Source organism: Stomoxys calcitrans, chromosome 1 (genome assembly GCF_963082655.1).
Source record: "Stomoxys calcitrans chromosome 1, idStoCalc2.1, whole genome shotgun sequence".
Taxonomy (NCBI): Eukaryota; Metazoa; Arthropoda; class Insecta; order Diptera; family Muscidae; genus Stomoxys; species Stomoxys calcitrans.
The window spans coordinates 105662634-105734722 of record NC_081552.1 but is presented as its reverse complement, the minus strand read 5'-3'; the positions used below and the strand labels follow the sequence as shown (position 1 = coordinate 105734722).

The 72089-nt window shown below is 36.2% G+C and overlaps 1 protein-coding gene across 4 annotated transcripts; it reads right to left on the bottom strand.

The window, feature by feature from the left end:
- Positions 1-23067: 23067 nt before the first annotated feature.
- On the bottom strand, positions 23068-56282 carry LOC106086885 (MOB kinase activator-like 2). Of its 4 annotated transcripts, none has more exons than XM_013251709.2 (2): positions 55716-56281; positions 23068-23609 (listed from the first exon to the last, which is right to left on the bottom strand). In XM_013251709.2, the coding sequence occupies exons 1-2, from the start codon at positions 56051-56053 to the stop codon at positions 23606-23608; spliced, it is 342 nt and encodes a 113-aa protein (XP_013107163.2). In that variant the 5' UTR covers positions 56054-56281; the 3' UTR covers positions 23068-23605. The 4 variants fall into 4 exon arrangements, with proteins under 4 accessions (XP_013107163.2, XP_013107162.2, XP_013107161.2 ...); XM_013251708.2 differs by having other exon boundaries at positions 55720-56281; XM_013251707.2 differs by lacking the exon at positions 23068-23609 and adding an exon at positions 55352-55646 and having other exon boundaries at positions 55716-56282.
- Between the last annotated feature and the right edge of the window lie 15807 nt (positions 56283-72089).

Here is a 72089-nt window from a genome sequence, read left to right as displayed (position 1 = left end):
AATTTAACCTTTTCTGCTGCAATGGGAAAGTTTTGGTCAGAGCTGGCGGTGGTGGTATCATGTTCTGGGGGTGCATGGCCGCGTCTGGATTGGTCGCCTAGTTTTTGAGTGATGGCATTATGGATCACCAATATAACATTGACCTTCTGAAGAAAAATCTAGGACCCAGTGATGAAATGTTGATACTGTATGATTTAAAATATACGTCTGCGAATACGAAGCTTTGGCTTCTATATAACTGCCGCAATCGCCAGGTCTAAACCTTATTGAACATCTCTGAGGTCATCTCGAGAAAAATATTCAAACACGTGTGTTTTTAAACAAAACCCAAATGAAGCAAATCCTGCAGAAGGAGTGGACCAAAATTGATCTTGAATACAGAAACAATTTGCTCAAATCTATGCCAGATCATTTGAAGGAGGTCATAATACAAAAGTGGAAACTAACACGTTTCTAAAATAATAACAAGAAATACATATATCGAGAATCTAATCGATGTCTGTTGACTGTTATTATTTTTTGTTTCATTAGTTGGACAGAAAAAATTAAAAACTATGTTCAATTAAGAAATTTGTACATTCAATTACAAAATTTGCTGAAATCGGATCTCAAAAAGTATAATGTCGGGAGCTATATCGTAATGATTATGAACCGATTCGGAGAATATTTGACACGCATATTTGACACGATCATAGAATTTCTGCTTATAGCGTCTCATGAAGTAATGAAAGTAAACCGATCTCCCAGATCGGTTTATATGGGAGACACATCTGATTATAATCAGATTCAGACCATATTTAGAACATACGTTTAAGGTCATAGGAGAAGTAGTTGTAGAAAATTTCAGCCAAATCGAATCAGAATTGCGCCCTCTAGAGGCTCAAGATCCAAGATCGATTTATATGGTAGCTATATCATGTTATGAACCGAGCCAAATCGGATAATAATAGGGGCCTCTAGAGGCCCAAGAATCCAAGATTCAAGAACGTTTTATATGGCAGCAATATCAAAACATGGACCGATATGGCCCATTTAAAAGTCCAAACCATTTATACTGATAGGAAGCATTTGTACAATATTTGCGCTTAGATTTACTCCTTCGAAAGTAAGCGTGCTTTCCACAGAAATACGGTTAGATGGACAGGTGGACGAACATGGCTAGATTGACCTTAAACGTCATGGCTATCGAGAATATATATACTTTATGTGGTCTTAGACAAATATTTCGATGTGTTACAAACGGAATGGCGAAGTTGGTATAGTCCCATTCTATGGTGGAGGGTATAAAAACACCGAGTGCAAAATCTCTGCCTAATCGAGTAATATAATATGAATAAAGTTTCCCACAAACATTTCTTGAAGGAAAAAGGGGTAAAAAAAAATTCAATAACTTAAATGCCCTATACCACAGTAGTTTGTGCAGGGCAAAAAAGGGAAAACATTGATATTGATCATGATTTTTATACCCAGCACCATAGAATGGGGGTAAATTAATCCAGTCATTCTCTAAATATTGATCTGCGCCCCATAAAGTATATATATTCTGGATCATCTCCACATTGTGAGTAGATCTAGCCATGTACGTCTATCTGTCGAAATCACTATAGCGGTCGAACGCATAAAGCTAGCCACTTGAAATTTTGCACTGATACTTCTAATTGATGTAGGTTGTTGAGATTGCAAATGGGCCCTATCGGTTCAGATGTGGATAAGCCGCCATATAAACCGATGACGCAATTTGACCCTTTGAGCCCTTAGAAGCGTCAATTTCCATCCGATTTGGATAAAATTTGGAACAAGAATTTGTGCTATGACTTCCAACATCTAAGTATGAACTGAATCGGTCTATAAACAGATATAGCGCACATATAAACGGATCCCCGGATTTGATTTCTTAAGCCCCTAAAAGCCCCAATTTGCATCCGATTTGGCTGAAAGTATCTTAAAGAATACATTCAGTGTAGAACTGGCAAACTATCGATAATTGTAACATTCGATATTAATTAGTTAATTTCTCATCACCTATATTCCAAACGAAAATGAGAAGTAAAAATCAGGAGATCGATTTATATAGAAGCAATGTCACTGCACAGACCAAATTAAACCAAGATCAGTTGGAGGTCATGAGAGAAATCATTGTTCAAAATGTAAGTCTAATCGGATAAAAATTGCGCCCTCTATAGGCGCAGTGTAACTTAAAGGATACATTCAGTGTCGGATTGCTTGTTCTTGTTTAGTTTCGCAAAAAATTTAACTTTTGCGGTAGTATCCATCGGAAAAATATCAATAAATATTTAGAAAAAAATTAAAGTATCGATAATGCCATCGATATTTTAACAGCTCTTTAACAAATGCGATCTTCACCTTAGTCACAAGAAAACGACAGACGGACTATCAGCACAGAAAGGAAATGAGGACAGGCGTACATTACTAAGCCGAATTAGCAGGAATTTCTGAGCCGAACTACACATTTTATCACAGTCACAGTAGTGGAAAATAGTATAGTTTGTGGCTTTGTAATAAACTCCATACAAATGCAAACTTATTTTACCAATTTTGGATTTATGATAAGCTCAAAAATTCACTTAAAGTGGTTATTAACTCAATAAACCATTCATTTGAAATTTGTCATTTCTTTTAAATAACATTTTAAAAACAAATAATTGTTGTGTTTTGCGCATAATTAAAAAACTTTTTATTGCATTGGATTAAACTGCGAATACAACATGAATTATACTGGTTAAAAATATTTATATTTTTTTATGGTCCTAGGGCTCAAAAAAAAGAAAAATCTTCGAGCCTCTCTTCGTTGTCGTCGACACCGTCTGTAAAGAGTGTTATAAACAATATAATTTATATACATACATATTTAAAATAAGTAAGTAATAAATACCAATCTTAGCATTTTGCATGCAATGCCATTAAGTCTAGATCAACATTTGTTATCTTCCATCCTCAGCGCCCAAATCAATATAATCCATATATGGATAGTAAAATATAAAAATAAGATAATATTAATAATTTGTACTTATAAATAACAATTTGTTTGGAATTAATCCTTTCTATTTGTGAAGATGCGACATTTTTCCGCATTATACTTTTCAACGCAACATTTTTTTTAATTTGTGTAATAAATTTGTTTTACTTTAAAATTATAATAAAAAAAATTACATTTTATGTAGAGATTAAAACCACGCTTCTAATTTTCTTAATATTTTTTTTTGTCTAGCCACGCCACTTTGTGTTTGTATGTGATAGAAGCTAGGCATATATTTGACTCATTCACATTTCTTTTCGCGTTGCATATGTGTGAAAGGGAACACAGTATAATATTGGTTACCATTAAATAACAATTTAATTCGTACAATTAAAAATATGTTCAGCGTATACCGTCTTTACCAATCACTTGGCGTGATACAAAAAATATCGAATTTCTATGTCAAAAATAATTAAAGCAATTAACACCTTTGCTGAAAAGATTCTTATAAGTCAATACCATGTTTAATCGGTCAAATTGTGGTCTATGTTTTTTCTGTGTGCTGCACAAAAAGACTTAAATCTTATAAATTATAGTACACGATTAGGTATACCAAAAATCATATCCAAAGTAAAGTATAGAGTATATAATATAAAAATTTAACAAAAAATATTAGAGAAACAAATTTTGAGTTTTCCAACATTATAATGAACTAAAAATGTAAAAAGTTTTAAAACGTTTAAAATAAATTTAAAAAGGTTTCAATTAATGGAGAAAAATGTTTGTAGCCAGTTTTTAAAAGTCAAGGCGTTGCTGGTGTTTTGTAAATCATAAGGAAGAGTATTTCACAGACGTAAAGTCTCTATGGAAAATGCCATTCAGATACGTTTTTTTTTCTCTATAAGATCCGCATCTTCGTGCCAAGAATCAAAAACCTTGCCTCATATCTCTGATTAACTTTCATTTGCTTTTGGAATGCAATGCCGCATTGAATCGATGGGAGAATTATTGAGTCTTTGCCTATGAATAGAGGTATTAACTCTTCTTCGCGCTGAAGCAAATTCTAGGTATAGTTTTGGTCTTCTATAACGTTTCCACTTCGTATTACCTCTATCCCTGTCCTCGATATTTGATTTGATTGCAGAATTAAACCATAGCTTCGCATGGGAAATGATTCGCCTTCTTTTAATCGGTACCGTTGCGTCATACAAGAAAATAATTCGAGCTTTCTGGTAAAAGTCCTTTTGAAACCCCATTCTCATTGATTACTATTGCAAGTTATTCTTTGATTGATTATACGTTATGTTATTTTTTCGCAATGTGTAAGTCACCTTTTTTTCAATTAATAATAAAAAGTTTAGGTCACACATGTCAAATAGTTTTTTTGACCACTGCAAAAACTAAAATTTTCAAAACAGCATTTTTTTAATATTTAAATTGAAGTTGCTTTAGAAAACTTTAGAGAGAAAAAATCACAAATATTTATAAAATTTGGCAACCCTGATTATTAGCAAACGGCTGCTCATATTTACAAAATTTAAACAACTGGTAGGGTATTTGAATTTCATAAACTTTTTTATATGGGTTCTAATGGAAGAGGTGAGTACTTTAACAAGTAAAAGCGTGCTAAGTTCGGCCGGGCCGAATCTTATATACCCTCCACCATGGATCGCATTTGTCGAGTTCTTTTCCCGGCATCTCTTCTTAGGCAAAACAAGGATATAAGAAAAGATTTGCTCTGCTATTAGAGCGATATCAAGATATGGTCCGGTTTAGAAAACAATTAAATTATACGTTGCAGACCTGTGTAAAATGTCGGCCAACTCGAATAAGAATTGCGCCCTTTGGGGGCTCAAGAAGTAAAAAAGAGAGATCGATTTATATGGGAGCTGTATCGGGCTATAGACCGATTTAGACCATAATAAACACGTGTGTTGATGGTCATGAGAGGATCCATAGTACAAAATTTCAGGCAAATCTTGATAATAATTGCGACCTCTAGAGGCTCAAGAAGTCAAGATCGCAGATCGGTTTATATGGCAGCTACATCGGGTTATGAACCAATTTGAACCTCATTTGACTCAGTTGTTGAAAGTAAGAATAAAATACGTCATGCAAAATTTCAGCCAAATCAGATAGGAATTGCGCCCTCCAGAAGCTCAAGAAGTCAAGTCCCCCGATCTGTTTGTATGACAGCTATATCAGGTTATGAACCGATTTGAACCATACTTGGCACAGTTGTTGGATATCATAACAAAATACTTCGTGCAAAAATTCATTCAAATCGGATAAGAATTGTGCCCTCTAGAGGCTCAATAAGTCAAGACCCAAGATCGGTTTATATGACAGCTATATCAGGTTATGGACCGATTTGAACCATACTTGGTCTACGTTGTTGGACATCAGAACAAAACACGTCGTGCAAAATTTCGTTCCAATCGAATGAGAATTGCGCACGCTAGAGGCTCAAGAAGTCAACACCCAAGATCGGTTTATATGACAGCTATATCAGGTTATGGACCGATTTGAACCACACTACGCACAGTTGTTGGATATCATAACAAAACACGTCGTGCAAAATTTCATTCCAATCGGATAAGAATTGTGCACTCTAGAGGCTCAAGGAGTCCAGACCCAAGATCGGTTTATATGACAGCTATATCAGGTTATGGACCGATTTGAACCATACTTGGCACAGTTGTTGGATATCATAACAAAACACCTCGTGCAAAATTTCATTCCATTCCAGTAGTTACAAACAGAATGTCGAGGGTATAAAAATGTGGTAAATATTTTTAATATGTTTCTGATTTAATAGTCGTGTTTGGGGTTTAAACAGTGATGTTTATTTGTGAAAATTACAACACTTTTCCCATTTTATTTTTGATACGAGGGTTGCCTTTTATATTTCGGGATTAGAGAACAATTATCATCGAATCGCTTTATTGTTTTTCAAAATATTCCCCATTAAGATCTATACTCTTTTGCATGCGTTTGAACCAATTGTCGAAACACTTTTGTCACTCTGATTGAGGTATCTCCAAAACATGCATTCTGAACGTATCAACCGCTTCTTCAGGTGTCGAAAAACGTTGACTTCTCATTTTATGTTTTATGTGCGGGAATAAAAAGAAGTCATTCGGTGCCAAATCATAATTATACGGCAACTCATCAAATCGACGTTTTGAGTGCTCAAAACTGCAGTTGTTTCGTATTTTTGGAGCATTTCTTTCGACCTATCGACACGAGCCTTTTTTAATGATTAACATTTGTGTAGGATCCAAAGCGAAAAAGTTTTTTTAACTGTCAAAAGTTCATGCAATGTTGAATGTATGCAGGTTGTTTCAATCTCACGATAGGACACATGACGATCTTGCAATATCAGTTGGAGCACAGCATCAATGGCTTTTTGAACAACAACTGATTTTGGTCGACCTTCACGAAATTCGTCTTGGAGTGAACTACGACCTCGGTTGAACTCACCATAGCATCGATAAACACTGGTCCTTGATGGAGCTCCATCGCCAAAAATTTAATTAAGTTCATCGATGCACTGTCGTCGAAAGTTGTAAAAAATAATCGCACGAAAATGTTCACGATTTAACTCAATTTTTTGGCCGTGATATTCATCTCGGCCTTTTAAGTTACTGTAAACAACACAAATAGCGCTCGTATGTCAAAACGTTATGAGTACGTATAACATCAAAAATGTCAAGCTTTACGATAGATCTGTCAGTTAGCAGATTGCAACATAAACATTGTCCAATCCCGAAATATAAAAGGGAACCCTCGTAATTTTTACTGTTTTTTGTTCGTGTTAGTGTCTAGTTATACGTGGTGTAAAATTTGCCTGCATATACCTACATATTTTAAAATTACTACTTTTTATATCCACTACTTCTGTAATAATCGGATCAAAATTTAGTCTACTGCAACTAAAAAAACCCATACTGATCCGATTTGGAAGAATACATATTGCGTGGCTAATACAGCCTTATAGTACATACCGGATAAAAGATATACTATATGGAGCTATATCTAAATCTGAACCAATTTTCCCAAAATTATTTGTAATATTTTGTTTTTTTTTATAAGAAATACCAACTAACAAAGTTGGTTTGGTTGTAAACAATTTTTGCCGCGAATTTTCAGTTTCCGTTTCCGTCTAGTCGTTTACTTCTATGAACGATGCTTAAAACTTCTTTTCGACGAAAATAAACATAATACGCTAGTTTTACAAAAATTTTACTTCACTAAATCCGAGTTCATCCATCCAAATGGTAGATATTATTTTAGTCTCAACAAAAATATTTTCCATCCTATATGGTTAATATACTATGTACGGCTGTGATTTTGTTCCTATTCTTTTTATTGTATGTACTCGTATGTATAATTTGCTGAAGAAATTTTGCATACCAATAATTCAATAATAAATCTAAACTCTTCATCTAAGTTTGTCTAGGAACTTATGCTTTTAGCAACCCACACTACTTCATTATCTAAATACACTCTATCAAGATGAAAAATCTATAAATATAATGTTTGCTGGAAATATTGTACGAATGCAAACATTTTAGATTGGAGATCTTACAAAGATAGACGTTTTACAATTTATAATATTCGATTATCAGATTTTAAAGTGTTTTTGTAGTCCACGGAAAAACAAACGACATTGCATACATTTGTACTTTCAAAATCAAAAGCTAACTTAGCATTTAATTAAAATCACAACGCAGACAACAACAAAAACCGCACATACAATGTGGTCAAACTAAATTGATTGATTTTTGTTCGTCCCTTTGCACAAATACAAGCAAGTCTAGAAGACAAATGTTATTAAAACATGAAATGTCATCTCAGTTTTGTTAGAGCAATCAATAACTTGACAACACACACGCACAAGTGTGGCATAGCCGTACAATCTCTCTCACTTTTTAAGTTCTCCTTCTCTCTTCCATTCACTTACTTTTCCTCTCTGTTTGAATAAAAGCAAAACTCTCCAAAAAAATAACAACAGATGTTTATCAATACCACAAATCAAGCAAAAATCAGCTGTTTTATAACAAACAACAAAACGTAGCAGTTCCAACTGAAAAAAACGTTGGCATAGTCGCCACAGCGCTGCCATCGGAGACAGCACAGTAACTGAACAGCTAACTGATTGCTGCTAGATGAAGAAGAGAATCAGAAAATGAAGCAAATCAAGAGAGCATTTTTATAAGGTTGACGCATGGAGAGAAAACCAAATGAGAGATGGTTATTGATGTCGGAAAACTAACACATAACAACAGTAATGCTGAGAGGAGGCAAATGGTTGGGTAAGAAAAGAAAAACCTGAAATTAACAGCTGGTACATTGTTTACATTTACAAAGTCTAACACACACCCAAACACCTCATTAAATATACCCATCACTGTTGGCGTGGAATGAAAGAGATTTTATAGTTTTTAGTATTGGCCAAGAATAACACAAACCTTGTGGTTTAAAACCGAAGAGTGATTAGGAACGTCTGTAGTTGAGTTATTGGAGAACAGAAAATTATAATTAAATTGCAAAACTTTTGGCATGAAAGTACAATGTTCTATGTTAGATTTTTAATAATCAAAATAATAAATAACAAAAAGCAATCAACTGACTTGCAACTATTTTCATTTTGTGCCTTTATCCTTCTACATTTTGCCATCCTAGCTGCCAAATCAATGATTTACCCTAGTTTTCATGATTTATATAAAGAACAAAAGCTACTGAAATTATCCGCCTGAACAAATAATACAAGGTGCTTGTCACGAAGTGTTACCAAGTTCACACTATATCTGTCAAACTAGAAAAAACACATATGTGATGTTTGATTTATTGACAACTCTATATTGTTTACAAGCAACCAACAGTATTTGCTTCTGACTTTATTTAAGCGAAAGTTATTTGTGCTGGAGTTGAAGCGTGATAACTGATTGAGTTATATAAGGCTGGAAAATCATTACAGGCTGTTGTTGGCGAACTCAAGCACCTCAAAGTGGACAAAATTTTTGTGTATCCCACCATAGATCGTTATACTGATACCGGTAGCTACGCCAAATAAATAAATCCATGGCAAATAAATGGCTTAAGATCTGAAAATATCCCGTGAAAGGATGCAATATAGCTCAAGGTAAAGCCTTACATGTTTTAAAAGGCACACGACCCTAAACAAAAAAAGTTAAACTCGAAAGAGCAAAGGAGTTGCTGCGCTTGCACAAACGCGGCGAATTTTAGAACGTCGTGCTCTTTGGCAAGAAAATTCTCCCGTCGAACATTTCGTAAACTCCCAAAATGATCGAGTTTAGTGAACCAAGCGCAAGTAATGAGCCTACGAACGGCCATCCACCTGTGACCGCTGATGGCCGCTCTCCAATCGTTTTCATCGAGCCAGGCGTCAAAGCTTATACGATTTATTTTCGGGAAAACAATTTGGAGGTTGCTTTTGAGCCGTGGGTACGCAAAAATTTTCGTCTTAGACCATGAACCGTCACCTAAAGCACGTGTAAATTAGGAATGGCTAGGAAATTTTGTTCAGCACTTCATGCCAGATACCAATAAGGTAAACTTTACTATTTGGGCCATTTTAAAGAGCAAAATAAGAACAAAGAAAGCTATTAAACGGGAAAGACCAAAATACCGGCAGATTGTATTCGTGCAGCCTGTAACTTGTTTTTGACCGACTCCGAGCAATTTTCAAGACAAAAGAAATCACCATCTCCAAAATTTCGGCTAAATCGAGTAATAATTGTGACCTCCAGAGACTTAAAATGTCTAATTCGGAGATCGGCTTATATGGATAATAAATGCGCCCCCCAGTGGCTACAGAAGTAAAGATCCGAGATAGATATATATGACAGCTATATCAGGTTATGAACCAATTTAAACTCCTCCTTTGAAAGGAGGAAACTGAAAGTTAGAGTGCTTTCGACAGACAGACGGACGGACATGGCTAAATCGAATGTCAAGACGCTCAAGAATGTATAAACTTTGTTGGGTCTCCGATCAATACTTCGATGTGTTACAAACGGACCGACGAAATTCGTATACCCCCATCCTATGGTGGAAGGTATAATAAGTTAATAAATTATGAATAAATATTTTCACACAAAAAACTGTGATCATTTGAATTGGTAACAGCATGTGTCAGCTATATAATAACATAGTGAATTTGTTTGCGTGATGATTTCTTCCACAGCTACCACTAAACCCACAAAATTTGTTGCGGAGTCATGTGCAGTTTCCATTTATGTCTACGTGTCGTTGATATTGGGGAAATCTCATAATTTTTTGTCCAATGGTTTCTTCTATGACAATTACAATAAATATTAAATTTGGTCAAAATCGGTCCGGTAAAAATCTCTTTAGATTCAACCCATTATTTTATAGTCAACTGAATTGTGTTAACTATTTTGGACTTACATTCACCGTTGTGTAGAGTATTAAAAGGTCAGATTTGGCTAATTTAGACCGTCCTTGCTAGTCGTTCTTGTCTCTGGGAAAAACTATTGGACGATAGAGAGTTTTGATTGCGGCAACTCTGACGACTGCTGTGGTGCTGCACATTCCTACTGAGAAGTTAAATTGATTTGCTTACACTCGCAAACTTTGTCTTGAATGGGGTATGTGTTCATGAAATTTATGCTGCTGGGGGGTTTGTTGTTGTTTTTTCTAGCTACATGGTCGGTAGACCAGTGATGATGTTTACATCGCTTGTTTGTAGGCTTTGCCACTAGTGTTGGTTGCCTCTTCAAGGACTTTGTGTAAATGCCCACATGTACTTTTTCTTCTTCGATGCTTTTTTATTTGTATGATTCTGTTAAACTATCTCAGCATGTTCCAATGCAATTTAGCTTCGATTCTTTCAGTTCAATTCACTTTAATTCCTAGAAGCCATAAGCATGAACGTAATACTGGCAGGTAAAGGAAAAACATCATCCCAGCAGCAGCATCACAAAAAGGGAAATTTGCACGCAACCAACGTCTCCTCTATTTAAGCAGGCCACAAAGGACTTTGACCAAAGGCCCAAGAAAGGCAACATTTTGACAGGCAATATTTTCACCGTCTCGTTGCCTCTTCTTCCAAAAACATAAGGGTGCACCCCAGACTTTACTTTAATCCTCCCAAAAGGATTTCTATCCCTTAGCTACTGACGGTTTGCAAATGATGGCTTTCATAGCTTTCAAACACACTTGAAATGTTATTGGACTTCATGCTTCACTAGCTTGAAGGCGAGAGAAGATATTCCAATGAAGCATCGCATGGGTTGATCACTTTTATAGTGTTTCCGGAAAAATAAAGTACTGACATAGTACATCCATTGGTATTTCTACAACAACTACTACTACGATACTACAAAAAATGTATAATGTGAAGCCTGAGGCAAATGTCAGTAGACTTGCTGCAAAATCCATGAGGGAAAATATTTAATATACAACGAGAGTCATAATGCCATTAGTCAAATAATAGAAATTCGTACATATGTTTGTAAACATCCAAATAATGTGTCTGCATTAAACCAAAAAAAAAAAAATGCTGAACTTCCAAGCAACAATTGAGGCATTTCTTAAATATTAATAAAAAAATTTCTCAATTTTAGGCGTTTTAGTAGTTATTTTGTCTGCTGTTACTTAAATTCGTTCAAATATAAGGAAATTGTAGATAGCTTAATAAAATTGAAAGTTAAATGCATGTAAAGTTGAAAGATAAGATGGAATATACAATATTTTTGAAATACTTTTGACATATTTGAGCTTCTTTTAACTTTTTACCATTTGAAAACAGCAGAAAATGTTTGCTATTTTAACTTACACATTTCTTTGAGTGTAAGTATGTGAAAACAAAAATGTAATTTTACCATTCCCTAATCATTTTCAAGAACTTGGATGAACATTGCTCCACATGTTCCTTAGCATATGGTTTATCCAGCCTCTAAGGACATAATCCACCCGGTGCTGCTCTAAGGATTGGATCAGTGTGTCGGTCCACACATTGTTACAAGCCCCCTCAATGTTAATGCATGCCGCCAATGTGTACGTCTTAGCATCGAAGGATTCTTCTATTTTATGCACAACCTCGTGCAGGGCAATCTCCACCGACCATCCCTTGACATAGGCATGCTGTTTGAATTTGAGCAGTTCGCTGGATGTCCTACTCTTTATCATGGTGTCCACACAATACGTTCCATAGTTTTGAGTAGAAAGGTCGTAAGGTTTATAGGTCTGTAAGCCTTTGGTGTCACATAACTTGCCTTGCCGGGCTTGGGTATGAATAGCACCCTTGCCTCCTGCCAGACTTTCGGAGTATATGCCAGTATTAGGTGTTTTTTGTTTTTCTCCTTCTGTAGTAACGCCGGAAATATTCCATCAGGTCCGGGTGACTTAAATGGTTTGAATCTGCTCAATGCTACCTTTACCATAAATTCTGCAATTCGATTAATGTCATTATTACAAGATTTAGGTGTCTTCGTGAGTCCCGTCGTATCATGTGGAAAATTCGTTTTTTTTTTTCAAAAGCCTCAAAATGTCCTCCGTTTTCTCTGCTCTTACTCCCATGTCGTCTACTAACGTTTCATGGGTTTTTGAGAGAAACTATTTCATCTTGGCGGCATCATTAGCGCTATCGACCTGTAACAAATCTTCCAGGAGGTACGTTTTGCCGCCCTGATAGTCTTATTATATTCCTTGAGCCGTGTGTAATTACACATCCCAATAAACTTACGCTTAGGACAAAGATAATACAAAGCTACAGTATTCCGTTGCAATAGTTTAGAGGGTAAACATAGTTCTGTGATATTGGTTTTTAATTTTTCGCTACAATGTTTTACATTTTATATATGGAAATTTGAACATATGTAAGTAAAAACTATAAACATGACAAACTGAACAAAATATTTTAAATTACTCTCTTGTTCAAATATTGCACTAAATAAACTCTGGAAAAAGTCGGAAAAAAGGCGACGAAGCATCGAGAAAAGGATGAAATAAACTTGTTTTATTTGCATTCTAAAACATATTGGCCCTAACAACCCCCAAGAATCATGTAAGAGATTATAATTTGTTTTTTTTGACCTTCCAAATAGGTTAGTTTCTCTGGCGCACCCTCCCAGTGGTGGAATCTCGAACCGCTCCTAACATACATGCATATAAGTATACCTCTTTAGGAGCCACTTCACCGTCCGTCTCCACTTCTCAAATATGCATGCTTAATTTACTTTAATTGGCCATTACAGAAAATTTATTCCTCTAGTCGAACGTAGAGTCGATGTCGAGACGCTTTGATCTTCTGTGCTTTTCTCCAACCTTTGACGACTAATTTCAAGATGTCGATCTCCACTCCATGGGAGTTTTTAGTCTTCCTCTTTTTGCAAATACCCATGCTTCTGAGCCATACAACAGCACGGGCAGTATCAGTGTCTTCTATGGCCTTATTTTCGTCTGTCGAGAGATGACTTGATCCCCATCTTGTTTGTTAATCCATATTAGCATCTGTTAGCCAATATTATCCTTCGCTTTATTTCAAAACTAGCGTCGTATGTTTCGGTTACGGTGGTGTCGAAGTAGATAATGTTGCGGACTATCTCAAAGTTGTAGTTCCCAACATTCTCCATTTTCTTTTTCCGTTTTACAGGACTTTGTGGGAGTTGATATCATCCACTATGTCTTATCTCCATTTACTACCAAACCCACTTTTCTTGATTCTCTTTCGATACTTTTAAAGGCTGCAATTGTTACTTCTCATAATCTCGACTCATAATATCGATGTCGTCAGCATAGGCGAGTAGAAAATGTTCTTTTGTGAGTAGGGTACCATGCCAATTCACACCTGCATCTCGTATATTCTCCTCCAGCAGGATATTAAATAGGTATTATGATAGGCTGTATCCCTCTCTGAAACTTTGTTTGAAGAGGTTTATTCCTATTTCCTATTGCATCAGCAATCGTCATCACGCAAACTCGTATCGGTTTTGCAGGATTACCAAGTCAGACATGGCTTGAAATAACTTTGAACGTATAGGGCTCTCGAAGGCGGTTTTGAGGTCAATATGGCAGGTGCTGATTAATCTTTTTCAGGTCTTTTTAAGGATATAGCAAAGTATGTGGTCTATGGTAGATTTACATGTCAGCGAAGATAAATTTAAATATAACTTAGCCAAGTCACGAACCTGGCATTTTAACACAGCTATGTTACTTGATTGACAGAACTATTTAATTGATTACAGAATTAATAAAAAATACATTTTAAACAATTTCTTGCATTCAAAATTCTAAAACTGCTTTACAAGAATGTATCTGTCATTATAAAATGCTAAATAATACCCAAACCCTCACACCTCAAAGGGAAATAAATACTTTGACCATCTTTGCAACCCATTTCTTAAAACCGATTGCTGTGGACTGGTCATAGATGGGTGAACTAAACTTATACCGGAATAAGATTCTGTAAAGGCCTTTCAGAATTAGTCACCACCATATTCAAATTACATTTCAGATAGGAGAAATTTGGCGCTTAAATTTATTAGGAAATTTAACATAAATGCTCACTGTGCTGTACTGTTCATAGATGGGTGAACCACACTTATACCAGAATTAGCTCCTTTCAAGGTCTTTGAGAATAAGTCACCACCATACTCAAATTCCGTTTCAGATAGGAGAAATTTGGCCCTTAAAGTTATCACGGAATTTAACATAAGTATCCACTGTGCTGGGGGAGGGCACCGCAGCACAGAGGTTAGCATGTTCGCCTATGACGCTGAACGCCTGGGTTCGAATCCTGGCGAGACCATCAGAAAAAATTTTCAGCGGTGGTTTTCCCGCCCTAATGCTGGCAACATTTGTGAGGTACTATGCCATGTAAAACTTCTCTCCAAAGAGGTGTCGCACTGTGGCACGCCGTTCGGACTGGGCTATAAAAAGGAGGCCCCTTATCATTGAGCTTAAACTTGAATCGGACTGCACCCATTGATATGTGAGAAGTTTGCCCCTGTTTCTTATTGGAATGTTCATGGGCAAAATTTGCATTTGCGTCCACTGTGCTGGACTGGTCATAGACGGGTGAACCAAACTTAAACCAGAATTAACTCCTGTAAAGGCCTTTCAGAATCAGTCACCACCATATCCAAACTAGTCGTTGAAGTCATAGTGCTATGTTGTTCAGTTACAGTTTGTCACAATCCGTTGAATATTGGATAACTTATGCACCCAAATTCGGCACGGACATCGAGTGTTCTAATAAATATAAGTCACTGTTGAATTTTGTATTTCAAATTTCAACAAAATCTGGTAATAAATAAAGCTTTTATGAGCTTCAAACCCTTAACCCGCATATCGGTCTATATGAATGCTATATATAAATACAGACCGATTTTTACTATATTTTGGTCGGATGGCGGGTGGCCTTAAACTATTCCCTGATTTAAATTTCAGCGAAATCGGGTAATAAATAAAGCTTTTATGGGCTTCAGACCCTTTATCGTCGGATCGGTCTATATGACAGCTATATCTAAATATAGTCTGATCTAAACCATATTTGGGTCAGATATCGGAAAGCCTAAAATTACTAACTGTTTCAAATTTCAGCGAAATCGGGTAATAAATAAAGCTTTTATGGGCTTCAGACCCCTTATCGTCAGATCGGTCTATATGACAGCTATATCTAAATACAGACCGATCTAAATCATTATTGGGTCCTATATTGGGAGGCCTAAAAAAAACACTGTTTTAAATTTCAGCGAAATCGTGTAATAAATCGAGCTTTTATCAGCTTCAGACCCTTTATCGGCAGATCAGTCTATATGGCAGCTTTTTCAAAATATAGTCCGATCTGTACCATATTTAGGTCAGATGTCGGGAGGCTTAAAATAACCCACTGTTTTGAGTTTCAGCGAAATTGGGTAATAAATAAAACTTTTATGGGCTTCACACCCATTTATCGGAATATCGGTCTATATGGCAGCAATATCTAAATATAGTCCGATCTGAACCATATTTGGGGTAGATGTCGGGAGACCTAAAGCTACTCACTGTTTAAAATTTCAGCAAAATCGGATGAAACATAAAGTATTTATGGGCATGAGACTCTTTATCGAAATATCGGTCTATATAGCAGCTTTATCCAAATATGGTCCGATTTGGCCCGTTGAAGAACGTAACCAGCGTGCATCAAAAAGACGTATCTGTGCCAAATTTCAGCTAAAATCTCAATTTTTGAAGGCTGTAGGGTGATTACAACGGACGGACGGACAGACATACGGACATCGTTAAATCGTTTTTGAATTTTACGACGATCCGAAATATATATACTTTGTAGGGTCGGAAATTGATATTTCGATGTACTGCAAACGGAATGACTAAATGAATATACCCCCTATCCTACAGTGGTGGGTATACAAATAACAATTGATCTTTAAGCAAAATGTATGTGAGAGTGGGTGTGTGTTTGGTTTTGAGATAGTGTAGAGCATAAAAATGAATGAATTATGATATATTGGGTTGCCCAAAAAGTAATTGCGGATTTTTCATATAGTCGGCGTTGACAAATTTTTTCACAGCTTGTGACTCTGTAATTGTATCTTTCTTCTGTCAGTTATCAGCTGTTACTTTTAGCTTGCTTTAGAAAAAAAGTGAAAAAAAGTATACTAGATTAAAGTTAATTCTAAGTTTTATTAAAAATGCATTTACTTTCTTTTAAAAAATCCGCAATTACTTTTTGGGCAACCCAATATTACCGCGTATTGTTGTTGTCCTTATGAAGAGTGAAATTAAAATGAATAAAAATTTCATATATCACACAACAAACAAAAAATAAATAAAATAAAATAAAATAAAATAACAAAATATAAAATGAAATTAAATAAATTTAAATTAAAAAAGTAAAAAAAAAATAAAATAAAATAAAATAAATCGTGTGGTCAAAAACCATTTATCACACCTTTGATCAACGATCGTTTGGTTCGAAAATCTAAAGAGAGACCTTTTGTGCCTGTAAATGAACCAAGAAAAATAGAACCAAAAAAGAAAATATAGCAGACAGTATGAAAATTATGGGCCGTTTACTCCGGGGCAACCATTCGGATACGTGTAGTTGCCTCCTCTTTCTATCAAACACATAGCTAGATGATTAACTTTTGCTTAAAATCATGTAAAGTGGCTCCATGAAAAATCGCGGAACGTTATTTGCACATATGAGTTAAAATTTGTGTCATTTGGTGAAAACAGTGCGTGATGCTTGTTGAGAAGACCTCCTAAATAGAAATTAATCCGCATTTCATAAAAACCCCCGAAAAATATGGGGGTTTCAGTACAATGGTACGCGGATGCTTTTCGCACCAAGGTGTTGGTCCCATATATTGGATCAGAAATATTATGAATGCATGTCGACATTCTGGAAAAAACAGTGCTACCATGTGTTTTCTGTACAATGATTCTGGTTTAGGGTTTTCAATAGCACTACGATCCCAAAAAAAAACAATAGCAAAAAAGTAAAATGTGGTTTGCGGAAAATTCAAAAAGGTTTAAACTCGATTGAATTTTGTGGACAAAAATTAAGGAAGGGGTGTATTCGACAAGAAATAAAAGCTTTTGAAATTTAATACAGCTATCCTGTAGCCCTATTTCCCAAGAAAGATGCCAAAATCTTGTTAATTCGATTGAAAGACGTTGCTTCACTGTCATTACCCACAAGTAGCACTTAGCCTAATATCAAAAAAGGTTTAGTGTTGCAAGCTCTTATTACAACTCTCCAATTGGTTACTGTTTCTTTTCTACCAATTTGTTGTATGTTGTATTATTTGTTTGACTGCTTGTTTTTTGAGTTTTTGCCAAAAAGCTAAAAAATTGTTTTAGTTGTAAGCCCTCATTAAATTCCATTGATTTGCAAGCCCTTAACTCCGTCCGTTTTACAGAAATCTTCTATATGAAATTCAATTTGTGTTAGTTTGTTCTGCATAGACTCAAAAATGGCTGAACCGATTACTTTGAAATTTTCACAGATTGTGCAGGTTGGTCTGGAAGAAAACATGGGCTTTATAATTTTTTGATATCGGGAGGCGGCAGACCCTTCTCCTAACCCCAAAAATATTACACAAAAATAAAAGTGGACCGATTGGGACAATATGGGCTTCAAATGAAAGGTAGTCAAGAGTAGAGTAAGAATTTCATAATAAAAGTTGGCTCCATGTACCTGGGGGCCGCCCCAAAACTCCAAAAACCTCCAAAACCCCTTAAAAAAGGTTTATTTGACGATCATGACAATATGGAACTCATATGAAATGTATTCGGGAGTAGATTAAGAATATGGTCAAGAAGTAGGCTTTATTTATTGATAACGGAAGGGGGCGGGCCCTCCACCGTTACCCCAAAAACACCACCCAAAACCAAAAGTCGACCGATAAGGACAATATGGGTTTCAAATGAAAAGTATGCGGGTGTAGATAACGAATCTGGCATACAAATTCATGTGAAGTTTAGGGGGTCACCCCACCCCCACAAAAACGCCTAAAATGGGCACATTAGCCAATCACGAATATATGGGACTCGGTTTGTTTGTTCCGTATAGACTGAAAAACGGCAGAAAGGATTTTCTCGGACCCTCCCCCTATGCCAAAAACACAATCCAAAATAACAATATAGGTAATACAAATATGGTATTAAAATTTGAGCCTAAGTACCCATTGGGCCGCCCCAGTCCCAAAACGGATATATTAGACGTTCATTTCAATATGGGGCTCAAATAAAAGGTATTCGGGAGTAGATTTCGAATCTGGCATACAAAATCAGATCGAAGTATAGGGGGTCAGGCCACCCCACAAAAACGCAATTGAGCCCCCACTGACTATATGATACTTGTCTGAACCGATTTTCTTAAAATTTTTATAGACTGTGTACGTTTGTCTGGAAAGAAACATAGGCTAGATAATTTGTAGATATCTGATAGAGGCGGACCCTCCCCCTTACCTAAAAAACGCCACCCATATCCAAAAGTGGTCCGATGGGCACAATAAGGGTTTCAAATGAAAGTTATTGGAGACCAGAAAACGAATATGGTATTAAAACTTGGGTTGTTGTTGTAGAAGGTTTTTGTTTCTATTTTTTGTCTGCTTGATTCTGTCGAGTGTCAAGACCCAGGATCTCTGCGACTAGGATGGGGTGCGTCCACAGGGATCTGGGTCAGAGTCGAATGGGTCTGGCAGGGCAGTTAAACAGGTGATGTGTATCGTGCGGTCCCTGGTTACAATCGGGACATACATCTTGCACGTAAAAATTTGGGTCCAAGTACCCAGCGGACCCCCTCTCCCCCAATACTTTTTTAAACAGATATATTTGAAGTTCATGTCAATATGAGACTTAAATGAAAAGTATTAGGCAGTAGATTACAAATATGGCATAAAACATTAGGTCCAAGTAATGGGAGGTCGCCCACCCCCCAATTAGCCATATTAGCCGACCATGGCTATATGGGACTCAAATGTAAGGTATTAGGGAGTAGATTACGAATATTACATTAAAATTTGCATTCAAGTCTAGGTGGCGCTTTTCCTCCTAAAGATACGTCAAATGGGTTATTGGACCCATTATGACAATATGGAACTCAAATGAAAGGTATTTGAGACTAGAAAACGATTGATATCCAATTTTGGAGCCAAGTGTTTTGGGGTACGCCCTAAAGCACCCCCTAAACTGAACTTCACTGCCTTTGGGAATAAAGAACGAATTCAATGTCTAATTTCAGTAATTTCAACAGTGCGACACCTCTGCCCATGCATGGCATTGTACCTCGCAAATGTCGTCAACATTAAGAGGCGATAAACACCGCTTTGTCCGATGTTCTCGCCAGGATTTGAACGCGTTCAGCGTCATAGGCTACAATGGCACGAATTCGATATCCGCATTCAGGGCGAAGTGTCCCCGACCTAAAAAGATATTAGAGAGTTAAAGAAGGCGCAGGGGAGCGGGCCCGGTTCGGCTAGTAATGCAAAAAAATTATCATTTGCTAACCCTTTGAGGACGAAGAATTAACTGCTGGATAAAGTTTAGATTTTCTTGCATATTCGTTCATAGAATAGTCCTATTTACTAAATAAAGTGTCGCCAAAATGGTAAAAATGATTCTCCTTCTATAAAAAAAAATTATGGTACATATATGTCCCATTCGTTCCCAGAGGTAAATATTTAGGTACAAAAGTGTTTTCGAATATGGCTTAGAATGCAAAATAAATCAGATTGTGTATTCTATTTAGACTGCCAAATATGAAAACATTTAAAATAATTCATGCCCTATTTATTGTTGTGATGGGTGTGGTGGAGTATACGTGAGCGTTAAAATGAAGTGTAAAAAAGCATTTGCGGCACGCCGTTCGGACTCGGCTATAAAAAAGGAGGTCCCTTACCATTGAGTTCTATGCTACTAGATAACACAAAGGCAGATGACACCTAAGCATTCGTAATCTTTTCCAAAACTCCCTCTCAAAATCCGAAATTTAACGCTGATACTGCTTTAAAGAGTTTCCATTGCAATTATATTAGCTACTGACATGATAACTTTCCAATAGGAAAATGCACCTCGCTAAACACTTAAAGCTCTAATTTAGTTAATTTCATTGGCTATTGGTTATCGTTTTTTGTGCTTTTATGAATAAAAAAAATTATATTTTACCCTCAGAAATGAATATATAGGAAAACGCCAAGGCAGATCTTTATTTTTTATTTACCTTTGAGGACGAATGGGACATATATGTATGTCCTATCAGTGTAGCAAGTGTAAAGCGAAAGGTATCTCACCAAATCAATTTATGTAAAAATTTACTGATATCCTCTATCAGTAAATTTTTACACTAATAATAATAAGAATTTAGCTCTTAGTCCATCAAATCTTCGATATAGAAACATTTTCAATTAATGAAAAGAATAATAGAAATTTTTGTGTTTGACAACTTACCAAAACGAGACGGGAAAATTGTATTAAATTTTTGTGACGGAATTTTATGCCCTCATTGGTTCTCTATCGATTAAGTGCAAATTTTTCAAAATTCAGCAATAAATGTAGATTTTAGAGCAATAATATAAAATGGGACATATATGTTCTATGCTTAACCGATTATAACAAACATTTCCGGTGAAATATTCCCATACAGCGGTCAAAAAAAGTATTCATCATTCAATGTTTTTTTTTTAATAAGTCTACAAAAGACAATTGGAATAAAAACATATTAAACTAATGATGCAGTAGTGCTTGTGTGATATATATGTACACAATTTCATTGTTTTTAAAGAAAAAAATAGTATTTATTGGAACAAAAAGGGCCATTTTACAGCTGAACACAAAAAATTAAACAAAAAAAGTATTCATCATTGCAAAAAAACAAACAAATAAATAACATAATTTAAAAAAATTAATACTTTGTTATTCGACCACCGCGTCTTATAACTTCTTTTAAACGGTTTGACATCGATTGGACTAATTTAGCGGTTATATTTTGGTCTATATTAGTCCATTCCTCCATTATCACCTGTTGCATTTGACTCTTGCTCGAAAAATTGCGCGTTCTCAATTTGCGTTCGAGATGTTCCCAAAGATGTTCAATTGGGTTCAAGTCGGGACTTTGAGGAGGAGTTTTAATGACTTTGGGGCAGTTATACAGCATCCACATCTTGGTATTTAAAGCAGAATGTTTGGGGTCATTATCTTGATAATATTGAAAGTTATTACCAAGCCCAAGTTTTACAGCACTATCTTTTAAATTCCTCTTTAAAATGTCAATGTAATACTTATGATCCATTACTCCATTAATAATTTCAAGATTTCCCGCTCCTGAAGCCGCCATACACCCCCAAACCATTAAACCACCTCCACCATGTTTTACAGTAGCAACTGTGTTTCGTTCTTCAAGCTCTGTATTTGGTTTTCTGTACACTATGACCTTTCCATCGCACCCAAAAAGATTACACTTGCTCTCGTCTGCAAAAATGACTGTTTTCCAAAATGATTCGGGCTGTTTTACATACATTTTTGCGAAGTTTAGCCTTTTCACTCGGTTTATTTTATTTATAAAGGGCTTCTTACGTGCAGTTCTTCCTCTGTAACTATGTCTTTTGAGTGTATTTCGAATTGTTTGTGTAGTAACTTCCTTCCCTAAATATTCCATAGTGTTTTTACGAAGAATGGTCGCATTTGTCTTCGGAGTTTTCTGAACTTGCCGCACTAGCCAACGCACATCTCCAACTGAAAGTGCTTTTGGTCGACCAGATCTTGGTTTATTGTCAACAGTTTTCGTTTCTGTCCACTTTCTGATGATGGATTGTATAGTAGATCGTGGTCTATTTAATATTTCACTGATAGTTTTTTGAGTTAAACCATTCCTGTGGTGTTTTATTATCAAAACTTTTACCTCATCAGAAACCTCGTTTTGCTTACGACCCTTTTTGACAAAAACTATATTTTCAATGAAATTAAATATTTGCTGTCAAGGGCAAAGCCTCCTTTACTAAATAAAACAGAAAAGGGGGATTCCCAAATAATATTTGAATTTGACTTTGATGATAGCACATCAATGATGAATACTTTTTTTGTTCTGTTTTTGGTGTTATTATATAAAATTGCATTTTTTGCGCTAATTAAATTTATTTTTTGAGTTTATTTTAAAACATATTACGAAAAATAAACTATTGCATAAAACTGCATTATTTGTTTACTTTAAATTTTCTTCAATTACCCAAAATAAGTGAATTTATTATCAATTTTGCTAATGATGAATACTTTTTTTGACCGCTGTATATATCTTTCATCCGATATGGCCTTACGGTTGTATAGTCCACAATTTTGGGCCTATCTTGGCGTCCCAACATATGTGGACAATTTTATCAATCGCATGGCAGCCGGTTGTACGTACCGGATTGACCCGATGGATTCCTTCATCGGCAAAGGGTACCGCCTCAGTGTACAACGACAATTTCATCAAAAATCGCTCCACATTTACATATAGCTTTTTAGTGATTCCGATTTTTGGTGATCTTTTTGGCAACACTCACGAACGTTTCGTGTTTTGTTTCACTGTCAAACATTTTCAGTTTGGTCTATGATTTAAACATGAATCGTCTTACAAACGAACAACGCATGCAAATTATTTTATTTTATTATCAAAATGCGTGCTCTGTAGACTCTAATAAATCACCAAACAGAAAAGTCTATGATACAGGCGATTATTTACTTAATAATTTTGTACATAAATTCATATACATTTTCTATTTATGTTTGAAAATACCTCTTATTTTAAATTAAGGTTTTTTGCCCTTTTTACCTCATATAAAAACCTAGTCACTGCGAAATTTTGCAAACATAATTTTTGTATAAATTATAATTTAAGAGTTATTTGTTGTTATATCTTGTCGATAGATCTCAAAACATGTACTTTCACGTGAACTTTTCTGTAAAAATATTTCTGTATAATAAATGAATTGAAAAAATTTAATTTAGATAATAGTAATTGCAACTTTCTCTCTCGTCTTCCTTTAGAATATCGCCAGAACAAAAATTGGTTGAATGTATTCAAGATGTGTCGTCCACTTTGCTGGTAGCAGTTGGTAGTTCTAGTTTAAATTCATTCTTTCATTGAAAAACTTACCTAAAAAGAGAAAGTTAAACGACAAACATTAAAAACTTGTAAATTGCATTCATATATTATAAAATGTTTATTACTAAAGGCCATATTTATAAACAAATCGTATTGAAGCATTGAAGTGTAAAATAAAGGGTGATTTTTTAGCTATTATCCTTTTGGCAACACTGGTTTAAAATCCCCCTGCCACGATCGAAACAGAAGGGGAATACGTCCAGAGGGGATGCCTGCCCTGTGTGGGTGGGTCATCCAGTTGGATTGGGCTCAAGGTGTGCGCCAGCGGGAAAGGACGGAACTCAAAAAGTACTTCGATAGCATCAGCGAGTGAAGAATCTATGGAGACATCGTCCACACCACAAGTATCCAGTGTCCTGAGGAAGAGTGATTCCATTGCTCTCTCAACTGCCCCTGGATGCATAAGAAGACTCATCGTGACAAGATCGAATGAAACTTGTGAGTCTGAACTCTTGGCCGATTCAGAAGAAAAGTCTAACGCAACAGTGGTGGAAATTTTAAATCCTGACTATGGTCCGGTGTTTGCAGATAAATCTCCACCATTGTACGGTCGCTTCGGCGGCACTAAATATCCTTCTGATCGCAGGAGGATTCGACATGGTTCTTGTCCAGGAATTATGGGTGTGTGGAGGAATGGTTTGTGGACTAAGAATTCCGCGATTTAAACTTCTCAAGGGTACGGGGAATGCGAGACACAGAGCCTATATTCTTGCAAAGAGTAGTATTAATGCTTTCTTCTTCCGTCGCTAAGCACTGAAGATTCAGTAGTAGCCAGCCTTGAAATTAATAACTCTCATTACTGGCTGGTTTGCCTATATAGGGCACACGTTGAGTTGCTGGTTGAAGCCGCTTCTGCAGGGAAGAAGAGCCTCATTGTAGGAAGTGATGCTAATGCACATGGGGAAGTTCGGATATCAACGAAAAGGGTGAGCTGCTTATCGAATATATTATAAGTTGCAATCTGGAGATTTGTAGCAAAGAGAATAAACCGACCTTTATTATCAGGAACAGGCAGGAGGTACTAGATGTGAACTTTGTATCGGAAGATATAAGCGGAAGGATATGCGACTGGGAAGTGTTTGATGATCACAACTTCTCTGATCATCGCCGTCAGCCTTGGTCTCTCCGTTCAACAGAAGAAAGGCGGATTGTGATAAATTTCGGCACACATTCTGTACGGGATAGTCGTTTCAGATCAGAAAAGGAAGTGGAAACTGCAAAGGATAACATTGGTCATGATAATGGTCAAGCGGATCATGAAGGCCCTGAATGACTTTCTTGTGTCAGCATGCCAAGCCAAGGTTCAAACGGCGAACTGGCTGGTCTAAGGAAGGACTGCAGAAAACTCTTCAACAGAACGAAAGCCATAAGGGCACTACACGATTGGGACGTCTATAAGACTGACTTAAAAAAAAATACCAGGGCGAGCTGAGAAAGGCCCAGAACAAATCCAGGGTGGAATTATGCAGCTCCGTGGAGGAAAAATATGAGGCCTCAATGCTAACGAAGATTCTGTCCTGTATACCTATTACGGTGGGGTATATTTTTTTGTTTTATTTGACTTCCTGTCACAAGTTCATGAAGTACTCATATTCCAGTACAGGAATTTTAGATCAAAATACAATGTTTGAAATTTATATATAAGGTAAGTCACATAAAGGTACTTAAAACTAATTAGTGTCAAGAATTTAATAGGCAAGAATCAAAGAACATAATATTTGAATTAAAAAATTAAGATCAATTTAAAATTTTAGCTGAACTTTGAAATTAGAGTAAGAGTAAAAGTAGAAAAAGAAGAAAAAAAATAATATGTAAGCAAAGGGGAAAAAGGCTTAAAAGAACTTAAAAACAGTTGAATGAGCAGATAAATCGGAATATTGAATAATTTCATAAGAAAGAAATAAATTAATAAAATGTTTAAAAAACATTGATATAAAAGAAAAAAAGAACATATAATAAACTGTCACGTATTTATTAAAACACAAAACTTTCATATTAAAACGTATATCTCATATCTAAATCATTTCCTTAGTTATTACATAAAAAGGAGACAACATTTTTCCTAAAGTTTACCGCATTTGTAATAGTTTGAGCTTTATAAGGGAGTGAGTTTCAAAGATGGAGTGAGGTAATAAAGAATTGCCACTCGGATATAAAAACTTTTATGGCGTAACAAAACCAAACGATTGCCTCTACTAAGTCTTAAAAACGCAGGCGTTGGTTTATACGTGCGTGGGTTGACAACTTAATTTAAGAAGATTTTGAAAACTCATGTCGTACAACTGTACCGAAAAACCCGAAATGATGCCATATCGCCGTAAACCATAGACATATCGCGTAATACTGAAAGCATCGAGTAAACACGACCACATGACGATATAATATGATTCGACCATGTCAAATAGCTGTTGAGAACCATACCAAAATTCTTCGCTAGATCAACTTTCTCAATACTCTGATTATTCACCATTAAATCAGCATTAAACTGAGTCCGTGAAATTCGTCCTCGAATAATAATACATTTGACTTCTTCGGATTAATAGTAAGACCGTTGCCAAATGCTCATAATGAAATATTAGTCAGGTCCTCGTTCAAAGCAGCCACACAATCATCAATTTCCGACAATGTAGTGCCAGTATATACTTGGACATCATCCAAATACGAAAATTCCTCAAATGCAATGGGAGATCATTGATATACATCGAAAAGAGTAGAGGGCCGTGACTGAGAGCACTTATCACTAACTTATCCCAACATACTGATACCGATCGCTCAGGCAGGAGAGCAGCAATATTACAGACGTGGCTGAGAATCCAAAAAAGTAACGTAATTTAGAGCATAGCAATTCATGATTACCGTCTCGATTTTGAGTGGTCCAAGAGAACTAAAAATACAATATTTCTCTCATCCAAGTAGTTCCGTTTATCCTCAGCAACGACTAAAAGAGCTGTTGTACAACTATTTCCCTCCTGGAAACCAGACTGCCTGAAAGATGTATACCATCTGCACCAACTGCGTTTGATTTTATCCACATAAAACTTGAGAAAACTTTCAACTCACTTACACCGATTAAGTCAAAGCGGTCATCTAACATATCCAAAGACATGTAGTAAAATGAATCGTCAACGCCACACATAGAAATGTCCAAAAACTTACTGTTAATGCCATCAACGTCAACCATAGCATTGTCCTGTTGTGTGTTAGCCCTTCTACCAATGTCAAGCTCCCGTATTGTCTGCCAAATATGTTCGTATCAATAACATTGGACAATTTTGCCATATATTAAAACTCAGATTTTACCCCCTTTATCACATCATGAGCCGCTCTCCTTGCATTCCGGTATTCATTGAGTAATTCAGGAGTTTTATACGGCTTCCACCTCCTATAAACACGATCTCTCAACCGTAAGGCATTAGCAACAACTGTCCGTTTTTTTCGACAAAATGTCTTAGTTCTCACACTCAGAGAATGTATGGATAACGTCTAGTGGGGAAACACTACAAATATTCGTTGAAACACATTTCCCGGGAAATTTTCCAACGAACAACGTGGCGCCAGAAGAGGTTGTCACTGGTATGCATTCGTCGGAGGTTATTGGGGAAATTGTGTCTGAGCCGAAAATAGTTTGGCCGATAAGTAGTTTCGCATGTAGTAGCTTGTCCTATACAACTGTGGGATGGATGGACACAAAAGTCATTTTTATTCCAATAGCAGGAAAAGCTTACCACACGAAGGCGAAAGATTTTCCTATAAGTTTGTCATCCTTTAGGATAAAGACTCTAGAGAGGTTGATAGAAACATATCTTAGGGCAAAGATCCCTGGAGATCGCCTGTCTTGGCAACAGCATGCATATATTGCCCAAAAAGTAATTGCGGACTTTTCATATAGTCGGCGTTGACAAATTTTTTCACAGCTTGTGACTCTGTAATTGCATTCTTTCTTCTGTCAGTTATCAGCTGTTACTTTTAGCTTGCTTTAGAAAAAAAGTGTAAAAAAATTATATTTGATTAAAGTTCATTCTAAGTTTTATTAAAAATGCATTTACTTTCTTTTAAAAAATCCGCAATTACTTTTTGGGCAATCCAATAGTAAAGGAAATGCACTGAAACAGCCTTTCACGACCTAGTCGCCTACATAAAGGAACTCTCTTTCGCTGTCAAGGAATACACAATTGTATCATTTCTTGACATTGAATGTGCTTTCAATAATGTAAAACCGACGTCAATCATGAAGGAGTTGGAGTTTCTAGGCATCAACTCTACCGCAAGAAAGTTTGTTAATAACTTAATTACTGAAAGATGTATTACGGCAGGCTTGGGATCTGTGGATCTAAAAAGATGGGCCAGCAGGGGAACACTTCAAGGAGGTGTACTGTCTCCTCTACTTTGGAATGTAGCCATTGACAATATAACGTGGGAATTGCGCTTAAGGAAAAGTTTCCCAACACTCTTAAAGATATACTTCAGGAAGCTCCACGTGCGACAGCGAAGTGGGCTAGCGAAGGTGGTCTAACCGTAAATCCATCTAAACGGAAAAGGTTCTTCTCAGCAGGAGATATAAGTTAACCACAATGCCACCTGTCTCCATGGGGGGAAAGAATGTTCCATTTACTGAAAGCGTTTTGCTGTACAGGAAATTGAACTTCAAATCAAATATTTGGAAAGTGTAAGAAAGACAACTCTTGCCCTATTCACCTGCAAGACAGCAAGGGTTGTGGGCATTCCAAAATTATGTGGTCTGGTCTAGGCTTGAAGAGGTCTACCGCTTTGCTGTCGATGGCTAGAACGGATGTCTCAGTTATTGTGTCCGTCATGACAGGTCACAGTCATGTCGGAAAGCAGACTGAAGGTTGCCAGTAACGACCCTCCTCCTTTACACAATTTTCAAAAACCCCAGATCTGGGAGATGGGTGCACCGATGTAAACGAAATTTTGAATGCTACCTTATGGTACACCAAAAACACGAAATTGGTATAAAATTTTGGGATCAACTAACCTGGGGGGACGCCCCATCTCAAAACCCATCCGAACAAACATGTTTACCGCTTTGGACAATATGGGTATCAAAAGAGAGGTATTTAAGAGTAGAGTACGAACTTGGCATAAAAATGTCATCTCAATAATCCCCACCCCCATAAACACCACCCAGCAGGACACTTTTACTCTTTGGGCAATATGGGTATCAAATAAAAGGTGTTTAAAGTAGAGTGCAAATCTTACCCACCAAGGCAATAAAAGGCTTAAATGAAAGGTATTTGTGAGTAGGGCACCAATATGATATCCACATTGGGGCGAAATATATGAAAGGGCGTACCAGCACCCCCAAACAGAACTTATTTCCTGATCGTATTAGTTAAGATGTCAGATAAAATAGGAGAGTGAAAGAAGGCGCACCGGAGAGGGCCCCTTCCAGCTAGTTATATATAAAAATCAATTCGTGTTTGTTTGTGGGTTTGTTTGTTTGTTCCGTATAGACTTAAAAACGGCTGAGCTGATTAACTTGAAATTTTCGCAGATTGTGTACATTGGTCCGAATGGAAACATAGGCTATATAATTTGTTGATATCGGAAGGGGGCAGACCCTACCCCTAATGCCAAAAACACCACTCAAAATCGAAAGTGGACCGATCGGGATAATATGGGTATCAAGTGAAAAGTATTGAAGAGTAGAATACGAATATGGTATTAAAATGTGAGTCTAAGTACCTATCGGGCCGCCCCTACTCAAAACTCCCCCAAACAGACATATTGGACATTCATGTCAATATGGGGCTCAAATGAAAGGTATTCGGGAGTAGATTACGAATCTGGCATACAAAATCAGATCCAAGTACGGGGCGTCACCCCAATCCCAAAAAAGCTCCACATGGGCATCATGGACCCATCATGACTATATGGGACTCAGTTTGTTTGTTTGTTCCGTAGAATCAAAAAACGACTGAAAGGGTTTTCTAAAAATTTTCCAAGATTGCGTAGGTTTGTCTAGAAGGAAACATAGGCTTTATTATTTGTAGACATCCCCTTACCCCAAAAAACGCCTCCCAGGTATCAAATTAAATGTATTGTAGACAAAAAAAACGAATATTGTATTAAAATTAGGGTCCAAGTAGCCGGGAAATTGGTACTCATTGACGAGACAAAGAACCTGGCGTCCACCGCAACTTCAAACAGAACATATTTACCGATCAAGGCAATATGGGGCTCCTATAAAATGTATTTAAAAGTAGAGCACGAATCTTATATTTACTTTAAGGGCCAAGTGTTTGGTCGGCCACACACCCCTCAAATACGACTTGAATCGGAAATATTTGCCAATACGGTAGGACTCCAAAGAAAGGCATTTGGGAGTAGGAACCAAGTAGGGGCAAACTTCTCACACATCAATGAGTGATTTCCGATTCAAGCTTAAACTCAATGATAAGGGACCTTTTTATGCCGAATCCGTAAGGCGTACCGCAGTGCGACACCTCAGCATTAGGAGTGGATAACCACCGCTTTAAATTTTGTCCGATGTTCTCGCCAGGATTCGAACGCAGGCGTTCAGGCACGAATTCTATATCCGCATTCAAAGCGGAGCGGGCCCGGTTCGGCTAGTTGTTTATAAAAATGGAAAATAAATATTTTTTTTCAAATTATTGGTACTGGTTTTAAGCGTTTTTGTAAAAGCGTTCGTATTTTAACCCGTATAATGCCGCTATGGAGATATATCTAAGCCACTCATCGACATGCTGTGTGCCCAAAATCATGAAAAGTCAATTTATACAAGGAATTCACTAATCGTATTCCTATTTATGCCCTAAGTGGGTTCCACAATACGTCGCCCACGCCCCTTAACTTGAACTGCCTCGAAAGGCTTCGCATTCACCAAGTTTATTGAAAGTAGATCTCTAGCTTTTACAGTCAAGACGTCTACCACTTCATTCCCATTTACTGATGTTTTGATACTCAGGGAAGGCAGTGTGTGACTTCACTACCTTGGTTGTAATTTCTCTATAGGACAACTGTCCAACTGTCGACGTTCTTACGTTGACTCTGCATCATCTCAGGTTATTGGTGCTGATCTAAAAGTTTTTTTTTTAAATATTACGATAATGTCATGTTCAGAGAAGGCGGCAATTGCCTTCTTACACTCTAAGACAGTTCTTGGTCTCACCACCTTGGTTGTCGTCGTCTTAAAAGCCATTTACTATCTTATATACCCTATACTATGGATCGCAAGTGACGCGTTCTTCGAATGACCTTTTCAAATATAAAGGAGCTGTATCAAGTATCGACCGAAATGGACCTTCCTTGCAATGGCTGTTAGGTTAGGTTGAAAAGAGGGTGCGCATATTAATCCGCCCCATGCCACTATGGACATACACCTAGCCAGTATTCGGCTTGTTGTGCGATCTAGAAACAAAAAGTAACCTCGAAAAAGAAAATTTTAATTTAGTAATAGCTGTTAGAAATCATACAAAAATACCACGTAAACAACTTCAGCCAAATCGGATAGTAACTGCGATCTCTAAAGGGCTCAAAAAGTCAAACCGGGAGATGGAACGATTTGGACCACAATGAAACGATTTGGACCATACTTGGCACAGTTGTTGGAAGTCCAACAGTACATGTCAGACAAATCGGATAAGAGGCTCTAGTAGCTAAAGAAGTCAAGATCCGAGATCGTTTTATATGGCAGACATATCAAAACATGGATCGATTTAGCTCATTTACAATCTCAACCGATCTACATTAATAGGAAGTATGTGCTTTCGACAGACGGAAATCGACTTACAATGTCATGACGATCAAGAAAATATACACTTTCTTAGGTATCAGATCAATATTTCGATGTTACAAATGGAATGACGAAATTAGTATATCCCCATCCTATGGTGGAGGGTAAAAAAAAGTTTGAAAAACTTTCAAAAAAATTATATAAATTATTACCCAAGAATGAAATTAAATGTAAGCAATAATGTGGCACACGAAGCATGAAAATGAGTGTACGAATATTTATTAAATGATGGCCACTCATATCAGTGCGCTGAACATAACGCCTCATCTATTGCGGTAGCGATACGTACCTATATCGCATTTTTATTAGTATACCGCAATTCAGAAAAATACCACTATAAACTAATTAGCTAGGAGAGGGCTTATTGTAGTGTGTGTAGTATGTAGCGAAGATCCTTGCAATTTAGAAGGCCCAGATAGAATGTTTTAACAATGCCGCCATTCAATCTAAAAAAATGATTTTCTCGACTATCACAGATCTTTTAACGAGAACGGTTCTGGACACCGGACCACAGAGATATCCCAAAAAAAAAAATTGGAACGAAGGAGTTTGCAAGACTGGGAACTACCTAACACATACGAGCAGAATTGAAATCTGTGGGTATGCACTTCTCGACTTTTTTATACCCACCACCGAAGGATGGGGGTATATTCATTTTGTCATTCCGTTTGCAACACATCGAAATATCCATTTCCGACCCTATAAAGTATATATATTCTTGATCAGCGTGAAAATCTAAGACGATCTAGACATGTCCGTCCGTCTGGCCGCCTGTCTGTTGAAATCACGCTACAGTCTTTAAAAATTGAGATATTGAGCTGAAATTTTGCACAGATTCTTTTTTTGTCCATAAGCAGGTTAAGTTCGAAGATGGGCTATATCGGACTATATCTTGATATAGCCCCCATATAGACCGATCCGCCGATTTAGGGTCTTAGGTCCATAAAAGCCACATTTATTATCCGATTTTGCTAAAATTTGCGACAGTGAGTTGCGTTGGGCCCTTCGACATCCTTCGTCAATTTGGCCAAGATCGGTCTAAATTTGGATATAGCTGCCATATAGACCGATCCTCCGATTTATGGTCTTAGGCCCATAAAAGCCACATTTATTATCCGATTTTGCTGAAATTTGGGACAGTGAGTTGCGTTAAGCCCTTCGACATCCTTCGTCAATTTGGTCCAGATCGGTCCAAATTTGGATATAGCTGCCATATAGACCGATACTCCGATTTATGGTCTTAGGTCCATAAAAGCCACATTTATTATCCGATTTTGCTGAAATTTGCGACAGTGAGTTGCGTTGGGCCCTTCGATATCCTTCGTCAATTTGGTCCAGATCGGTCCAAATTTGGATATAGCTGCCATATAGACCGATCCTCAGATTTGGGGTCTTAGGCCCATAAAAGCCACATTTTATATCCGATTTAGATGAAATTTGGCACAGTGAGTTGTGTTAGGCCCTTCAACATTCTTCGTCAATTTGGCCCAGATCGGCCCAGATTTGGATATAGCTGCCATATAGACCGATCCTCCGATTTATGGTCTTAGGCCCATAAAAGCCACATTTATTATCCGATTTTGCTGAAATTTGGGACAGTGAGTTGCGTTGAGCCCTTCGACATTCTTCGTCAATTTGGCCCAGATCGGTCCAAAGTTGGATATAGCTGCCATATAGACCGATCCTCCGATTTATGGTCTTAGGCCCATAAAAGCCACATTTATTATCCGATTTTGCTGAAATTTGGGACAGTGATTTGCCTTAGGCCCTTCAATATCTTTCTTCTATTTGGCCCTGATCGGTGCAGATTTGGATATAGCTGCCATATAGACCGATCTCTCGATTTAAAGTTTTGGGCTCATAAAAAGTGCATTTATTGTCCGATGTCGCCGAAATTTGGGACAATGACTTGTGTTGGGCCCTTCGATATTTGTCTTCAATTTGGCTCAGATCGGTCCAGATTTGGATATAGCTGCCATATAGACCGATCTCTCGGTTGAACAATGACTTGTACTTATAAGCATTTGGTCTAAATCGGATGATATCTATAGAGCTGCTATGGGGCTTACGGTATGCATTTTTCACTGGATTTTGACGAAATGTGGTTCACATATATACCCGAGGTGGTGGGTATCCAAAGTTCGGCCCGGCCGAACTTAACGCCTTCTTACTTGTTTTTATTTAAGTCTATAGGTAATAAATACCCTTACAGCCTAATAACCATATATTTACAAATGTATTAACCTAAGAATTTAAAAATAATATAATATTCCTTTTTAAACTTTTCGATTCTCAGATAGATCTATTATATCTTTCAGTTGATTAGAATTGATAACATAGGTGCCGAAAGGGATCATTATTGGCATAGTTGGTTTTATAATAAGAAATTTTCAAAAGATCAAAATATCGAGTTGGTCTGATAGGAACGTTAAAAAAAATTCTACTCAAAAGAAGGCAGGAATCTATTTGACCATGAACTAATTTCAAGTCAAAAACGTAATGTTTAGCATGGTTCTACGGCTATTTAATGTGGGAGGCTTTATAAGATTTAATCGGTACTCATACGAAAGTAATGAACTTCTGTCCCACCCATTTCGACGGAGACAAAATAATATAAATTGTTTTTGAATCGATTCTATCAAATCAGAATGAATATTGATCCCATGCCACTGAATCGTACTTCTAACTAGCGATGTTTACAAGTTTTTCGTCACAGAGAAATCATTAAGTTCTTTACTCCAGCGTTTCATGAAGCCAAGAGTCTTTGTTTACAACCATTGAGATGTGTTGACGGAAGTTTAAGCGTTGGTCTAAAAGAAATCTTTAAAGCTATAGACTACTTCAAGTTGATTGGAACCCAAAAAGTAGCTAGTTTTAAGAGAGGTTATTCTTGAAAATGATATGTGTTTGCATTTGGAAATATTAAGTTCCATAAAGTTTTGGTTGCACCATTCGTAAAGGGTATCAAGGTCATACTGAAGATAACACTGTTCATCATGGTGTCTCGTTGATCTGAAGATCTTTACATCATCCGCATACATCAAAATATTCGAGCGCTTTAAAGTAAAAGGTAGATCGTTTATGAACAAACAAAACAGCACAGGGCCAAGATGACTACCCTGTGGAACACCTGAAGAGGCAACAATTGATTTGGAAACTGCAGTACCAAATTTAACTTTTTGAGTGCGTCCAGTCAGATATGATCTGATCCACTTTAGTAAAGATAGACTGAAAACAATAAGATATATTTTACTCAACAGAAGATTGTGGTTGACTTTATCAAATGCTTTACTAAAATCGGTATATATAGTATCCGTTTGGTAGCGTTCCCTACAGCCATCGTTGACCAAACAAGTAAGTTCTAAAATATTTGTTATCGTCGATTTCGATTTCCGGGACCCATGTTGGTAGGGAGACAATACAGAAGAGACTTGATGTGAAATAGTGTTTCTCTAACAGCTTCGGAATAGCATTCAAAATTTAAATGCCCCTGTAATTAGAAACCTCATTGCGATTTCCGGCTTTAAATAACGGTCTTATATAAGATTGCTTCCACAATTCCGGCAGACACCCATGCTTTAATGTATAAAGGGGATACGAAAGTTCGAGAGCGCAATGCTTTGAAATGTTCGATGGAATTCCATCTGGACCGGGATTAAAAGTTATCTTCAGTGATCTTAAATTTTCAAGTACTACGTTTTCGCCAATCCCAGACACGCCTATAAAAGCTGAATTGTTGATTGTGTATGGACTTGTTCCACATAAATCATAATAATTATCTGAGTAAGTAGTGCTAAAAAAGTCAGCAAAGATGTCGGCAATGCCTGAATCGTTATCAGCTACTTTAGTTTTATATCTAAGAAAGTTCGGTAAACTATTACAACGGCGCTTTGAATTCACAAATTTGTAGAAGGATTTAGGATTTGATTTCAATTGATATCTAATTTTATTCAAATAACTACCACACGCCAATTTGTTTTCTTTATTATATTCGCATCTTGTTATTGTAAGATAAGTCTTTGAGAAAAGGAAAGAAGAACAACAAATGAGAGAGGTTCCCAAACGAGAGTAGTAAACTCTCCATGATTATATGGACTAAACTAAACTAAACCATCGATTTGCTGTACAATTTAATTTCCAACCGACCTACAGCAATAGGAAATATTTGTGAATAAATTGTTTGAAAAAAGTTCATACGTTCAGAATATAGCATAAATTTGGCAAACGGACTTAAGGACATTGCCAGATAGTTTAAGAATGTCATGGCAATTAATCACAACAACTTCTTCAAGGTGTTACAAAGTGACGAATTGAGTACAATCTCCTTTCCATATACCTCATTCAATTTCAATTCATATACATAAACTTAAGATACCCTTTGTATCGATTGAACCAAAATTGGAGCTAACCAATCCAATTGACAATGTCAATAATCATCACCACCAACTTTAATTATACTTTGTGTGTCATATTGTAGAATGGTGTATACTTTTGTTTCTGGCAAAACGTTCGCCCAGATGATTGCGTTTTGGCTCTTTTCAACTCTTAAATTATTGGATTTTGTACATGACGTTAGCGATGTTGTTGGCGAGGAAACAAACAAACACAGCACTTTAGTTATAAAATTCGAAATTTATTACGTGATAATGTATAATCTACGGAATCAAAATGATAACAATAGGTAAAATATTATCACACCTTTACAATGTTGGCCTACCTAACTCAACATAGTACAGCATTTAGCCAAAATGCCATTTCTTGTAATACGAAAAATTTATATTTTTTCATTAAGGTTTTGTGTATAACGCTCATTGGACCCGTGTTGCTATTTTGTTGCTTCGTTTTTGTGAAGAATGAACGAAATATTGCTTTACTGCCTGTCAAGTTCAACAGAATTTCCTTTGTCAGGTTTTACAGAAATGTCGGTAAAGCGTAGTATTAAAATATGTGCACATGTTAAGTTCTCCATAGTACTGAGAAACAATTGGATATTTGCCATTTACATTGGAAAATCTAATTGTGAAAGCATTAAATGATAATGATGCAGGAATTGTACGTTTGGTGAAAAACATTTTATGAAATGCAAAATTTGATTGTTATATATATTTGAATTTCAACTGTTGGCTGTTGAATATAAGCATATTCGCTCTACGAAATTTGTTATTCAAGTCGTCATTACTGCTATTTTAACAAACAATTTCTGATGTTTCGCTGAACGAATTTTGTCATTCAAAATATTTAAGTGCTAGAAATCTGCTATTTTAACTACCAATTTCTGATGTTTTAACTAAGCATGCTGGTAAAATATTTAACGCATATTACTGCTCAACGGAGTTCCAATTAATATACATTTTCTGCACTTCACGATTTGTTTGGTCAGAATAATCGTGTAAATATTAATTTATTTATTTCTGAATGTTGTAATTTTAAAGCCCTTTAAGAGCCCTACACTCAAGGTAAAGAGTCTACTGATAATAGCAGCCACAGCTTGCTGATTGTAGGTAGCTAATTTTGCTGCTAATACAGCTGTAGTACTGAAGTAGTACCATCAAGCTCCCTGCTGAAAAGTCAGCTGTTTTCTGTCTGCTGCTCCTAATGAAGAAATTACTGTGAAAAAAACGATGAAGAACAAAAATGGATGGAAAAAAGGACCATGATTTGCGGATCTGCAACTGAAATGTCCGCACTCTTTATAGAGAGGGTGCAGTACACGCATTGCAAGGAGAGGTATCGGAAGAAGAGGAGAAACGTATTTTCCGCAAGAAGAAAAAGGAAATCGGAAAACGTGAGTGTGAGCGAATTGAAATGTACAGAAGCTAGAATGAAGTCCGGAAATTCTACCAAGGAATCAAACATCAAACCGATGGCTGTGGTACAGGCATACAGGCCCCCTGCAGAGTCAAAGAAGGAAACCTGGTAATTGACACAGATAGTATGCTGAGGATATGGAATGAACATTTAACCCAGCTGCTAGTATCCGACGCTGGGGGTGAAGAGGATACCGCAGAACCAATCCCTGATGATGGTATATAATGTTCACCCCCTTGTCAGAATGAGGTCCAAGTAGGACTGACCCGACTGAAGAACAACAAGGCAGCAGGTTGTTCTTCACCACTGAACTGTTTAAGATCGGAGGCGACACGCTGATAAGGCGTACGCATTAGCTTGTCTGCGCAATCTGGCTAGAAGAACGCATACCCGGTTATTGGAACCTCAGCATACTATGTCCCGTGCACAAGAAAGGAGACAAAACAGAATGAATAAGTCTTCTACCCATCGTATACAATATAGTATCAAGCGTACTGTGTAGATTAAAACCTAAAGTCAATGAGACAATTCGGCCTTATCAATGCGGCTGTAGGCGTGGTAAAACATGTAAAGGGTGATTTTTTTGAGGTTAGGATTTTCATGCATTAGTATTTGACAGATCACGTGGGATTTCAGACATGGTGTCAAAGAGAAAGATGCTCAGTATGCTTTGACATTTCATCATGAATAGACTTACTAACGAGCAACGCTTGCAAATCATTGAATTTTATTACCAAAATCAGTGTTCGGTTCGAAATGTGTTCATTCACCGTAACGTTGCGTCCAACAGCATCTTTGAAAAAATACGGTCCAATGATTCCACCAGCGTACAAACCACACCAAACAGTGCATTTTTCGGGATGCATGGGCAGTTCTTGAACGGCTTCTGGTTGCTCTTCACTCCAAATGCGGCAATTTTGCTTATTTACGTAGCCATTCAACCAGAAATGAGCCTCATCGCTGAACAAAATTTGTCGATTCACTGAAAATGATTTCACTGAAAATGATTCACTGAAAATGATTTGCAAGCGTTGCTCGTTAGTAAGTCTATTCATGATGAAATGTCAAAGCATACTGAGCATCTTTCTCTTTGACACCATGTCTGAAATCCCACGTGATCTGTCAAATACTAATGCATGAAAATCCTAACCTCAAAAAAATCACCCTTTATATGGCGTCTCTTTTAACTCGTTCGTTAAGATACGCTTGTTGCAAATGATCCACAAGATAATTGATACCAATGAACCGTCATATCTGGCTTCTGTATTGCGTTTTGCCAACTTTACAAGAGGTAAACAAGTGATACAAATACATCATCAATATCGTGTATCTGAACAACAGTTCTTTGTTAATGCTATACGTCTCTGGAATAATCTTCCCAATAGTATTCAAATTATTAGTAATGAACGACAGTTCAAATCTATGATTTATAATCATTTTGATTTATAATCATTTTAATTAATTATTTGTTTTGTTTTTTTTTAACTATTTTTTAATTTATTTTATTAGTAACTTTGATTAAATTGTTAAATTTTCTTTAAAGTTTCTTTTTCTTCTTTTTTATTTTGTTTAAACCCTTTTTTTAACTTAAATATTGTATCAGTAACTTTGCTTAAATTGTTAAATATTTTGTACCAATTATTGTTCTATTTAAATGAAAACTTGTTGAACTCATTGTATTTATCAATTTACTAACCCATGCTTTATATAAGACACTGTCTTTTGTATGGGTTTTATCATAATAAAATACAAATACAAATACAAAAATCTACCAAAGACCAAATATTCACATTGTGCCAAATCCTGGAGAAGACCTGAGAAGGACAAATCAACTCGTACCATCGCTTTGTTGACTACAAAGCCGCTCTATATGTCCAACGGTATTTCAAACCATGTTTGAGTTAGGGATTCCAAAGTCAACTTTTGACTAATCGATTAGTCGACTTTTTGTGTAAAAAAGTCGAAGTCGATTGTCGACGAAATCGACGAATGATTAAAAAGTCGAATAATCGATTTTGAAGTCGAATAGTCGAAAAGAAAACTGAGCAGAAAAAAATCTGCACAGAGATACAAGTTTTGCTCAGCTTATTTTGCTGCTAAGTAAGAATTGTTTCCAATTTTCCTGAGGTGCATTTGGGTACTTTTTTCTCAAGTGCTACGATTCGTCGCTCTTTGGTTTATTCTTGTTGCCATGAATATTTTTTTTAAATTGAAAAAACCGAAGGTAATAGCATTACATGGTTGAATCGATTTGATGATCTTCGACAGCGGTATTCAGATGGTAATAAAAGTTCGTGCCTTATCCAAGCAAAACTATAGGGATTACGTGTAAGTGTAAGTGTAAGATTCAGCTTAACAGTTTTATGTTTATGGAATTTTGGTGCAAATGTATCTTTTATCCATTAAACGTTTATGCTCGAGGATGGGCTGTATAGGGCTATATCTTTTCATTGCACCCGTAAAGACTGGACTTAAAGATTTGATAACTTCAGTTCCTAAAAGCCGAGATTAAAAATCTTAAGGCTATATAATGGGAATATGGTTCATATGGGTCCAACTATATTTGTAGGTCCCATACTAACTTATCCACAATTTTCGTTATTTTTGCTCAGAAACCCACATTTTTGTTCGAATTTGTCTAAAATTTAGCGAGCGACATTTTCTCGCATGGTTAAAGTATATTCCAATCCGTGGATGGATCGAACAATATTTTACAGTAACTCCCATATAAGCATACATTTCACAAATAGAGATTGTTGCACCCAATTTAGCGAAGTCTAGATAGAATTTAGAATAGAAAGACTCCGATTTGGTGAAGGTGGTCTGTTTTCATGTTTAATTTCATTTTTAATAAATGGTCTTGGATTATGGCGGGTACATAAAATCGGATAGAGTAGAGATAATTTTGTGTTCCTTTTGGGGTTTTATAGAGGAAGTGATAGAGAATAAAAGTTCGTTACCCATATGTGCAATAAAATGTGATGTTCTACTTGGGTTTTAACATTCAGAGTAACACTAGTTGTAAGTCGGCTAGGTTATACCATTTCAAGCTTTAATTCAATTACAAAAATGGGGATATTAAACAGGAATGTGGAAACGTTTGTAATAATCCATATTGGCCCTAAGATAGGTTTAGACATAAAAATGCGCAAATTTTTCGTTTTAAATTCTTCCTTATAACTTCCCTTTATAAATATACAAAGAAATGGTTATAACTTCATGACAAAAGTCTACGAAGACTTATAGGAAATAGAAAATTATTCAGAAAATTTTGGAATTTTTTAACAAAAAGTCGAAACGTCTATTTTTTGCAAAGGTCGACTTTGACAAAGTCGAAAAGTCGACGTTTTGGAACAATAAGTCGAAGGGTCGAAAAATCGACTGTTGCTATTTTGATAAAAGTCGAAAAGTCGACTGTTCGTACCAACTTGGGATCCCTAGTTTGAGTTTAATATCGCTGCAAAATTGAAAACCTCTGCAGGATGACACTTGCTGATACACGCTCCTCAGCAAGAATAGGAAAGAATTTCTCCGAACCATTCAATATATAATGAGGTTACAGATTAAGATACAGTCTATGGAGCGAATATTATACGAGATGCAGATGTGAATAGACAACACATGCTACTCGCCTATGCCGAAGTCATCAATATCGTAGGTCGGTCATCGGAAGTTGTAACTGCAGCCTTTGAAAGAATCGAATGAGAATCAATGAAAATGGGTCTGGCAGTAAATGGAGATAAGACAACATATATGGTATCAACTCCCAAAAAGAATTGTATAACTGATTAAATAATAAAAATGGAGAAAATTGGAAACAACAACTTTGAGATAGCCAGCAAATTTATCAACTTTGGCACCGCCGTAAGCAAAACGAGTGACACCAGTTTTGAAATAAAGCGAAGAATAATTCCCGCAAACAGATGTTACGATGGATTAAGTATTAGAGGCCACGTCTCGACATACGAAGATTACACTATAATAGACAGTGTTTTTATATGGTTCCGAGGCTCGTGAAAGTAGACGAGGTGCTTGGAGTGTTTGAGAGAAAGATTCCTCGTAAAATACATGAACCAGTTTGCGTTAATGGAGAATATAGACGTCGTATGAACCACGAGCTGTATGAGCTGAATGACGACGATAGCATAGTTACACGCATCAAAATACAATGGCAGCGTTGGCTAGGTCCTGTTGTCAGAATGGATGAAGAAGCTTCAGCAAAGAAGTCTTTTGAAAAAATATAAAATAAAATAATTTTTTTTTGTCGTGGGTAGTTCGGCTTGAGGTCATGTACAATTATTAAAAACAGATGTCGGTGTTTTTTTATTAATTGTTTAATTTTAAATTTTTCCAATATTTCGATTACCGCCGGTAATCTTTATCAGGGAACGGATAACTAAAAAGATTATAGTAACATAACATATAAAATAAAAAAATTTAATCAAATAAGAAAAATTAAAGAGCAAACAAAATAAAATTAGTTAGAGAAAAAAAACATTCATTTATTTTCTTTGCAAATGGAAAAAGAAAACCAGAGATCGCAACACACACAAACCACTATGGGACGCGTTCCGCTGCAGTCTTATAATATAGCATTTGGCTATATCCCTGGTAAACAAAAAGTTATTGCCGATACCTTATCCCTTCCCCCTTGCAACAACTAAAATCACACAGATATTAAATTCGAGGGTTTCTCGATTTCTATAGATTTCCCAAGACAGGGAGCTGCCGAAGTTCGATCAGCACAGTTGGAAGATGTTGATATTAAAAAAAATTATTGACTCCTTTGAAAAGACTCTTCTTGACTCTTTGTAGCGCAGAAAAAAGAAAATTTCTCCACTTCATGTATTTCTAATAAATGAAGATATCCAAACTATCACAACAAAACTCACAGTCAAATGCTATTACAAAGCAAAAAACACATTTTTCGAAGGCTTAAGTAACTCTTTTAGTAATAACACAACATTGTTAAAAAACTGCGCGAGCATATATTAAATAACTGACAAAACGACATTCCGATTTACGTGGAAATGAACTGACTGACCAATTGGCAAAGGAATCATTAACTGGAGATGTCGACCCCAATTTTGTGTTTCAACACGCAGATTTTAAAAGGTCAGTCAAGGAATACATTCACGATTTGTGGAATAACTTATGGACACAAAATAACCAGACAAAACTATTCAATGTTCAGCCTCACATCCCAAGAAAACGTAAACAATCTACCCTTTCAAAAATGGATTTAATTAAAATGAATAGATTAAAAATCGGACATTACTTACTAACTCACAAACATATAATCGAAAAGACACCGGCTCCACAATGCAGATGTGGTCAACCTATTTCAATACTCCATGTATTTATCGAGTGCACGACGCTTACAAATGAAAATGAATTTCACTTCAATGTCAAACAATTCCTTTCGGATATTGATGTGTACGATTCGATTTAATCATATATCAAAACTCAATGTTTCAAATTTCGTCGAAATCGAATGAAAAATTCTCCATTTATAGGGTCAATAATCTATATCGGGAAATCGGGCTATATGGCAGCTATATCCAAATATTATCCGATTTGGACCACATACAATAAGAATTAGTAGGGGTCTACCAAAACTCACTGTGCCAAATTTCATCGAATTTGGTTGAAAAATTACCAATTAATTGCCTCAAGACTTTAAGTCTGGAAATCGGTCTATATATCGGCTATATATTGGGTTGCCCAAAAAGTAACTTCGGATTTTTCTTATAGTCGGCGTTGACAAATTTTTTCACAGCTTGTGACTCTATAATTGCATTCTTTTTTCTGTTAGTTATCAGCTGTAACTTTTAGCTTGCTTTAGAAAAAAAGTGTAAAAAAAGTTTATTTGATTAAAGTTCATTCTAAGTTTTATCAAAAATGCATTTACTTTCTTTTAAAAAATCCGCAATTACTTTTTGGGCAACCAATATAACAAAATTCCGATTTATGAGATCAGAAGGTCAGGTATATATACAGAGGATACGAAATCATTCAAAATTTAATGGAAAATTATTTCATTACCAAAATATCTGAAAATTTATAAATACCCAAAAAAGGTTGGGTATTTGAAAATTGCAAATTTTGCCCATGAACATTCCACTAAGGAAAGTCAAGTTTATTCTAAAAGCCAAATCGTCGGCGTAATGCTATCTGGTTCCATACGCCATTTTCGAGTTAGGATCGGTTTTTGTGATGTTAAGACACGGACTGCCATAATCACTAAGAAAAGTTCACATATCTTATTTAGATTTCAAGATATTGAGGTGTAAATTTGCCGCCAAATATGGCCTATTTCAATGTATTTTGCAAACTTTAAGTGCGTTTAATCAATAAAGTGGTGTATGGAACAAGATAACATTACACCGACGAAATGTAAGATGCAGCTTGTCTCCAAAGTTCAGGTAGATACAATTACAAATAACAATTTTATAACGATTGCAAAGATGGCCTAAGTCTAAGTTTGCTCCTTCTCCTGTCAAGTAAAAAAAAAAAATTAAGTTATGCCCTTTTTATATTAAACCATCGATATATTGATCGCCTCAAAAGATTGGTTTTGTCTGACGTACTTACTTTTCGATTAATTTCGATCATATATATATATATACAGCGGTCAAAAAAAGTATTCATCATTCAATGTTTTTTTTTTAATAAGTCTACAAAAGACAATTGGAATAAAAACATATTGAACTAATGATGCAGTAGTGCTTGTGTGATATATATGTACACAATTTCATTGTTTTTAAAGAAAAAAATAGTATTTATTGGAACAAAAAGGGCCATTTTACAGCTGAACACAAAAAATTAAACAAAAAAAGTATTCATCATTGCAAAAAAACAAAAAAATAAATAACATAATTTAAAAAAATTAATACTTTGTTATTCGACCACCGCGTCTTATAACTTCTTTTAAACGGTTTGACATCGATTGGACTAATTTAGCGGTTATATTTTGGTCTATATTAGTCCATTCCTCAATTATCACCTGTTGCATTTGACTCTTGCTCGAAAAATTGCGCGTTCTCAATTTGCGTTCGAGATGTTCCCAAAGATGTTCAATTGGGTTCAAGTCGGGACTTTGAGGAGGAGTTTTAATGACTTTGGGGCAGTTATACAGCATCCACATCTTGGTATTTAAAGCAGAATGTTTGGGGTCATTATCTTGATAATATTGAAAGTTATTACCAAGCCCAAGTTTTACAGCACTATCTTTTAAATTCCTCTTTAAAATGTCAATGTAATACTTATGATCCATTACTCCATTAATAATTTCAAGATTTCCCGCTCCTGAAGCCGCCATACACCCCCAAACCATTAAACCACCTCCACCATGTTTTACAGTAGCAACTGTGTTTCGTTCTTCAAGCTCTGTATTTGGTTTTCTGTACACTATGACCTTTCCATCGCACCCAAAAAGATTAAACTTGCTCTCGTCTGCAAAAATGACTGTTTTCCAAAATGATTCGGGCTGTTTTACATACATTTTTGCGAAGTTTAGCCTTTTCACTCGGTTTATTTTATTTATAAAGGGCTTCTTACGTGCAGTTCTTCCTCTGTAACTATGCCTTTTGAGTGTATTTCGAATTGTTTGTGTAGTAACTTCCTTCCCTAAATATTCCATAGTGTTTTTACGAAGAATGGTCGCATTTGTCTTCGGAGTTTTCTGAACTTGCCGCACTAGCCAACGCACATCTCCAACTGAAAGTGCTTTTGGTCGACCAGATCTTGGTTTATTGTCAACAGTTTTCGTTTCTGTCCACTTTCTGATGATGGATTGTATAGTAGATCGTGGTCTATTTAATATTTCACTGATAGTTTTTTGAGTTAAACCATTCCTGTGGTGTTTTATTATCAAAACTTTTACCTCATCAGAAACCTCGTTTTGCTTACGACCCATTTTGACAAAAACTATATTTTCAATGAAATTAAATATTTGCTGTCAAGGGCAAGCCTCCTTTACTAAATAAAACAGAAAAGGGGGATTCCCAAATAATATTTGAATTTGACTTTGATGATAGCACATCAATGATGAATACTTTTTTTGTTCTGTTTTTGGTGTTATTATATAAAATTGCATTTTTTGCGCTAATTAAATTTATTTTTTGAATTTATTTTAAAACATATTACGAAAAATAAACTATTGCATAAAACTGCATTATTTGTTTACTTTAAATTTTCTTCAATTACCCAAAATAAGTGAATTTATTATCAATTTTGCTAATGATGAATACTTTTTTTGACCGCTGTATGTATGTACATTGACATTTTAGGTGGCTTTCTAGTCTACTGAAGTTCATGAAAATCCTTTTGAATTAGATGATTTGGACAACTTCAAAGGGAATGTACATCAAAACAAAGAACATTTGCTTGAAACGGCTGTCACAGCTGAACTCGATTGGGAGCAGAAATCATACCGTTTTATTTATCTACGCCAGCAAATATCCAGATAGTTCAAATGGAACCTCTATCCAGAGCTTTTACCAAACTACCTCTTAATGTTGATGAAAACACAGATGTTGTCTGTTTGGATATTTCTAGAAACATTGCTAGTGAACAACGACCGTTGTATGATTCTCTGCTCTTCGATTCTTTACATTTGAATTCAATTCCATCGATAACTGAAATTTAAATTTTATATTAATTCATGAATAAATTTCGACAACGAGCTATGTTCGATCAAAAAAACTATAGATATCACCACAAGGTCGTATAGTAATCTGGATGAGCATAAAGTAATCAGAAAAAGGCAAAAGTGTAGTAAAATGCCCAACAGAGAGGTTAAGTTGATAAAGAAGCCATAAAACGAGTTGAAGTGCGGGCCATCAAACCATACGGATGATTGAATTTTGCCGCAGCTGATGAAAGTCTTTAAAAGTTATTTTCAAAAAACAAAATTAAAATATTTGGAGGACTTATTGCGTCAAAAATTTAAAATTATTAATAATGTATGTTGCATTAATTTGTCTAACCACAATCGGTGCAAAGAACGTTTGCAATTAAATTTGTACACACGTTGTGTATACAAAAAAAGATGAATGTAATAAATATAAATTTGGGATAAATGGCTGCAAAACACCTCTTTCAATATTAGTTTCCCCCACAAAAAAAGGAAACGACTCATCCAGCAAAAATTAAAAAAAAAAAGTTTTTTAAATAGAAAAACACCAGTCATAGAAAAACATCACCTCCAAAACTTCAGGCAAATCGAGTAATAATTCCGCCCTCCCGAGGGTCAAAAAGTCGAACTGGGAGATCGGTTTATATGGCAGCTATATCAGGTTATTTACCGATTTTGACCATGCTTGGAACAGTTGTTGGAAGTCATATCAAAACGACATATGCAAAATTTCAACAATATTGGATACGAATTGCGCCCTCTAGAGCCCCATGAAGTCTAATCTACATTGACTGCCGTCAATAAACTTTGGTTAACCCGAACCCTTTCGGGTCGACGCAGTACGAGTTAAGGGGCTACGAGCGCACATGTAACACTGTGGAACAGCGAAACGGTTGGCAGGACGAAAATCCGATGGAGTGATCAGGATTGTGAGAGGAGGAGGCTATAACTGAAAGAAGCAAGCAGGAGGTCAGTAAAGCCTTCCGTGTCATAACAGGGCACATAGGACTACGAGCTCACTTATGCAAAATCGGTGCAGCAAGTGATAGCATGTGGGAAAATGATGAGACGTTGGAGCATTTGCTATGTCATTGCCCAGCTCTCGCGGTTAACAGACACCGGCACTTAGGTAGGGACACAATACCAGAAATAAACCAACTAATAGACGTGGTATGGAAAACAATTAGGGATTGTGTAAGCAGCACGGAATTCCTGACTCAAATTGTTTGTTTCGGTGTCAATTTTTAGTATTTATAGCGAGCAACAAGCCAATTACTGGCTTAGGTGTATGTCCATAGTGGCTTGGGGCGGATTAATATCAGCACCCTTTTTTTCAACCTAACCTAACCTAACCTTATTTGGTGTCAACATTTGATATCAAACTCATGTTCTATTCCCAAATACCTTTCATTTGAGTCACATATTGTCCCGATCGGTCTCCATGTCCGTTTAAGGGGTTTTTGAAGTGGTTTAAGGAGTGGAGCGGCGGCTGTGACACGTGGCGGGAAATTTAAATTTCAAATTCGCATTCCACTCCCAATTACCTTTCATTCGAGTTCCATATTGCTTCAATCGTTTGAAGTGGGGGGTGCTTTTTGTGGCGGACTGGCCCCCTGTCCCCATATTTTGATAAACATTTCGAATTCTTTTTTAAAAAAAAATCCAGCCTTTGAAGGGACGCACAAAACTAAAATTTTCTTTATGCTAGCGTTCATGCTCAATTCACACATATTCTTATTCTCTTGGCTTCAGTCGTTGTTGAGACAGCAACGAATAAAGACACGCATGGGTGTACTCATAATTTGTCGGTCTTCAATCTAACAACAATGTTTGCTTCTGATTTAACGCTAGATAACAAAGAGACAAAAATTATTTTATTTTCTTAATATTAAGGTTGCTTTTAAAAAACTTCATTGGTTTTTTCAAATTGTTTAATTTTCCATCATACACTGTGGGGCCAAAGCCAGGGTTGCTAGGCAACAAATCGCAGGAGCAAATTAGACCTCCAAAATTCCATAGAGATGTTTATAATGGGGCCAGAACTAAGTCTGCCAAATTTGATTAATATAGGTTCAGATATAGCTCCCTATATATTATTCATCCGATATGGACTTTTAAAGCTGTAGTAGCCACAATTTTGGTCCGTTCATTACAAAATTTTGCATTAGACGTTGTATTTGGCGTCCCAATATGTGTGCAAAATTATATTAAAATCAGTTCAGATTTAGTTATATATCTTTCATCCGCTATGGACTTTTAAGGCTTTAGAAGCCACAACTAAGACCCGATCTTTACAAAATTTAACATGATATATTTTATTTGACTTCCCAATATGAGTGCAAAATTTTATCAAAATCGTTCCAGATCTAGATATAGCTCCTACATATATCTATATATATTGGACGCTGGGTATTGTGTCCGTGTTCGACGACACTTTCAAAGCAATCTTTCTCTTTTGTCGGTCACTTCCCTCGCTATAACCAACATATGGACGACCTCTTATCCCTACAACATCGCTATCCATGAGATTAATGACGGTCCCAATAGATAATCACACTCTCTCGTCTTTTAGCAAACGACTTTTTTCCTGCAATTTTAAAGCCACTTTTCTTTAAGGTGGGCACTAAAAGCATTAAATCGCTTTTGTTGTGCTGTCATTGGGTTGTCGCTGATACCCATATTAAATTTTGTGGAAATCCAATTGATTACATTGGACTATTCTCCAACCAATCTGAAATCGAAGTTTTATACAAAGGCGCGGGTGGGCAATGGTAATTTTTTCACAGAATGAAAGTACACGTAAATACCTTTCAACACATATTTACTTTTTCACGGATACACCCCGATACCGTACTACACACCGATACCGAACTACACCCCGATACCGAAACTACCCCAAAAATAAAGATATCAAATGTCAATCACATACCTATACAAGGTTTTTTCCATTTTAAAACAATAATTGAGATATTTATATTTTCTGTTTGGCGTCTAAAATTGTTTCGCAGCTAATTTACGTTGAATGTCAGCAAAGATGCATAAGAAACTATCTCACCTTTGACTGCTCAGTATACCGTTGTGAAGTGTTGCAGATTGATTTGTTTCTTTTTTTTACTTTTGCGGTATCTGGAGACTCAATATGTCAAATCTGGAGACCGGTTTATATGGGGGCTATATCAGGATATGGAGACGCCCGAGAAGCACATGGATCCGCTTTACAAAACGAGAGCTGGAAACAACCCATATTTCGTGAAGTCAAACCAAGGCTTTCGCCAACGATAGAGCTAGATGGAGAAAGCTTGTTGATGCCCTATATTCACACCGAACATTTTACTTTTGGTCATATCGAAGGACCAATATGTATGGGAGCTATAGCCAAATCTAAATCCGTATGACCCATTTGCAATCCACATCAATAGAAAGCATGTGTGCAAAATTTCAAGCGGATATCTTTATTCTTTCGACCGCTATTGTGATTTCCGAAGACGTACGAACGGACGTAAGGACATGGCTAGATCGACTTTGAATGTCAAAACGTTAAACGATTAACTGTAAGGGGTCCCACATCAATATTTCAAGGTGTTACAAACGGAATGACTAGATTAGTATGCCTCCATCCTATGGTTGCTATAATTATTACACTTCATTTCGTTTCGTTAAGAATGCAGAAGAATGACTATTGATGCAAGGGGCCAAATGCTGTTAAAAGGGGTCTCACTTCTTAAAATTTTGGGAAAAAGAGCATAAGCTCCATATTTCATAAGAAATGCGGCTTTGTGCGTTCAATGCCCTCAATCGCAAAACAGGGTTATACGTACATACGTACAAATATGGTCAGATCTGATCCATACCCCGGTGTGGAGGGGACCATGCAACTCACTGAAATGGCGAAAATGGATAGTAATAGTAAAGAACTTAAACCGTTAAATCGGGAGATCGCTTTGTTCAAACTCGGCACTGTTGTCTATTGAAATCAGGGCAAAAATCGGTATAAAGGAAGCTATATTAAATTTTAGACCATCTTTGGAAAACATAAGGACGTACATTTCTAGATCGTCTATTAATATAATGACGATCTATGTACACAATGCGGCCACCGTAGCGCAGGTCCTAATGCTGGCAAAATTTGTGAGGTAGTATGCCATGTAAAACTTCTCTCCAAAGAGGTGTCGCACTGCGGCACGCCGTTCGGACTCGGCTATAAAAAGGGGGCCCCTTACATTGAGCTTGAACTTGAATCGGAATGCACTCATTGATATGTGAGAAGTTTGCTCCTGTTCTTCAGTGGAATGTTCATGGGCAAAATTTTCCATTTGCAATGTACACAATGACGATCTACGTACACTTTGTAGGGTTGACAATAGATAATTTGATGTGTTGAAAGTGGAATGGCAAAATGGCCAACTCTTCGCTGGTGAATATAAAATCAAATACGGCATTCTTGGCGTGTAAAACGTTTGGTAGGATTTTTCTAAAACTTTGGTAGGAAATAATTTTATTGAGTGGCAACACTGGTCATGACTATATAAAGTCATAAAAAATACCACGTTTAAAATTTCAGCAAAATAATTGCGCCCCCTAGAGGCTCAAGAAGTCAAATCGGGCGATCGGTTTATATGCGAGCTATATCAGATTATAAACCAATTTGGACCATTCTGGGCACGCCTGTTGGAAGCAATAGCAAAACTTTACGTCCAAAATTTCAGCCAAATCAGATAATAATGCGCCCCCTAGAGGCTCAAGAAGTTCATATCCGAGATCGTTTTATATGGCAGCTATATCAGGTTATGAACTAATTTTGACCATTCGTGGCACAGTTAGTGGATGTAAAAACAGAACATCTCACACAAAATTTAAGCCAAATCGGATAAGAAATGCGCACTCTAGGGGCTCAAGAAGATTTTATTTTTAAGTAAGTATTAATATTTCGAAAACTTCCTCAATATATCAATGTTGCATATAAGCAACACTACATTTACAAAATTATTGCATTTACAAATATTTACACGCTAGGCCTTTTTCCATTATACATTTACCTTTCTTAATTAAGTTGTTGAACTTGGTTTTAGGATGAATTAATAATATTTATATTTTTAACACATTTATACAACAAAATTTTTTGGCAAAACGAATTTGCCAACTTCGATAATAGTTACTAACTGAACACGTGCACACGTGCTTAAACACAAAGCGAAAGAATATGTAAAATAGCGATACTTAGCCGCTCAAAAACACAATGCCTCCTTTTTACAGTGCAACACCTCTTTGTGGAGAAGTTTTTACATGGCTGCCATACCTCACAAATATCGCCAACATTAGGAGAGGATAACCACCGGTGAAAATGTTTTCCTGATGTTCTCGCCGGGATTCGAACCCAGAGGTCCAGCTTCATAGGCGGACATGCTAACCTCTGCGCTACGGTGTCCTCCTTGTAGTGCAACGACTTACAGCCCTATTCTGAATAACAATTCCTTGGGAGTTTATTCCCTTCTCCTTTTTCCGCTATTCTGAATAACAATTTACTGCGAGTTTTTTCCCTTATCCCCTTTCCCTTATTCTAAACAAACTTCGAAAAAGGGAAATCTCTCCCAGGGAAAAAAGTAGCTATTCTAAATCGATATAAAAGGAAGAATGAGGCGATAAAACTTGGGGAAAATTCCCCCAAACAAATGAAAGGGAGTTAGGATAAAAAAAATTGTGAATTTTATGTTTTTATAAAAAAAAAGGTACCACTTCTTATTACTTACGAACAATTTAAAATATATGGAAATTATTTTTCACTTTTCCATCAAAAACAAGCACAAATTTTGTTAGGTTCTCCCGGTTTAAGTATGTCATGTACATACCATAGAAGATTTTCTTAAGTTTTTCAATTACATTGGCACTCCGTTCCGAGTCGGATACTTAAAGGAGGTCCCTTATCATTGAGCTTAAAGTAGAATCGGGCGGCACTCAATGATGTGCAAGAAGTCTTCTGCCTGTTCCTTAATGGAATGTTCGTGGGCAATTATTCAAAGATACTTGGCGCCACATTTAACAGCGTTTACTCCACAGCAGTAAGAATAAATCCATAAGTCGCTTTCCGGCAGCACTATGTCCAGCAGCCGTCCCAACTACCAAGAAAAGCGGCCGCCGCCCGGAAATATCGATTAGATCTTCAAGTTCTAGTTCCATAAAAGTAGGCCTTTAGATAAAACGGCGTATCAGGCAGACCACCACAGCATTCATACGATTCAGCCACCTTAACTCCTTTTGGCAAGGGAAAACGCCAACATGCAGGATGTGTGCCCCGCATGCAACCAGGGACAAGACGCCACAATTAATCTGTCTACCAGACCACTCTGGAAGCATCTAATTTAGCCAACAATTGTTGGATGAAGACGGAAAGTTGTTATCACAACACAGAAATATGGCGACAAGCTGTAGGCCATAATTGTGCACTATTAAAATACAAAAATTAAAACAAACATTACAAAACAACAGTAAACATGTTTGCAAACTTTTTTTTATCAACCTTTACAACTTCTTTTTGCTTATTTTTACATTTTATGTTCTTTTTCCAAAAAATAAAACTAAAATGTTTAGCCAAAATAAAACAGCTGTTTTCGAGAATTCGAAATTCTCTCTCCCAAAAATTTCCTCTCCCCATTCAATCAGAATAGGAGGATTTTATTCGAGGGAGAAAATTATTCCCCGGGAGTTTTCAGAATTGGGCTGTTGTGTTTTAGTGTGAAGACATGGTGTTGTCTATTAGATTTCATCGTCACATCTACTAATATTCCATTCTTTCGCCAATTTATCGATATCAGCTGATTTTATAGAGGAACAAGCGTCCAGCTTTACACCTTTGAATGTTTGCGTGCTTTCGACAGACAGACGGACGGAGGAACGGACATGGCTAAATCGACTCTATGTTAGCCTTCAGATCAATATTTCGATGAGTTACAAACGGATTGACGAAATATGTATACCTCCATCCTATGGTGGAGGGTATAAAAACACAGCTTAACGATGAATTGGCCAGTGGCAATGATCAATTGGAACACACATGTGCAGGATTTGTTAGAAACAGGCTCTGCATCAGATGTCACATTTGATTTAGTATCAATAAATTATTAACCGAAATTACCCATAAAAGCAATTTACCAGATCAAAAATGGCAATGATAGAATACAACATGAACATTCTATTTATTCATGTAGTTGTCTTATGGAATGTCATTTTTTGTATGCACATGTGATTTCATATGTTTGTCAAAATTGTCAATTCACATACGATCCATCATTTTTGGTATCACATCTGTATGTTATTTTCGTATGAAATAACCTAAATATGTGAGCAAATCTAATTTTTTTTTTGCGTAAAAATTGTTAAAACTGTGAGAACTTTCGTTCGACTGACACCAAAACACTGCTGATTTCTTTACATTCTTGTCGGAAGGAATAGAGCACACACTAAACCAAAAAATTACATGCGGTATTTTGAAAAGTTATTTTCATATGTCGGTTTCATTTGTATCACACGACACGTACAACTCTACATGTGCTAAATATGACAAGTCGTAAGACACCTACATACCGTTTTATAGGGCCTTAAGTAGAGAAAGTTACACGGATTATTCACTAGGGTAAATTCCTCCCAAGTGTCGCCAGCACTAGCAGGGGATAACCACCGCTGAAACTGCTTTGATGTTTTCGCCAGGATTTGAACCTTAGCGTTCAGCGTCGATGGCGGACATGCTAACCTCTGAGCTACGGTGGCCCCACTTCATTATAGATGAGTCAAATAAGATGATTAATCTAAAAACGGCTTCGGCCTTTTTTGAAAAAAAAATACCCCTTTGGTGACCCTTTTTCAAAAACATTCACTTTTTTACCCTTTTTCATGAAATATTTTCTGCAGAAACGGCGAAAGAAAGAGATTATAGAACACCTCCTGTATGCGTATCCGCGCACCGAAATCGGGAGAAGTTCCACTTTGGAGTTTCATTTCTTCAACTTGCCTGAGCATTCATATATTATTGAACTGGTTCGTTCCACTGGAACTACATGAACGGTATTATTCTTTCTCTTATTTTTATTCAACAAAGAGACATGCAAATGAAAAAAGAAATAATTACCTGAGGTAATACTAAGGTCCAAATTTTTGAAGCGAGTCTACCATCACTATCTATCACTATGACCTAATCTAACCTGACCTACCAACCAGACATCTATTAAGTTGAATCAACATGGTTTCTATAACTTATTGCGAGGTTGCCTTTTATATTTCGGAATTGGACAACCCTTGTGTTGCAATCTGCCAACTGAAAGCTCTCTCGTAAAGCTTGACATTTTTGAGATATGTATGATATGTACTCAGAACGTTTTGACATACGAGCGCTAAAATAGAAGTAAATCATGAACAATTTCGTGCTATTATTTCTTGCAATTTTCGATGTGGATTAACTTAACAACAGTGCATCTAACAGATAAATTTAATTCAATTTTTGGCGATTAAGCTCCATCAAGGACCAGTGTTTATCGATGGTATGGTGAATTCAACCGAGGTCGTAGTTCACTCCATCATGAAATTCGTGAAGAGTCCAAAAAAAAATTGTTTCGAAAACCATTGTTGCTGTGCGCCAACTGATATTGCAAGATCGTCGTGTGACCTATCGTTGCTCGCGCACGAAGCACTTCCAAGCAAATTATAGCCTTTTTTCGGAAAACTGGACATGTCGCAATCGTACCATAAGAACAATGCAGAAAGTTAATTCTGAATGGTACACAACCATTCGTTTGCCAGTTGTCCTCTAAGAAAACCAGACGCCGAAGACGGATCGCTCTTCACCACGACAACGCGAGCTCCCTCATATCGGCTCAAAGAACTGCATTTTTGAGCACTCAAAACATCGATTTGATGAGCCATCCGCGGTAAAGTCCAGACTTGGCACCGCATGACTTCTTTTTACTCACGTACGTAAAAAATAAAATGAAAGGTCAACGTTTTTCGACACCTGAAGAAGCGGTTGATGCGTTCAGAGTGCATGTTTTCGAGATACCTAAATCAGAGTGGCAAAAGTGCTTCGAAAATTGGTTCAAACGCATGCAAAAGTGTAAAGATCTTAATGGGGAATATTTTGAAAAAACAATAAAGCTATTTTCGATGATTAATCCCGAAATATAAAAGGCAACCCTTAATGTGCCAGCTTGAAGACCATTTTTCCATTAAGGAAATTTTTATATCATTTTTGAATGAACAAATGGCACAATAACTCAGGTTTCTTAGAGAGGGGGTATTTTTAGAAGTTTTACAATTTCAAGACCTCTCAAAGAGGTGTTCTGATAAGATTATTTTTTAAATGGCACACAATCAATCCTTTTGGTGTACTTGAAGATCATTATCGGTTCCTTTTTCTAATATAATGGTTACATATTTGTAATCTGTAATCATCAGCTGAAGAAACTTTTATGGGTTGAGGGCATTTATTTGATTTTTTTAATATTTTATTAACAGCATATCACAAAATTGCATGCACAATGTGACTTTTTATTGAATAATTCTTCGAACTTCACCTGTATTATGGTATAGTACAAGTACGTAGTAAATAATATTGCTATTAGATGGCATTGAAAATAAAATTTCCGCTACTTGACACAAAATCCAAACATCATTTACTGACAGCCCTCTTCTATCGCAATGATCAACAATATTGTGAAAACCATAACAAGTTGTAACAATAGTTGCAAATCCAAAGAAACAACGACCATTGTTTAATGTAATCAATAAACTTTCGAAAGTAATTAGTCTAACGTTTAATGCCCTGCAAACAAGATTAGAAATAGGGGTTTTTATCCCTCTACAGAACTCTCATGCCCCAATTGAAATTTACCTACAAAAACAGGTTACAGTCTCCTCAACATCCAACGGCAAGGATATTTGAGTAGCAGCAACCGCACTTGATGCCGCTGTTGCTGTGGCATGGTGATGATGATGATGGTGATTGTTGTTATTATTGCCGCGTGGCACAGCACGGCCAGGAACATGTCGTGATGCATGCAAAAATGTTGCAGCAAAGGACGATGATGAGCTTTCATGGCTTTTTGAGGAAGACGATGAAGGCGTTTGCGGTGTTGATTCGGCATCGGCCAAAGGAACTTGTGAGTAGCGCACGAGTATAGCGCGACTAACCCGATTACTTCCGGTTAAATTTGATATGGCCCAATTCATGGCTTAAAGCAAAAGTAATTCATTTAAATCCAAAAACCCAAAATGTATGCCTTGACCTGGGAAATGCGATCACGATTTCAATTTCTTAACGACGGATAGAAAGGAACTATATATGTACTTTTAACTAGTATTTTCTTTGCGTGAGTTATATATTACGAACAACTTTTGACCCAGCCAGGCTAACCCCATGCACTTTCTAGGAATGTCAAATTGCAACTGAAGCCCTGTGAATGACTTGAAAAATAACTGAAGAAATGTGATGGCAACAAGAACAAAATCACCAACAGCAAAAATAAAACGAAAAAAGGGTAAAAATAAGCATCAAGACCATTTGTGGTGGCGGTGGCAGTGGGCAGGCAACAGAAGCACCATGGATTGATGGCAATACAATACAATACAAGCCGCACAGTGGTTTCGAGTTAAATAAATAAAAAAAAACACTTTATGGTTATTTAACATACATACAGACATACATTTACGACATATAATACATACATCGAAAAAGTCATAAAACAAGCCAAAAACAAACTTGTTTTTGATAGAATTAAAAAATAATAAGAAAAAACGTGCTAAGTTCGGCCGGGTCGAATCTTATATACCCTCCACCATGGATCGCATTTGTCGAGTTCTTTTCCCGTCATCCCTCCTTAGGCAAAAAAGGATATAAGAAAAGATTTGCTCTGTTATTAGAGCGATATCAAGATATGCTCCGGTTTGGACCACAATTAAATTATATATTGGAGACCTGTTTAAAATGTCAGCCAATTCGATGAGAATTGCGCCCTTTGCGGGCTCAAGAAGTAAAATAGAGAGAACGATTTATATGGGAGCTGTCATGAGAGGATCCGTCGTACAAAATTTCAGGCAAATCGGATAATAATTGCGACCCTTTGCGGGCTCAAGAAGTAAAATAGAGAGAACGATTTATATGGGAGCTGTATCGGGCAATAGACCGATTCAGACCAAAATAAACACGTATGTTGATGGTCATGAGAGGATCCGTCGTACAAAATTTCAGGCAAATCGGATAATAATTGCGACCTCTAGAGGCTCACAAAGTCAAGATCCCAGATCGGTTAATATGGCAGCTATATCAGGTTATGAACCGATTTGAACCTTAATTGACACAGTTGTTGAAAGTAAGAATAAAATACGTCATGCAAAATTTCAGCCAAATCGGATAGGAATTGCGCCCTCCAGAAGCTCACGAAGTCAAGCTGGAAGTGCTCAAAAACCCTACAAAAAAACATGCTTGACTGTACGCAATATCTTTTATAGTGTCCAAGTACAAAACGACTAACACAACTTTTTTCGTAATTTTCGCAGAGACTTGTCCCTAATCTTGTTGCTTGTGAAGGCATTTCTGAACCGATTTTAAGTTTTTATTTTGGAAAATTGATAAATTTAACAATATTTTTGTCGCGATATATACTAAGGTCCGATTCTTCAGTCAAAATTTATACGAGTTATAAGACAAAAAATGTGAAGAAAGCAAATTCTTGTTTTTTTTCGCAAAAAATTTAATTTCATTGTTTTGCCTTCATTCAGCAGAAAGCTTGGTTAAATACAATCAATTTTGCTTAAATTACTGTAAAGAGGACTTAATGAAGATGCGTTTTAAGTGTAATTTTTATAAATTGTGTTGACTCCAGGAGAGAAACCCAACTTAATAATATATTTTCATTGCCCCAAGTGGTCCTTAATTGCATACAAAAAAAATGTTTGCGCCATCCTATGTTTGAGGTCTTTAAGGCTGTTTTACTAAAAAATATCAACTTTGCAAACATTTTTCCCTAGCATGGGAATTCTGGGTATTTTCGTCAAGAAATGTGGGTAACATCTATATTCATTTTTGAGGAGACACTTATCTTCAAAACGATATCTTTATTGGTTTCGATTTCATAATAATTTCAATTTTAATTTTTGTTTTCACAAAATTGCATATTTTGGGCTCATTTTGAGTTTTACTCAATTAATTCGAAACTAAATATATATTTTATTCCAAAAATATACATTTTATATAGAAAGTATTTTGAAATACAGTTGAACCTCGATTATCCGGGCCTCTATTAACCGGTTACCCTGTTAACCGACATGCTGTGCTTTTAGTTTTGGACCTCTATTAAGCGTGGTTTACCTCTATTAATCGTGCTTATCTCTTTTATCCGTGCACTACACACATGATTGATGTAAAATTCTGGGATTCCCCAGACTGCAATTGGAGAATTGTAGCTCCCAGGGGCTCAAGAAGTCAAATCGGGAGATCGGTTTATATGGAAGCTATATCAGGTTATAGACCGATTTAAACCGTACTTGGCACAGTTGTTGAAAGTCATAACAGAACACTATGTGCAACATTTCGAGAGATCTGTTTATATGGGAACTATATCCAAATCTGAACCGATATGGCCCATTTGCAATCCCTAAGGACGTGTAGTGTTTTTTGAGCACTTTCCAACAAATTTTTTTGAATTTCAATTTTAAAATTCGGACCGTAAATTCACTTTTGCCAACCTGAACAAAATTTTGTAGAGCCGCGATGACCAAATTTGATGGCCCACCAATAGGTTCTAGGGCGCTCTAGTGCCCGCGGGTTAACACCTCAGCTATAACCACGTAATGGCAAACTTATTTCCACTTATTTTTTATTTTTACTTCCATTCCACGGCGCGACACTGGTGTATAGGTTAGAACGTGCTTCTATTGGGTTGCCCAAAAAGTAATTGCGGATTTTTCATATAGTCGGCGTTGGCAATTTTTTTCACAGCTTGTGACTCTGTAATTGCATTCTTTCTTCTGTCAGTTATCAGCTGTTACTTTTAGCTTGCTTTAGAAAAAAGTGTAAAAAAGTATATTTGATTAAAGTTCATTCTAAGTTTTATTAAAAATGCATTTACTTTCATTTAAAAAATCCGCAATTACTTTTTGGGCAACCCAATATAACTGAAAACGTCTGAGTTCCAATCTCGGCGAGAACATCAAGAAAAATTTTTTAATGTTTTTCCCCCTCACTAATACATACAGGCAGCATTTGGGAATATCATAAAAAGATTTTAAATAAATGATGTTTTATCATATTTAAAATTTTGAAAAATTTTATAAAGGCGCTATAGCAACAACAGCACATCTAAACCAATTGTTGTGTTTTATTTTAGTACTGGATAGACAAGCCTTGAAGGAGAAACATAAAACGCAAAAATTGTATCCAGTGCAAGTCTGTTTGTTTGATATCAGATGGTAACACCGATTGGCAACGTCTTAAAACTATACGAGGAACAAAGTGCAAATATTTGTAAAATTTATAAATAAAATTAGCAAAACATGTGCCAAATAAAATTAATTAAGATTTGTGGATTTAATTTAATAAATTATTGGTTATAATTTTATTTTGTCATTCACAATAGAGGCATTTCTGCAGGTGTTTACACTTAATTGCAAAATACATGTCATGGCAATACTGAAGGCAGATGTTCTACATTTGCCTGCACTGGTAATTTAGCAAGAACTTCGTTGTACTGGACGAATGTAATTTCCATACAATTTTCACTGCACTACACTACATAGTACTAAAATAAAACAGGACTAATGATATGATGACGAAACTAAGCAAGTAGCGGAGCATTTTTGAGGTTGATGACGTTTAATACTTTTTATACGTTTTACACAAGTATATGACGTTTTCGACGTTTACAACATTTTGACAGGTGAAAAGAAAAAAGAACGGCATAGGGACCATCTCTGGATATAATGAAAGGTTTTTCTCATTTTAAGACTGCTATATAAATTTCTGGCCGAATCATGAAAATCATGGAAATTTGTATCATCAAAAACGGTTGTAATGTTTTTCAAAATATCCTCCAGCATGATTTAAACACTTTTGCATGCCCTCAAACCAATTTTCAAAGCACTTTGACGATTGAGGCACCTCCAAAACATGGTGAATCCTTCAGCAGCATTCAGAGGCGACAAAAATCATTGACAATGCATGTGCGGGAAATAAAAAGAAGAATATCCCCTTCTAATGCTGGCGACATTTGCAAGGTACTATGACATGTAAAAACTTTTCTCCAAAGAGGTGTTGCACTGCGGCGCGCCCTTCGGACTCGGCTCGGCTATAAAAAGAAGGCCCCTTATGATTGCGCTTAAATTTGAGTGGGACAGCACTTATTGATATGTGAGAAGTTTGCCCCTTTACCTTAATGGAGTTTTCATGGGCACATTTTTGCATTGAGTGCCAAGACAGAGCTTTGGGGTGGATGACCATCAATTCGATGTTTTGGCCGGTCAAAAAGGCACTGGTTTGAGACGATGTGTGAGAGCTCGCATTGCCATGGTGAGCAATGATTTTTTCAAAATTTTTTCGCACTAATCGAAATCAGCACTTTTTGAGCGATTGTCAAAGTGTTCGGAATCCAACAGAACAAACTTTTTTTACTGCAAGGTGTTCATGGAATATCGAATGTATGCTGGTGGAAGAAATTCTCAAGGATGCCTCTATATCACGCTATGTCACATAATGATCTTGCGTAATAAGTTCACGCACTGCATCAATTTCTCTGGTACGACGGCCGTTATTCACGGAATTTGATTTTGAGCGAGCATCGGTCACGACTGAATTCACTTAACCAGTTTTTCACAATGCTATAGGATGGTGATTCATCGCCATACAAAAGTTCATCAATGCGCTCTTGTTGTGATAATCCATGCCGAAAGTTGTGAAAAATGGTCGCACGAAAATGTACACGACTTCAATTCCATTTCTTTTTTTGGCAAATTGATGTTATTGTTAACAACATAAATGATGGTCATACATCAAAATGTTCTGAGTACGTTTATGCTAGAAAATTTCAAACTTTCTAATGGGCCAGAAACTTATATAGCAGATTTCCAGGTTTGTAGAATAGCACGTTTAATGACATGAATGAGCTCATATGTGAAGAATTGCTTATTTTATTAACAGCCCAATTCTGAAAACTCCCAGGGAGTAAATTTCTCTCTAGAATAAAATCCTCCTATTCTGATTGAATGGGGAGAGAAAAAATAGGGAGAGGGAATTTCGAATTTTCGAAAACAGCTGTTTTGCTTCAGCTGTTTTATTTTGGCTAAACACTTGATTGTTATTTTTTGAAAAAAAGAACATAAAATGGAAAAATAAGCAATGAGAAGTTATAACGGTTGCTAAAAAAGTTTACAAACATGTTTAGTGTTTGTTTTTGTAATGTTTCTTTTAATGTTTGTATTTTAATAACGCGCAATTATGGCCTGCTGCTTGTCACCATATTTCTGTGATAACAACTTTCCGCCTTCATCCAAATAATCGTTGGCTAGATGCTTCCAGAGTGGTCTGGTGAACAGATAAGTAGATTAATTGTGTCGTGTTGTCCCTGGCTGCATGCGGGGCACAAATCTTGCATGTTGGTGTTTAGCCTTGCCAAATGGAGTTAACGAGGCTGAATCGTAATATAGAGGTTTGCTTCTCCTTCGTCGTCTTCCACCTTCTCCTGTGGTGGTCTATCTGAGCGCCGATTTATCTAAAGGCCTGCTTTTATAGAGCTAGAACTTGAAGATCTAATCGACATTTTCGGGCGGCGACCGCTTTTCATGGTGGTTGGGTCGGCTGCTGGACATAATGCTGCCGAAAAGCGACTTGTTGATTTATTCCTACTTCTGTGGAGTAAATGCTGTCAAATGTGGCGCCAAGTATCTTTGAATAATTGCCCACGAACATTCCATTAAGAAACAAGCAGAAGACTTCTTGCACATCATGGAGTGCCGTCCGATTCTACTTTAAGCTCAACGATAAGGGACCCCCTTTTAGTGTCCGACTCGGAACGAAGTGCCAATAAAATTGAAAAACTTAAGAAAAACTTCTATGGTGGGTACATGACATATTTAAACCGGGAGAATCTAACAAAATTTGTACTTGATTTTGAAGAAAAAGTGAAAAATAATTTCCATATATTTTAAATTGTTCGTATGTAATAAGAAGTGGTACCATTTTTTTATAAAAACAATAAAATTCACAATTTTTTTTTACTTACTCTTTCATTTGTCTGTGGAATTTTTCCCAAGTTTTATCGTCTCATTCTCCCTTTTATATTGATTCAGAATAGCTACTTTTTCCCCTGGGAGAAATTTCCCTTATTCGAAGTTTGTGTAGAATAAGTGAAAAAACTCCCAGTAAATTGTTATTCAGAAGAGGGGAAAAGGGAGTAGGGAATATACCCCCAGGAATTGTTATTCAGAATAGGGCTGTAAATTTTTGCAATTGTTGTCCGTGTTTCATTTAGTCATTCGGTTTGTAGAACAGCGAAATATTCTTTTCCGACCCTGTAAAGAATTTACGTTTCTCATCGTCGATTTAACGCTGTCCGTGTGTCTGTTCGCCCGTCCGTCTGTTGTAATCACGCTACAGCAGTCTTTATAAAATTTAAATATTGAGCTGAAATTTTGCACAGATTCGTATTTCTTGAACGGCCCAAATCGGGCCATATTTGCATATAGCTGCCATATAAACCGATGTTCCGATTTGTGGTTTTAAGCCCTTAAATTCCGCATTTATTTACCGATTGTGCTGCTTTTCTCGATTTGAATCAGTGAGTGATTTTAAGCCTTACGGCATCTGACCCGAACATATTCCAGATCGGACCTTATTTCGAAATAGACCTATCTGCCGATTGAGAGCCATTAGCCAGTTTAAAGTGCATTTCTTATTCGATTTGGCTGAAATTTAAAATAGTGACTTGAATTAAGACTCCTAACATCAGATTTAAATATGGTTCAGATAGGACTACATTCAGGTATATAGCAGCCATATGGGTCGATCTGCCTATTTAGGGACTTAAGCCCATAACAGGGGCATTTATTACACGACTTCGTTGAAGTTTTAAACAGTGAGTTATATTAGATCACTAACATCCTTGTCAATTTCTGTTCTGAATCAAATAGGATGCAGATCAGCCCTTATTTTGATATAACTATGGATATAGTAGTAGAATTATAATAAAATAGAATGATATAAAGGGTGATTTTTTAGCCATTATCTTTTTGACAACACTGCTGGTTTACGCACGTTTCGTGTTTGCTTTCACTGTCAAACATCTTCAGTTTGGTGTATGATTTAACCATGAATTGTCTAACAAACGAACAACGCTTGCAAATTATTAAATGTATTATCAAAATGCGTGCTCTGTTAAGAAAGTTCATCCCGTCCTTATTTTATTGATCGACGAAGTTCATTTTTGGTTCAATGGGTACGTCAATAAGCAGAATTGTAGATTTTAGAGTGAAGACCAGCCAGAAGCATTGCAAGAGCTACCAATTCATCCAGCAAAAATCACAGTTTGGTGCGGTTTATGGGCCGGTGGCATCATTGGGCCGTACTTCTTCAATGATGATGCGAATCGTAACGTAACTGTGAGTGGTGAGCGCTATCGTGAGATGATACCCAACTTTTTTTTTTTTTGCCCAAAACGCAATTGGCCGCCTAGATCATGCGATTTAACGCCTTTAGACTATTTTTGTATGGGATATGTTGAAGCTCATGCTCATATTAAGGATTTTTCATCTTAAATAGTAGTGTCCGCGTAATAACATCTATTTGAAGCTTTGCTAAAAATGATTGCAAGATGTGTCAGGTGAATTCAAGGAAATTTGTCGTAGACGTTCTTCACTTAAAAGAAGAATGTTGAGATGTAAAAAAAACCTAGAAGAGCATATGGACGACGCTTTCAGTAACCAGTTCGCGAATAGTTTTAAGTTTGCTATCCCTCTATAGTGTTCAACGTTGCATTTACTCCCATTCTTTTAAAGTGGTATGTATAAAAAAGCTATCCTTAAATATATCTGTCAAGGGAATATAAAATGAAGTCTTGCAGTTCCTGGATTGAAATTGCACTTACACATATGGAGTACTACCAAGCCATCAGAATTTTGTAATTAGATAACGCCAAATACACACTTTTAAAAGTTTTGCAGTGTCGGCAGATTTTGAATTTAGGAAATTTGCTTAACTGGGATGGGTTGTTATTTTTCTTTTAGAATAACCAAAATTATAAGATACTTTCAACCCAGAAAAGTAATCTTGTATTATAAGGTTTAAGTTTGTTTATATTGCGCGTATTCTTCAATTTAGCAATAGAACTTTGAAAAATTCGCAATAAAATGAAAAAAATCCTTTGGAAGCACTGTTTTGGATAACCACTACCAGCATTGTACCCTGAGGGGAGAGTGTACACAGAGTAAAGTGTGGTAGCCATTAAAACACATGTGTTTCACATGCTTTTCTCCTTTTTTATTTCACAAAATGAAATGGGTAAAGAACAAAAACAAACGTTACAATTACAATAAAAACTATTAATAATTGCCAGTGTCGAAGTGTAAACTGTTGCAGCAGCAGCAGTAGCAGTAGCTAAAAGTCTGCTGGGCAGTCAGTCATTGCAATGCAGTGCAGGGCAATGTGGCATGAAAATTCGCAACAAGGTCATCCTAAGGGCGATGCGGTGGTTGTGGTAGCTGTGTGCCACTCGTTGATATTCGAAGGTGTTGGCCGACCTGTGTTTAAGCCATTACTCAGATTTCCATTTAGGTGACACAGACTGGCATAGACGTGAAAACTTGCAAACCATCGAAGAAGATAGTGAAGCACAAACCCATGTGAATGGAATGACGAAGATTTCATTCAATATTCATTCGTCTGCAGCTTCTTCAACCTTGGTAATAAATGATGGCAATTTTTTTTGCAATGATGTCAGTTATCCAGGTTAGCCCATAAACAAGACCTGCCTCATTCTTCTGTTAGTGTTGTTGTTGTGTGCAACAAATAAATGTAAGCCAAATACGTAGTTCATGCTCTTTTTAGTTTTAACACACAAATAGATTGATAATTAAATTAAAGGCAATTTTGTTTTTTTACTGGCGCTCATATTCTTTTACATTTTTTTCGCAGTTGTTAAAAACAAAACATTGGAAAATCAAATTAAGCTGAATATTCTAAAAGTTCTTGCTGGCTAATAGAATGAAAATAGGCGAGCTATTTTAAGGAAAATAGTGCAATGCCCATTACTGCTGACTTTTGCTATTATTTCTTAGCGCAATTTAAAAAAATGTAAGGCATTATCTTCTAAATTTCGTAGAGTACTAACGTTATTAAAAAAAGCATATGCGAAGGTCCTATCTGTATCTAGCTCTCTGAATGTTATACAGTGGCCATGTTACTCAGGTGCTTTGACATAACGATACCTTCGTCCAGCTTTGTTGCGAGGGCTGCTATAAAAGTTTCTGGTTCAGGCAACATTAAGTGGCCCAATCTGATATTTTCATTTTAATGTTTTGACATACGACCATCATTTGTGTTGTTTACGGTGAGTTGAAAATATTTATTTGGCAAACATTTAAATTAACTCGTGAACATTTTCGTGCGATCATATTTCACAGTTTTTGGCGTGGATTATCACGACAAGAGTGCATTGACGAACTTAAATCTTTGTATGGCGATGAAGCACCATACTCTATAGTACTGTGAAAACTGGTTTAACCCATTTTAGACAGGTGTTGCGTTTTCGCATCAGTGATTTGGTGAATATTTACATGAATGTTAAAACAGTAATAATTATAATTTTTTCAATAAGTTTCCTGTGAAATGTTTATTATAATTTTTCGTAGAATAAGCTAAGGAAATTTTTTTTTCTTTTCGAAAAAAATTAAAAAAATTTTAACTTTTTTACAACCTTTATAAAAAAGAGGAAAAAGAGCTATATTTATTTTAGTACGTTCTGAAGACCTCTGAAAGATAGGAAAAATTAAAAAAAAAAAAATATATATATATATATATATATATATATTTATTTATATATATATATTTTCAATTTTATTTCTGTTACTTACTAAATATGCCTGTCCTATCTTTGTTTCAACCCCGAAAACTTCTTACACGTTAAGTTTCTAAGCGATTTCACCACAAGAAGGGGTAGGGGTCTAAAATGGGTTAATGAATTCAGTCCTGGCCGACGCTTGCTCAAAGACAAATTCCGTAAATACAGCCGTTCTACCATAGCACATTGATGCAATGCCTGAACTTATAATGCATGATCGTCATGTGACATACTGTGAGATAGAAGCGAGTGTTTCTTCCACCAGCATATATTCGATATTGTACGAACACCTTGCCTTAAAAAAAAGTTTGTTCTCGTTGTATTCCGCACAATTTGACAATCGCCCCAAAAAAAGGAACGTGTGGTTTAGTGCGAAGAAATTTTGAAAAAAAAAAAACGATAGCGGTTGTTGGAAAATTTTAGGGTGGGGCGGCCCCTCTCACACTTTACTCCAAATTTCGTATTATATTTTGTAATCTGCTTCTAAATATATTTTATTTGATTCACTTCTTGTCCACTTTTCCAGTTGGGGGTTTTGGACAGGGCGGAGTCGAGCAATTTTGACTCGACTCAGACTCCAGGCACTTAAAAATGTTATATTTTATATCCACCACATTCAAGAATGGGGGTGATATCCAACCTAGTCAATATGTCTACCAAATGAAAGGTATTAGCGAATAGATTACGAATATGTAAAAACAAAAAATAAAAAGTTGACCTGGGAAGGATCTAGGGGATCTTGAGGATTTTAGACCCCTTTAACCCTAGGCAATATGGGTACCAAATGAAAGGTATTAAGCTGTAGATTATGAAAACGCACTTTTCATTTTTATTCAAAATTTAGGATAGAGAGGATGAGGATGATGATGAGTATGAAGGCATCACATCGTGGGTGTAAAGGGAGCCCACATTAAATTTACTCCTGAGCGCATTAAAATGTGTAGCGCCAACGAGCTTGTCTCCCCCGAGGGGGCAGTTTGGGTCGCTAGGGGATCAAGAGACCTTTGCCCCAGACACGAACTTCAGAATCTCATTACTGAACTCAGCACTATAAAGTGCATTTTTCCCCAAATCTCGTCATTTCGTTTGTAACACCTCGAAATATTTTTAACACATATTCTTAATCGTCTGGGAATTCGAAGTCAATCTAGCCATATCCGCCCATTCGTTCAAAAAGTAGACGAAATCACAATACCGTTGGAACGAATCCGCATTAAATTTTACATATATATACTTCTTATTGTGGGTCGTTTCCTGTCCAACATTGGCCATATTGGGTACATTGATTTTAATTTATACAAACAAATATTTAAACTTGGACTTAAAAATTATTTCGTTCTACGTACTCTCTAAGGTGATTAATGGACCAACTTTTTTCTGAACTGGGCTTATTCAAAAACGTGTGCAAGTTTTCAATATTTTTAAATACCCATTGTAGGATATGCAGGATAAATATGAAAAAACTAACAAATGAAATGTTCACTAAAATAATTAAACAAATTTTGTCTTGTGATACAAAATTCAATAAAATTTCCAAATACATACACAATTTCAATAAAGTGTTTTGTTAAGACAAATTTTCATATGGAATTTTTCAAACAAATGTTTTTTAAAGACAAAATTAAAAAAAATCTAAAAACAAAATTTCAATGGACATTTGAAGACGAATATGTCCCATTTTGTATTTTTGCTCCAAAATCCATATTTATTAATGGATTTTTTCAAAATTTGAATTTAATTGAAAGAGAACCATGGAGGATATACGATTCGGTCACAAATATTGAATATAATTTTCCCGTTTCATTTTGGTAAGATGTCAAACACACAAATTTGGATTATTTTTATCATAAATTAAAAGTGTCTCTATTTCGAAGACGTCAATGCCTTCTCTATCAGCATACTTTTACATAAATTAGTTTGATGATATACATTGACCTTGGGACATATATGTCCCAATCGTCCAAACAAAGATAAAATTTTATTGATATTTCTCAAACATTTTTCGAAAGGAAAACTTTCTGTATCCGAGTAAAAAAAGTTGATATGGTTAGATCCAATTGTATCTGGCATCAGACATAATTGGATCCGAAAAGTGGTTATATATAACCAGATATAAATAATAGACTTAAATTAAAAAATCTGTTATTGAGATTCCATTGCAGGATATTGTCCGGCTTTAGACCATTGTTTAAGGCCTTCTATTCGAAGAATAGTATAGCAAAAAACATTTAAAAAGTCAGCAAAAAGTGTGTTGTTGCTAGAAGCATTTGACTGGTTTCCTTTATCGCAATTTAATTTTCAACCAAGAAAAATCATCAGAAGGATATGTCATATGGATCAAGGAGCTTTATAACCATTCCAACTAGGAAAAACAGCATCGTCTTTTGCACCTTATTTTTGCCAACTCCTGGAAAGTAGTTATGAATTTGAGTTTACCCTTACTCTTTGTGTTTGGGATGGACTTACAACCCAACATATCGTTCATGTGTAGAGTATTGAGCCCATAAAAGGAACATTTTTTATCCGATTTCGATAAAATTTGGAACAGTGGGTTTAGACTCCCACACCTAGGGTCCTTTATGGACAACATATGCTGTTCCTTTTGTTTCTCATAATGAATTTTTAGCAAAACGCGTCCATGGGAAAGAAAAACTTTCGGCGAGAAACCATGAACAACCTTAAATTGGCGGAATGTGCAGATGTTATTAAAAATATTTTTAATATTTTACATTCTGTAACCATATTACATTTAGAAAATAAAACTTCCATATATCACATATTACCAATTCTTAACACCGACAATCACATATGGATCAAACTTTAAAAAATTACAAATTCCGTTATTGAACGCAAATAATTTTGCAAAATGGAGGACGCAGATGGAAACGATATTGCACAGATTATTGAACATCACTTCGGGAATATAAAAATCTCCAGAAAGCCAGGGTCTGCCAAAATTTCATGGATGCAAGGGCAACAATTTTGCTGAGCTTGGAACCGCACATTGTAAATATAGTAAGGAACATCAAAATATCGAAAGAAGTGTGGAGCTATTTGCAAGATACATTTCACCGCAAATCGTCAAGAAAGATAATCGAATGTTATAGAAACAAATAAATCCAACAACGAAAACTTTTTTGTCAAGCATGATGAAGATTTGTTGGCGGTTGATGTGTTGTCAGAAAAGTTTTCGGCGATAAAAGCTGCCGCGAATTTTCAAAAATTTTCGTTCTGAAGTCAAAACTGCTTGAAATCGGAGATAAGGACGAAACCAATCAAGATTCTGCAATGAAGGTAAAGCACTATAGCAAAAAGAAGCAATATAGATCCACAAGCAATAAGAGAAATGGAGAAGAAGATATGTATGTTCAAGAATGTGATTAAGTAATATCGTTCTAAGAAAAATGGACATAAGGCCAAAGACTGTAGAACAGATTAATCCGCTGAGAAAACATCAAATGAACGATTTGAAGATGATATAAATAGATTAGGAGCCGTAGAAAATGTTTTTTTTCTACAAGATCTGGTCACGATTGGATAATAAAGGGTGATTTTTTAAAGAGCTATAGCAAAGTTTTTCAAAAAACAAACACTTAAAATTCCAAAAAAAATCATGGAATCTTTATTTTCATAGATAGTCCAATTTTGGCATACTCTTTCAAACATGTCGGCTGGTATCTCACGAATAAATACTTCAATGTTGTCTTCCAAGGCGTTAATTGAAGCGGGCTTGCCTGTATAGACATGAGCTTTAAAATAGCCCCGCAAAAATAATCTAAAGACGTTAAATCGCACGATCTAGACAACCAATTTGACAGTGAAACAAAACACGAAGCTTGCGTGAGCTGTTTAAACCAGTGTTGCCAAAAAGATAATAGCTAAAAAAAATCACGCTTTCGATGGTGGGGCATCGTCTCACATGTGCAATCTAGAATAGCTATTACTAAAGATGACTTAAATTATAGAGGAACAATCAAGTTAGCAGATGACGTGGAAATTGATATTAAGGGGAAAGGGAAAGTCGGAATTTCAGTCACAGCTAATTGTTGCAGTAACTCAATTTACTTAGAAAATGCACTATTTGTCCCGGACTTGAAACATAGTCTTATATGAACAAGTAAATCAACTGACATAGGCTGTGAAATAAAGATGCAAGGCTCCAAAGTGATTATTTCCAGAAATGGGAACCTTTTGATAGAAGGATACAAGCAAGACAACATCTATATCGATCACATGAGTAACGAGATAACCAAATCAGTGCAAACATCTAAAAATTTAATTAAATTGTCGTCTCATGAAATCGTCGTCGGATTAGCAAATTTAAGGAATGAGAATGTGGACGGTTCAACTTGCACTTGTGGTAAACAAAGTAGAACTCTTATGTGGAATAAGAACGAAAAATCACCCACAGAAATTTTGCAGTTAGTTCATACAGATCTTTGTGGTCCCATGAAATGTGAATCGATGGCTGGAAGTTGTTACTTTGCAACAATAATAGACGATTTTTCACGTACAAGGTGTGTTTATTTTTTTAAAGAATTCAATTTGATGGCTGACAACGAAACTATGAAGAGAATAAAGACATTGCGTCGTGACAATGCTAAGGAATTGGTAAGCATTGAGTTCTTAAAGTTTTTAAAGTATAATGGGACAAAAAAATACAACTTTCTGCTGAATATACGACGCAACAAAACGGAGCTGCAGAACACATGAATCGGACTTTAGACGAAATGGGTCGATGTTACATGCTAGAAACAAGTCTTCCAGTTAGTTTATGGGCGGAAATGATAAATGTTGCTGTTTTTATTAGAAATAGATATCCTATGAATTTAAATAATGAAAAAAACTCCTGAAGAATTGTGGTCAGAAAAAAAGCTGTGTGTGAGACTTTTGCACATCGGGCGTAAAGTATATGCGTTGAATAAGAAAAATAAGTCCAAATAGGATGCAAGAAGCGCTGAATATATATTAGTCTGATATTCAAATGAGTTTGTGGATACACGGAACAAAAACTGTCATAAAGAGTAGAGACGTTAAGTTCATTGAGAACGCATTGTATAGACCCCAAGAAAAAACAGATGTTCAAAGTTCTACGAGTTTCAATGTGCGAAACCCAACAATGCAGATGCAAGAACACCAAATGTAGTACATGAAGCGTTGACTTCGCATGAAGCAGAACAAGTGTATAAAGACGCAAGACGAATATTCGTCGTTAATGGAAAATAAAATAAAAACCTTAACCGATTTACCAGAACGGCGAATACCAGTGGGATGTAAATGGGTGTTTAAATCAAAAATAAAACTGACGAAACAATACAGAAAAGATTGATAGCAAATGAATACACTTAAGAACCTGGTGTGGACTACACTTATAATCCTGTTGTAAGGCAAACATCGTTGAGGTTACTTTACGATTTATCTGTTGAATACGATCTTCATCTCCGGCAACTTGATGTGTCAACAGCCTTTTTAAATGATAAGTTAGATGAAGAGATACTCATGGAACAACCTGAAATATTTGTGCAGGAGGCAAGTTGTAATAAAGTATGTAGACTTCAAAAATCTATATACGGGCTAAAGCAATACGGAAGGCAGTGGTTCAATTGTATAGATGGCGTAATCAAAACTTTTGGTCTTAATTTATCGAAATGTGACCAATGCAAAGTGTGAATTTTAAGCTATTATCTTTTTGGCAACACTGGTTTACACAGCCCATGCACGATTCGTGTTTTGTTTCACTATCCAATGTTTTCAGTTTAGCCTATAATTTAACCATTAATCATCTTACAAATGAACAACGGTCGCAAATTTTTGAATTTTATTATCAAAATGCGTGCTCTGTTAAGAAAGTTCATTGCGCGCTTCTTCCATTGAGTGACGAAGCTCATTTTGGGCTCAATGGGTACGTAAATAAGCAGATTTGTCGATTGTGGAGTGAAGTTCAGCCAGAAGCATTGCAAGAGCTACCAATACATCCAGAAAAGGTCACAGTTTGGTGCGGTTTATGGGCTGGTGGCATCATTGGACCGTACTTCTTCAAAGATGATGCGAATCGTCACGTAACACGTGAATGGTGAGCGCTTTCGTGAGATGATATCCAATTTATTTTTTTTTTTTTTTGCCCAAAATGCAAAAGCTTGACTTGCATGACATGTGGTTTCAAC

Coding starts and splice junctions, on each gene's coding strand:
- LOC106086885 (XM_013251707.2), bottom strand. CDS start 56,053: ATGAATTGGGCCATATCAAATTTAACCGGAAGTAATCGGGTTAGTCGC. Junction 55,647..55,715: donor ACTGTAACCTGTTTTTGTAG/GTAAATTTCAAT, acceptor TCTTGTTTGCAG/GGCATTAAACGTTAGACTAA.